This window comes from Orycteropus afer, unplaced genomic scaffold, assembly GCF_000298275.1.
Source record: "Orycteropus afer afer isolate SDZICR_OR568_19922 unplaced genomic scaffold, OryAfe1.0 scaffold00070, whole genome shotgun sequence".
NCBI classification, from domain to species: domain Eukaryota; kingdom Metazoa; phylum Chordata; class Mammalia; order Tubulidentata; family Orycteropodidae; genus Orycteropus; species Orycteropus afer.
Genome location: NW_006921657.1, coordinates 4,418,712 through 4,490,040, shown reverse-complemented (window position 1 = coordinate 4,490,040; position 71,329 = coordinate 4,418,712). Strand labels below are relative to the sequence as shown.

The 71,329-nt window shown below is 48.8% G+C and overlaps 1 protein-coding gene across 1 annotated transcript; it reads right to left on the bottom strand.

The window, feature by feature from the left end:
• Positions 1–44,543: 44,543 nt before the first annotated feature.
• Positions 44,544–64,009, bottom strand: DNAJB12 (DnaJ heat shock protein family (Hsp40) member B12). Its single transcript, XM_007940637.2, has 9 exons — positions 63,877–64,009; positions 53,418–53,598; positions 51,993–52,138; positions 49,448–49,633; positions 49,238–49,317; positions 47,687–47,796; positions 46,217–46,389; positions 45,707–45,804; positions 44,544–44,573 (listed from the first exon to the last, which is right to left on the bottom strand). Exons 1-9 carry the CDS (start codon positions 64,007–64,009, stop codon positions 44,544–44,546), a joined length of 1,137 nt encoding a protein of 378 aa, XP_007938828.1.
• Between the last annotated feature and the right edge of the window lie 7,320 nt (positions 64,010–71,329).

Sequence of the window (71,329 nt, the reverse complement as noted above, 5' to 3'; positions counted from 1 at the left end):
AAGTGCTCAGCAAACATTTGTGGAAGGAAGCATGAAAGGTCCATGACATCTCAATCCCACCATCTCCTTTAGAGGCCCACTGGAGCCACTTCTGGGCACTTTTATGTCTCTCCCCACTCCAGTCCCACTCCAAATGCCCTAATATTCAAGTCCTGCTGTGCCCATGCCTTCAAAGTGGGATAAGTGGTGGAGGGCTACATGAAGGCTATGCATCCTCAATATTCTACGATTTTCTGGGAAGTCGGGAAAGAAAGGGATTCAGTGGCCAGGCAACATGAAACAAGTTCCTAGAAAAGGAAGAATGAGACCTCAGCTCTGAATTTGAGGAATAAAGCCTCCTCATTCTCTCTCCTGGGCCTTCCTTCCCTTAGCACGCTCGGATTCCCTATCTGAGCCCCTCTAGGAGATACTCTGGAGCTTAGAGACAGAGTGCAGGTGCCAACATAAGCTCATACATCTCATGGGACTGGAAGACCAGCCCCACTGGGGAGAAGTCCTCAGGATTGGTGTGCCCTTCTCAGTGGCCCCCAACCCATCCTGAGCCTCCAAAACTTTTAGCTGACTTTTGCTCTCATTAATTGAACAAATGTGTAACAAACCTGTGACTTCAGTAACAACGTTAAGTGGGTATTTATTTGATTTGCCATCAGCTGCATCTACACACATTTAAAAAGCAGCAACACAAATATGGGCCAGACACCCTGTCAACACAGTCTGCAGACAATGTGTGGGCAGGTCCCATTCAGACCTGCCTGCCCCTGATGATAACTCCAAGCCTTCATTCAAGTCTCCTCAGAGGTCAGCTGCCCACAGAATTGGAATTGAACACTCCACCATGAGGTTAAAAGGAAGGGCAGGCTCTGGCTGGAGAAGATAAGTAGCTCAGATTTATCTAATGTTTTACTTCTTTAACTCACTTAACATCTCACCAACCCTGTAAAGTAGGTAAAAACCTGTTGCAGTTGAGTTCATTCTGACTCAAAATGAACCTACAGAGTAGAACTGCCACATAGAGTTTCCAAGGCTGTAATCTTTATGGAAGCAGACTGCCTCATCTTTCTTCCAAAGAGCGAAGAGCAAACAGCTGGTGGGTTCAATCTGCCCCCAGTTTGATTATCAGCTATGAGCTTAACCACTGTGCCACCAGGGCTCCTAATGAAGTGAGTAGTATTTTTATATCATGAATCTTTTTTTACAGATGAGACAACCAAGGAACGTAGGCAACGGAAGGAGTCCTGGACTAGGAGTGGGGAGACCTATGGTTTAGCAGGATTTTGCTCTGGCCCTTGTTTCTCCATCTTTGAAATGAAGGGGAAGGACTGGATAACAAGTAAGAACCGTTCTTTGGCAAAGCCAACTGCCTGCAGCTTTTCCTGAGGTCCGCCCCAACACTCTGCCCAGGGTTCAAGCCTGGGATGGGGGCGGGGAGAAAAAACAGAGCCGCCTTGCAGGTCACCAGGCAAATGCTTGATTGCTTTCTGGGCCGCGTCCAAGTCTGCAAAGAGAATGTTAAGAAGAAATTTCCACGGCCCTTCCCCCAGTGAGGGATTTTCCACTCTGCCTGGGCTGACTTGCCCTTCGTATCCCCCGGGCCAAGATCTGGTAATCCACAGATTTTATTGAATGGTTCAGTTCAGTGCTAGGAGGAGTGAGTGTTAAGACCTACTTACTTCTAGTTCCTGCCCTAGGAAAGGGGCACATTTGTCTGGGAAACAGGAGTGATCTGGAAAGACAGAAAGGGTGGGGGCAGGGTGGAGAGGACCAGGATGGTGTAGAACAAAGGATTATAGGAGTGGAATAGTTGAGCCTAGAAAACCCCAGAGAGAGATCGAGGAGGGACAGGAACCATCAGGAGATCTTCCTACTCCAACTCAAGGAGCGCAGAGATCCAGAGACGTATGTAAACCGAGAGTGAGAGCAGATGAGAAGGGGAACAACAAGAACCAGCTTCACAAAGGTTGCCATGAACACAGGGACAGTACAATGGCCAAGGACAGTTGGATCTAAGAAATGGAAAATTCGGTGAAACAGATTGTGAAATACAGAAAACAACCATTGCAGGACCTTGCACGCCTTGTTCTCTCTGCCTGGAACATCCATCCCTTAGAAATTCACCTGGGTGGCTCCTTGCTATTCAGGTTTAGCTCAGCTGTCCTTCCCACAGTGAAGCCTTCCCTAGCTACCCCTTCCTAAAGAGCCTCCATTCACTAGCACATCACTGTGCTTCATTTTCTCCATAGAACCTGTCACCCCAGGGCCTGGCCTTCAATAGGTATTGTTGAGTTTAATTGAATTGCCCTTTGAAGGATCATGATAAAACCCACTCACACTGCCATCGAGTGAATTCTGACTCACAGCAACCCTTTAGGACAGAATAGAACTGTCCTGTAGGGTTTCTAAGGCTGTAAATCTTTACAGAAGCAGATTGCTTCATCTTTGTCCCATGGAGCCGCTGGTGGGTTTGAACCACTGATCTTTGGTTAACAGCTGAATGTCTTAACCACAGCATCACCAGAGCACCTATCATGATAAAAGGAAGCCTATAATAATAATATATATATATTTTTTTTTTCTGAGTACTTACTCTGGCCAGCTACTAGGGTAAATGCTTTATAAGCACATCTCATATCTTCCTCTGAACAACTCTATGAGAGAGGTGTTATTACTACCTTCATTTTATAGGTGAGGAAACTGAAACCCAGAGAGGTTGGTTAAGTTGCTCAAGGACACACAGAGCAGAATTTGATCTCATATTCTTAGCCTCTAGGCTAGTGCTGTCCAATAGAAACATAATATGAGCCCCATACGTAATTAAAGGGAGCTCTGGTAGTATAGTGCCTAAGGCATTTGACTACTAACCAGGAAGCTGGTGGTTCAAACCCACCAGCCACTCCTCGGAAGGAAGATTGGGCAATCTACTTCCGTAGAGATACCGCCTCGGAAACCCAAGGAGGGGTCACTATGAGTTGGAGATGACTCGATGGCACATAACAACAACAACATATGTAATTAAAATTTTTCTAATAGCCACATGAATAAAATGATCTAGTGAAATTAATTTTAATAATACATTTTTCTTAATCCAATATATCATTTCAACATGTATCAATATAAAAATTATTAGTGAGATATTTTACATTTTTTTTCACGAAGTCCCTAAAATCTAGTGACTATTTTACACGTAATACCTCTCAATCTAGATACTCAATTTTCATCAAGTACTTGATTGGTATTTAGCTTTCATATGATTTGCAGTTGAAAAAGTAGATTCACATACCCAAGTTGTTTCAATCATACTTTAAAAAGTTTTCTGATAAGTCTCTTGAATATCAATTTTTAAACTTAAAGAAAATTTCACATTTGCTAGTGGCTACAGACGGCTGGCGGTTCAAACCCACCAGCCACTCCTCGGAAGGAAGGTTGGGCAATCCTACTTCCGTAGTGATACTGCCTCGGAAACCCAAGGAGGGGTCGCTATGAGTCGGGGCCGACTCGACGGCACATAACAACAACAACAACAACCATATTGGAGAGCTCAGTTCCAGGCTTCCACGGCTTCACTTGACATGAATATAGGGGTGGATGGGAGGCGGGATGGGGGTCCAAGAAGCCCATGGAGGGATCTGGAGCTGACTGGGGACCAGTAGTGGCAAGGAGAGGAGGAAAAGCCCCCTGGAAATGAGATGGGATGGTCAGGCTGTGACTCCCATTCAGCAGCACCAGTCTGGCCCACTCACAAGGTGAGCTCCTAGTATGGGCTTCCTGTGGGTCTGGGGTAGTCGCTGGTGGTGCAAATGGTTTATGTAGTGGGCTACTAACAGAAAGGTTGGAGGTTTGAACCCAACCAGAGGCACCTCAGAAGAAAGGCCTGACAATGTACTTCTGAAAAATCAGCCAGTGGAGACCGCATGGGGCATAGTTCTGCTCTAGAACACACTGATTTTCAACCAATGAGCTGGAGGCTCCTCCAGCCAAGGAAATGACAGCCTGTGGACCCTTGGGTCAAGCAAATGATGGCTCCTCTCAGATCCAGGGATCCAGGAGGTATGTGAGGCCAGATCTGAACAGGTTCAAGCTCGTTGGGTACAATGATCTCCCCTTTCCTGCCCAATGGTGGGTGCAGGGTTATGGTGTGGAGGCAATGAATGGTTAAGGAAGTGTAGAGTCAAGTACACCTGGGTTCCAATCCCAGCTCTCCAGTTTCTTGCTATGTGATCTTGGACTAGTCAAGTCTCTTTCCAAGCCCTGGTTTTCTCATCTGGAAAATGAAGACAGATAACAGTTTGTTGTGAGACTTTGATGCTGTCTTTAAACTGTTCAGCTCATAGTAAATGGTCAATTAATGAATGCTATTTTTTCTAGATAATATAGTAAAAACAGGAAAGGAAACTGGAGAATGCTCGTGATTACCGGGAAGATGTCCAAGGTGCACTGTAGACGGGGTGAGTTAATCCTGGGTGGCTGAGGGTTCCCTCCCTGAGGGCTCCCCCTTATTCTCTGTATGACACACACCTGGTTAATCAGCAGGAATGGGGAGGGGGTCCAGAGGCTCCCACAAGTTCCAGATGTCCCAGCATGAATGAGTGAAGAGTGACTGAGAGCCACCTTCCAGAAACGGGAGAGTGAGTCAAATTGAATCAGAAGCAGATGAGGCCACTGTGTGGGTCCTTGGAATTACTCAGAGTGACACTGGTACACTCCTGGCAGGAGTGATTGGTAAACTGGGCTCCAGGAAAGCAGGTGGGGCTGGAAATCACCCAAGACAAGGAAACTGTAAGGGTAGAAACTCTAGGCAGGCCAACCATGGCCTGAGAGCCAGCAGACAGAGGCCACAAGTGGGTTGGGGCTGGGTGTTTTTGAAGGTGGGGCAGCTCTACCTCTCCTCCGATTCAGCACCCCATTTGAGCCAGGAATACTCAGATCCTGGACCGCACAGCCTTTTTCACGTCAACTCCCCAGCCCCCAAACTTTTGCTCTGCTGTGTACCCACTGAGTGTGGAGCTGAGACAGCCCTGAGTGTGGGAGTCCAAGACAGCGCTGAGTGGGGCTTCTGTCTTCTGCTCCACCAAACATCTTCTAGCTATTGTCACCTTGTCCTGCCATCATTTCCTTACTTGTCTGTCACTCCTACTGGTCTCCATGCTCCTAGAGGTGGGACGAGTTCATCTTGCTCTCTGTGGTCTCCTGGGCATAGCTCAGAGCCTGGCACACAGTGAGTACTAATACTTGTGGGTAAAGGGACTCACAAAGACCTGGTTGGGTTCTCAGTACATTTCTAACTCTTGTTGTGTGGATGTGGCCAATCTCTCTGAGCTCACTTCCACATCTGTATGTTGGGAAATGTAATTCCTGTGTTTTCGCACCCCCCTCAGGATGTGTCTGTTGGGATCAGTGAGCTGATGGAGATGGTCTGTGGAATGGCAAGGCAGGTTCTAAGCTTGGGAAAGGACCAGTGTCAATTCTGGCAAAGAGGAAAAACCTGGAAGAACCAGGTCAGAAAGCAGGGAGGATGAAGCATCAGCCAGCACTGGAAGTTTCTGATGAATAATATTTTTCATGCAGCTTGTGAGCAGGCCAACTTACAGAACAGGAAACTGAGGCACAGGAAATCATGCTGAAAAGGCTGTCTAGGGAGAACAGTGGAAATTTCCTCCCAGACCCTGGTTTCTCCTTCTAGGAGCTCTGGTTAGGTCTCTCAATTTCTCCAGAGTTTCTATCCAGAGGTCTTGAAGTGTGCCAGCCTATTTCTGCCTTGTGAGAAGGCTTTCCTCACTCAGCTTCCTGTTTGGGGTGGGGCCTGGCTCCGAGTGTGGTTAGGGAGCAGACAGGGAAAACAGCAGAGATGCTGCTTCAGGGTGCTGGAGTTACAGAATCAGAGAAGTGCGTGTGCGTGTGTGCGTGCATGTGTGTGTGTGCACATGCATGGAGTCCAGGGAGGAGAACTGATCTGAGAACCCTTCTCAGTACTGGGGCCAGATCCTGGATCTGCCACTCATCCGCTGACTGAATTTGGCCACCTCAATGTTCACCTCTATAAAATGGGGATGAATATAGCAACTACCTCACTGAATTGTAGGATGGACCAAAAGGTGTATATTAATAGATTTTTTTTTTTAATTTTTATTTTTGCAGCATTCCCTGCCCTCCTCTCCCACTCTTGGTAACCAACAAAGAAAATTTCCTTCCATATATAAACCTTTCCTTGACTTTTTACAGTAATGAACTAACACAGTGTTTGTCCTTCTCTGATTGCCTTATTTATTTCACTCAGTATAACCTCCTCCAAGTTCATCCATGTTATGTGGTGTTTTGTAGATTCTACATTATTTTTTTAGTGTTCCATAGTATTTCATTGTGTGTATGTACTATTGTTTGGTTATCCATTCTTCTGTTGATGGGCACCTAGGTTGTTTTCATTTTTTTGCTATTGTAAATAGTGCTGCGATGAACATGGGTGTGCATATAATTGTCCTGGCTCTCATTTCTTTGGGATATATGAATACATTTTTAAATTGAAGAGTTTTTGAGATTATCTTCATGGAGTGATTATAGGCTCTGGAACCATTCTTGTTATTGTTGTGTGCCATTGAGTCCATTCTGACTCATAGCAACCCTAAATGACAGAGTAGAACTGCCTCATAGGGCTGTCAAGGCTATAATCTTTATGAGAGCTCTGGTGGTATAGTGGTTAAAGCATTCAGCTGGTAACCAAAAGTTCGGTGGTTTGAACCTACCAGCTGTTCCATGGAAGAAAGATGAGGTAGTCTGCTTCCATAAAGATTTACAGCCTTGGAAACCCATCAGGACTCTCTTTGAGTCAGAATTAACTCAATGGCAGTTGAGTTGGGTTTGGTTTCTGGTAATTTTTATGGGAGCAAATCACCAGGTCTTTCTACTGTTGAACTGCTAGTGGGTTCAAATGGCCAACCTTTTATTCAGCAGCCAACACACTAAAAACAAAACCTATTGCTTTCCAGTTGATTCCAATTCATAGTGACTGTATAAGACAGAGTAGAACTGCCCAGAGGGTTTCCAAGGTTGTAATCCTTTTTTTTAAATGCATTTTATTGAAATATAATTTATATACAGTGAAATACACAAAACTAAAGTGACATGGGTCAATGCTTTTTTTTTTTTTTTGCAGTGGCCCCTTTCCTCCCCTCCCACCCCTGGCAACCAACAAAGAAAGTTTTCCTCCATATATAAACCTTTCCTCGACCTTCCACAACAATGAACTAATACTATATTTGTCATTCTGTGAATGACTTATTTCACTCAGCATAATGTCATCCTAGTTCATCCATATTATGCAGTGTTTCTTAGATGCCACATTATTCTTTAGTGGTGCATAGCATACCATTATGTGTATGTACCATAGTTTGGTCATCCACTCTTCCACTGATGGGCACATAGGTTGTTTCCATCTTTTTGCTATTGTAAATAGTGCTGTGATGAACATGAGTGTGCATGTATCTTTTCCTGTCCTGGCTCTCACCTCTCCAGGATATATACCTAGTAATGGGATTGCTAGGTCAAATGGTATCTCCAATTCCAACTTTCTAAGGAATCGCCATATTGCTTTCCACAGTGGTTGTATCCTTTCATAGTCCCACCAGCAGTGTATGAGAGTCCCAATCTTTCCACATCCCCGCCAGAATTTGTTATTTTCTGCCTTGTTGAAACTTCCCATCAGTGCTGAGGTGAGATGGTATCTCATTGTTGTTTTGATTTGCATCTCTCTGATGGCCAATGATTGTGGCATCTCTTCCTGTATTTGCTGGCCACCTGAATATCCTGCTTGGTGAAGTGTCTATTCATGTCTTCTGCTCATTTTTCTATTGGATTGTTAATTTCTTTGGTGTTGAGGCACTGGAATTTTCTATAAATCTTGGAGATAAGTCCCTTGCCAGATATGTAATGCACTACACTACCAGAGCTCCTGTGTGTATATGTGTGTGTGTATGTTGTTGTTGTTATGTGCCGTTGAGTCGGACCCAACTCATAGTGACCCCTCCTTGGGTTTCTGAGGCAATATTACTACGGAAGTAGATTGCCCAATCTTCCTTCTGAGGAGTGGCTGGTGGGTTTGAACCGCCAGTCTTCTGGTTAGCAGTCAAGTGCCTTAGGCACTATGCTACCAGAGCTCCCACTTCTGTATAGTTACTTTCAAAGCTCAGGGCTCCAGGATTATCTTCTGTATCTCTGCCAATTGGTTTTTCTTTGTTGAAAAGGGTCTGTGTTTCTTGTCTGCTTATTCTTCCATCATATCGAAAGTCCCCCCAAGGCTGTAATCCTTAAGGAAGCAGACTCCTCATTTTTCTCCCATGGAGCGGGTGGTGAGTTTGAACTGCCAACCACTCGGTTCACTGTGCCACCAGCGTCCTTATCACCACACTGCCTGGGTTCAAGTCCCTGCTCCATTGCTTTGACTATGTAATCTTGGGCAAGATCCTTAACCTCTCTGGGCCTCAGTTTCCTTATCTATAAAACTCTAACTTACTGCCCTCGAGACCCAACTCATAGTGACCTCTCCTTGGGTTTCTGAGGCAGTATCACTACAGAAGTAGATTGCCCAATCTATTTCCTTCCAAGGAGTGGCTGGTGGGTTTGAACAGCCAGCCTTCTGGTTAACAGTCAAATGCCTTAGGCATACGCCACCAGAGTTTGGTTAGCAGTCAAATGCCTCAGGCACTATGCCACCAGAGCTCCCATCTATAAAACAGGGATAATAATACTACCCACCTCAAAGAGTTGTTGTGAAAATTAAATAAAATAAGGCAGGGCACACAGTCAGCACTCAATAAATGGTGGCTGTGATAACAAAACCTGTCCTCAGGCAGGCCTCTGTTAACTACTTTACAGGTAAGTGTGAATGAAAAGACCTACTCTGCTCCTCTCTCAAAGGGTATTTGAATTTAACAGGATTTAAAGGAATGTCTCTCTAAACAAGGGAAGTAAAAAGTACAAGAGGCATTTGAGGGATGGAGAAGGGACTCCCTACCAAAAACTAAAACCAAACCCATAGTCTTTGAGTTGACTCCAATATGGTTACCCCACGTGTTATGGAATGAAACTGCTCAATAGGGTTTTCTTCTCACCTGTCTATGCATTTACCCGTAGCCTGGTGTTTGCTGCCAGTGGTAATGCAGTCTTGTGCAAGTGATAGTATTTGCCTCTGTTGTCTATATCTTTTGTGCACATTTCTGGGTTTCCTTTCCCCAGTGTCACCATGCTGGTCACATACCCTTTCCATACCATTCTTTCTCTCATCCATAGCAACATGTGACCCCCAACTAATCCTGCATTTTCCCTCCCCTTCCCTCCCATCCCTGGTAACCAACAAAGTGAATTTCCTTCCCTGAGTAAACCTTTCCTTGACTTATTTCACTCAGTATAATGTCCTCCAGGTTCATCCCCATGGTGAGATGATTTGTGTATTCTTCAGGTTTTCTCTTCTGTAATCTTTACGGAAGCAGATTGCCAGGCCTCTCTCCTGAGGTGCCACCAGGTAGGTCTGACCCACCAACCTTTAGGTTAGCAACCAAGTGCAAACCACATGTGCTACCCAGGGACCTTAGAGAAAGGACTTCCTAGGGCCACTCAAAATCAGGTACTGCCTAGTACACAAATTCTGCCTGCTCGCAGAGAGGGAACACACTCCACACAGAAGGTAAGGAACCTCCCTTCTGCTTGGAGAAATATGAAGCATGGGCCCCAAGACAGGGCCTAACTTGTATTAAATGGGCACCATGGTGGGCAATAGCCCAGGCTGCAGCTTTCAGAAAGGCTTCCAGGACTCCCCAGGTCGGGGAACAACAGGAGCCAGGGCTTGAGGTAGGGGATGGACACTAGATGTCCTGAGGACTGACCTGGGACCAGTGAAGGGGTGAGGGGTGGGCTCTCCCAGGGCAGATGACTCATCCTCACTCTCTTTTCTCTACTAGGTGCTTAGCACCAGTCTGGCACCTGGGGTAGAAGGTGCAGAGTTTAGGATGTGGGTTCTGGAGTCAGACTGCTATGGCTAAAGTCAAGGCCCCACCTCTTCTCATCTGTGTGACCTTGAGACCTCAGCATGGATGACCCAGACCTAGTTTTCCACTGGCATCCATTTTTTTTTTTTTTTTCACTTTATTGAGATTTAATTTACAGACCATAAGTTCAGCCATTTAAAGCCTACATGCCATGTTCTTAGTATATTAACAGTTATGCAACTTGAGCATATGTTTTAAAAAGATATAATTTCCCATTTAACTAGGCCCTTCAAATTGGACCTGTCTGCTTCAATAGTACACATTTTACATTTCACCCCACAAGGTATTACAAAGAAAAGGCAGAGAATTCTCTTGCTTCTCTGCTCAGCCATCCATGTGAGGGCTGGCTCCTAAGAACCGCTGGGGTAGAGGCAGCCATTACAGAACCCAGGTCACACATGTCCAGGTTTGCAACAGAGGCACACTGAGGTGACCATTTGCTTCATGTAGGAATCGTTTACCAAAAAAAAAAAAAAAAAAAAAAAAAAATTCTTTGTAGACTTCCTTTAAGAGAATTTCTTTAATTCATTTAAACCAGTTAGGCTCTCTATGAACTTTTTCTTGCAGAAAAAAAATAAAGCCTTTAAAGTAAACTATACCCACTGCTGTTGAGTGGATTCTGACTCAAAGCACCCCTAGAGGACAGAGAAAAACAGCTCCAGAGTTTCCAGGGCTGTCAATCTTTACCAAAGCAAAGCCTAAACCAAACCCACTGCCTGAGAGTCTATTCCAACTCACAGGCATCATTTTCCACTGGCATTCATTTTCCATCTCTCTTTTCCTCCTTTGGCAAAACATTCTTCCCTCCCTTTCAACCCACTGGTACAGGTGAGGCTGCAGACCTGGTCAATCAGCACTGAAACTTCCTTGCCACAGGACCATTGGTCAGTGTGGTCATATGACCTCCAGCTGTCCAATTAGAGTGTATTCTGGGACTTGTGCTGCAAATTACCAAGACCCTCCTTTTACCTTGAACTAGAATTTGGAATAATATGAACCTGGAACTGCAGAATACCTCTCATGGAGTCCAAATTTGATGCCAAGACAGTGAAAGCATCATTCACTGAAGAGCTGAGTGATTTAGAGAAGTGAATCTAGAGCATTCTTGATTCTCTGAATCAAGTCATGCCTAGATTTTACAAGTCTCCAGAGGCAGTAAATTCCCTTCTTTGCATAAACCAATTTGAGTCACATTTTCTGTCATTTGCATCAGAAACAGTCCAAAACTCACATGGTAACTTTCTTTCTTTTTAAATTGTGATTTGGGTGAAAGTGTAAGAGCAAATTCAATTCATACACATTTTGTTTTGTGGCATTCACTGCACTCCCCACTCTTCCTGCTTCTTCTTTGTGTTTACTATTTCCCTTCATCCTTCTTTCCTACTTCCTCCTGCCTTCTGAACTTTATCCCTGGGCAAATGCTGCTCTTTTGATCTCTTATGGTTGATTGTTCTAATGGGAACTTTCTTAACCTCCCTGAACTTCAGTTTCCTCATCTGCAAAATGGGGATAATAGTAGTATCTCAAGGAGCTCTGGTAGCGAAGTGCCTAAGGCACCTGACTGCTAACCAGAAGGCTGGCAGTTCAAACCCACCAGCCATTCCTCGGAAGGAAGATGGGGCAATCTACTTTCATAGTGATACTGCCTCAGAAACCCAAGGAGGGGTCGCTATGAGTCAGGTCTGACTCGACGGCACATAACAACAACAACAACAGTAGTATCTCTCAGGGGAAAAGGAAGGTAGTGGTGGGACCATTAAAAAGATACATCAGGGTCAAACACTAAACATTGTGACTGACACAGGGTAAGGTGTTGTTATTGTTGTTACGTGCCATCGAGTCAGACTTGACTCATAGTGACCCCTCCTTGGGTTTCCAAGGCAGTATCACTATGGAAGTAGATCGCCCCATCTTCTTTCTGAGGAGTGGCTGGTGGGTTTGAACCGCCAGCCTGTAGGTGCTCAAAAAGTATCAGCTCTTGACAAGGGACAAGGTTGTAGTCACTTCTTGGTCACAGCCAGGTACCTAGAGGGAGTAGTTGAACCTGTGGGCTTGGGACCATAGTCACAGGGGACATCAAGCTCAATTGGCATAACATACTACACAAAACATTGTTCCACCTCCTACTTTGGCAAGTAGCAACTGGGATCTTAAAAGCTTGCAAGTAGCCATCTAGGTGTAATGATGGGTCTCTCCTCATCCAGAGCAAAGAAGAATGAAGAAAACCAAAGATTCATGGAAACAATTAGTCCTCTCGACTGGTACACCATGCGATCCTCAGCCTATATGACTATGAGATCAGAAGAACTAGATGTTGCCCAGCTACCTCTGTCAACCACTCAGAGGGGGATCTATGTAGGAGATCCTGGATAGAGAGGGAGAACAATGTGGAACAAAACTCAAAATCATTTGGGAAAAAAAAATAAGGGCATCAGGTTTGCTGGTCTGACAGAGCCTGGTGGAACCACTGAGACTATGGCCCCTAGCTGCCCTTCAGGTCTGGAATTGAACCCATACTGATGGCTTCCAGCCAAACAAAAGACAGGCATATGAGTTAAACATGTACATGAGGTAGATACACTCCTTGGAGAGAACAATCATGGGAGAAAGAAGGGCTGTTTATGCACAGGGAGATAGCTCAGGGGACAGGAGTTCATGGAGGGATGGACACGGGGAAGAGGTAACTATCGGGAGGAAGTGGGAGGGGAGCTGTTGCATTGGGGTAAATTGTAGTCAATGTCACGAGAAAATGTGTTTGTGAACTGCTGTATGGAAAGTGAATTTGCTCTGTAAACTTTCACCCAAATCATACACACAAAAAAGTCAGCTTTTAGGCAATGTTTAAAACAAATGACTAGCTGGGCTAAGTCTGACCCCCTCAGAGGTGAACTGCAAAGGCTTCTGGGCAGAAGCCATCCCTGTGACTCTGTGGGACCCCTGGAAATGCTGTCGGTGGTGAGGGAGGGACATCCATTGAAGGGAGGGCTGCCTGAGCCATCCAGATCACAGGTGGCACCAAGGGTGTCATAAATATACCATCTGACATGAAGAAATACAGCACTTTACAGTTTATGGAATCTGTTCTCACTGATTATTATTTTGAGTAATTCTACCAACTTTATCAAGCCCATTTCACAGATGAGGAATGTGAGGCTTAGAGATTAGGTGACTGGCCTGCTCTGCTCAGCCCCTCCCCGAAGCATATCAGTGCTGTCCCACAATTATGGTCCTCTGCCAGGCCTTGACCCCAACCAACCAGAAAAACACACAAACAAAAAAAACCAAACTCACTGCCTTCAAGTTGACTCTGACTTATAGTGACCCCATTGGGGTATAAATCTTTATAGAAGTAATCTGCCTCATCTTTCTTCCAGGGAGCAGCTGAAGAGTTTAAACCCATTGACCTTTTGGTTAGCAGCCAAATGCCTTAACCACTACACCACCAGCGCTCTTTGACCCCAACCAAGCTATGTTAAATAGATCTATTACTATGAAATGAAGACTTCAGAGGCAACATCAACTGGTTTTGAAAGGATAAAAAGGAGTTACAAGCATGCCACCCTTGGTTCCCTTGAGCCTCTCACCTCCTTTCCAAGGCAGGCTCAATCTTTAATCTGCTATCTCCTGCAAAAAGAACCTTCCTGAAAAGGTTCAACTTCCCTTTTCTGATCTCACGTAGTCTAGGCACTGTCACCAGCTCACCGCGGTTTCCTCACCCAAAGACAGTCTGACGCAGTTTTGCTAAAGGAAACCACGCAAGTCTCACAGCTTGGCACGACCCTTCCTTCCTGCCAGGCCAGGATGCCTGGAGGTTGGGGGTAGGAATGGCACCTCCCACTTCCCCCCAGATAACCACCAACCCTACCAGATTTTTCTCACGTCTGGGAACTGAACTCAGCTTGGGTTCTCTCATGTAGCCTCCTTGAGCCTTAGTTTCCTTGTCTGTAAAATGGGAATAAAGACAACATCCATCACCTATTTCAGGGTTGTTTTGAAAGAATTATGGAGGGAAAACTCAGGCTGCTCAGGACAGAACCCAGCACAAAGCAAAGAGTGTTCTGCTACCTGCCCCCAAGGTAGAGAGAGGAAGGCACCTTCGTGCAAGGTCACGCAGTTGTGAGGGGAGTCGGGATTCGAACCTGGTTCTTATATGACCCCAAGCCTACACTCCTTACACTTCCTAAAGCTTCAGCCATCTTTTGCTAGTGGGAACCTTCCCTCCCTAATATTTTTCCTTTTCAGTCTCCTCCTTTGCTCCACAGGGCCTCCGCCTCAGCCTTGCGGCCCTCAGGGGACCTCCAAGTCACAGCCCCACGAAGCCAGGCCTCCCAAATGACCTGAATTGCTGGGAAGAAAACCTGCTTCCTTCTCACTTCGTCCACTTAGCTCATCGTCCACCCATACCTCGACCAGTCCTGCAAAATGGGGCTCCCATCGACTCATGGACACAGCTCCTTATAACCTGGATGGGCACGAAAGATGGGATCCTTGTCCCTGAGGGCCTCCCTGGACACGGTGCTGCTTGGTGTGAAGGAAAACCCATCTCCTCCACTACCCTTAACCGAGTCTCACCCAGCCTGCCTCTGGTTGGTCTCTTCTGACGACAGAGGCGGAATCTCCACTTCAATGGCCAATGAGAAAGCGCATGAGGGGCTGCTAGTTGCCATGGCAACAGGGAGCCAACAGTGTCTAACGCACAAAGCAGAGCCCTGTCTTCCAAGCACCAGAGGGTCATATTCTGTGGCCCCAGACCTACATTTGAGTGTTGTGGGAGTCGGAGGTTGGGGGACAACTAGGACACAAACCCTTAACAAATAGACCAACCGTGTAGAAGAGCCCCAGATCTTAAGATTGATAAGAGAAGGCTGCCTACAGAAGGGGCCCTATGACCAGGACCTCTTAGAAAGGACAAACCCCCCTTCCCCCGGAAACCACCATGGAGTGGCCAGAGCACCACAAGGGCAATGCAGGGGCCAGGCACACTTGGGAAATAAGACTGAAAGACTGAGACAGGTGGTTAGGGAGCAGATTAGGCTAGACCCACCCAAAACAGGGTGGAGGACCAACAGGAGTAGCCATAGCTGAATTGTGGGTCTCACACTGTCCTTCAATCCTGGGCAGGAAGGGAGAGCCAAGGGTCACCAAAGCCATTCCTCAGCTTGAAGGCAGCTTGCACTTGGTTTTAGGTCCAGTCATGTCCTGTCTTGGGCATTCATTAACTTCATACCACAGGCATAGCTACAGAAAATAGCACCGATGACAGTTAGTTTTAAATTGCTGAATGATCTCTCATAGCTGGAGAGGTACACTGTGGTGGTGAATAGAAACCGGTCATCGGCACCCCACCTCCTCAAGTGGCGTCCAGGGCACGTGCCATAACTGCCATACCCCAGATACGCCTCTGTCTTGTACTCTTCCTAGGAAAGAGGAACGTGACCGGGTTCGTTGTCCTCATTCTACAGATAGAGAAACTGAAGTCTGGCTGGTAAAGTGTCTTACCCTTATGTCCTGGGGCTTCGTTTTGGCCTCAAGCAGGGCTCTCCAAGCCTTTAATTCCCTGGTATGGAGGCTTGTCTGGGGAAGTGTGGTGACATAGTTCTGCCTCTGTCCACTCTTGCTGATGGTGCAGGAATGCCAGGGCCAACTGAACCCCATGTTTAACAAGGCAGCTGAGCCAGGGAAGAGAACTTTGCCCCTGCCTCTGATGGCCCTGGGTAGGGGTGTGGTGAGACTCCCTCCTCCATCACCCTGGGAGTGAGTGTAGTGTCCCCCCGACTCCTGGCCTCAATAAGTCCACAGTCTAAGGGGAGACAGACCTACAATGACCATACAGTGTGACAAATGCTGCAGGGGTGACATTGACAAAGCACGTGGAAACACAAGAGAAGAGCACCTAAATCTACCCAGAGAAGCCAGGACAGCCTCACAGAGGAAGCAGCCTCTCAGATGACACACAGCACCACGCTGGAGCTTGCTAGACACATAAACAAGGGGCAGCCATCCCAGACAGAACGGCGTGTGCAAAGACCTGTAGCCTTTGCACATCTGAACTTGGTGCACTGGAGAAGCTGCAAGTCTGGGAGTCAGGGGTGGGACTGTGGGCAGGATCTGCACTGTGAAGTGAATGACCTACACCGGGCCATGTTCCTCACACTTGGGTGCTTTCAACTCCCCTGTGAACCATCAAGCACTCAAACAAGCTTTTCTCAAACTGGTGGATTCATGGAAGCCCAAGGAGTACTTCTGAGAATCCCAGTTTGAGAAGCATTGGATTAGAAATTCCGTTGAGTCAGATCTGACTCATAGTGACCCCTCCTTGGGTTTCCAAGGCAGTATCATTATGGAAGTAGATTGTCCAATCTCCCTTCTGAGGAGTGGCTGGTGGGTTTGGACCACCAGCCTTCTGGTTAGCAGTCAAATGCCTTAGGCATTAAGCTACCAGCGCTCCTGGATTAGAAATTGCTCACTGTCGACCAGCATGGATGAATTTCCCAAACATGCTGTTGAGGGAAAGAGGGCCTAGACAGCCAATCTCTGTGACTCTGGTTCATCAGTTCGAGAGCAGATAAAACTGATCTATGGTTATGAGAATCAGGATAGCAGCTTGTGGGTATGATGACTAGATGGTCACAAAGGGGACTCCTGGGGGCCAGTAATCTGTCAGTTTCCCAGGTGTGTTCGCTTTGTGAACATTCACTCAGCTGCATTTTTAAGATTGTTCATTTTTCTATATATAGGTCCTACGTCAGGAGCCCTGGTGGCATAGTGGTTAAGTCTCAGTAGCTAACCAAAAGGTCAGCATTTCAAATCCACCAGCCTCTCTGTGAAAGAGAGATGTAGCAGTCTGCTCCTATAAAGTTTACAGCCTTGGAAACCCTATGGAGCAGTTCTACTCTGTCATATAGGGTCACTATGAGTTGGAATTGAATGGACAACAGGGTTTAGGTTCTACTTCATTTTTTTTTTAAGTTTACAGTTTCCCAAACATATCACTGCAAATGTAGACTCTGAAATTTTGTGATAATGTAATAAGCCAAGCATCCAGATGATGTAGAATATGCTTATGTGTATATACATACATACATGTGTATATATATCAGAATCGACTTGATGGCAATGAGGTTTTATATATATGTGTGTATATATATATATATATATATATATATATATAAAGGAGCTCTGATGGTGTAGTGGGTAATGCATTTGGCTGCTAACCAGAAGGTTGGCAGTTCACACCCACCAGCTGCTCCACAGGAGGAGGATGAAGCAATCTACTTCCGTAAAGATTTATAGCCTTGGGAACCCAATGGCAGTCACTATGAGTCAATGGCAGTGGGTTTTTATACATATATATATATATATATACACACACACACATAAACACATACAGACATATATGTGTGTGTGTATACACACACACATAAATACATACCCACATATATACAGGAGTTCTGGTAGCATAGTGCCTAAGGCACTTGACTGCTAACCAGAAGGCTGGCAGTTCAAACCCACCAGCCACTCCTCGGAAGGAAGATGGGGCAATCTATTTCCGTAGTGATACTGCCTCGGAAACCCAAGGAGGGGTCACTATGAGTTGGGTCTGACTCGACGGCACATAACAACAACAATATATATATATACACACACATAAATACATACACACACACATATATATTTAAATTATTGAAACTGAAAGCACAAACACTTTAAGGTCATGTCGAGAGTGCTCAGGAGTCTCTGTAGTACAAACATTTAAATGCACTCAGCTGCTAACCAATAGGTTGGAAGTTCAAGTCCACTGAGAGGCACCTCTAAAGAAACGCCTGGCAGTTTACTTCTGAAAAATCAACCATCGAAAACCTATGGAGCATAGTTCTACTCTGACACACACTGACTCGACTCTAACAGGTTTAGAGAACTCTCAGACTCCAGAGAGCCTGTCTGCAGACCTCAGTGTCTTACTCAAGACTCCTTGTTCAAGAGAAAGCGTTAAAATATTATCCTGGAGCTGGGAGGTACAGGCCAGCTAAGGGGCCTGGAGGCTCTTCCTGGGGCACAGGAAGGTCAACATCATCTTTGGACCTTCAGATAGATGTGCCTGGTCCTGGGAGGGTGAGAACCTCAGGCAGAGGTTCCTCTCAAACTCCCACTGAGTGTTTCCACAGCTCCATCATAGCTGGGATGGCCATGAGAGGCTGGTCCGTGTGCCTGTGGGTCTTTCTTGGTCTGCTGCGAACTCCTGGAGGCTAGGGGTCTCTCTCACTCATTCTGTGTACCTGGCACCCAGTTCAGGGCCTGACACACAGAGGTTCTCAGAGAACTTTCTTCTGCTAGGGAGCCCAGCCTCACATTGAGAGTGGAGAAGGGGGGAATGTATCTGGGAAATAGTTCTCTGTCACCAGGGGTGTGTAAGCATAGGCTGGCAGACCACTAATGGACAACATTGTGAGAGGGATTCAGGGCAGGGCTGGATGGGAGTGGAGATATTAGTGTGGTCTAATTCCCCTTGCATGGGAGAGTGAAATGCAGAGGGGCTCTGAGCCCTGGGGACAGACTACGAGGATAAAGAGGAAAGCCCAGATCCGCCTGCTTATTGGTCTTGCTAGAGCTGATGACAGCCCAGCTCTGGGGACAGAGACTGTCCCAGAACTCAGGAGAGGGCTGCACCTGCATGTCTGGGTGCAGGACCCCCTGCTCAACTGCTCAGGATGGCTGGTTTTCGTGTTCTGTTGCCCCCTCCCTTCCTCTGGGACTTTGCCATCCATCTCCTGGCTCAGAGCCACCCTTGCCCACTTGTGGAAACCAGCCCCCTGTTTTCCTTTTACTGTCTCCGCTCAGCAAAGTTCTTAGCCAACGTTTCTCAGATCGCTTTTATTTCTGGTCTAGCTTTGTGCTACCTACAGTACTATTTACTTTATTATGTTTCTTTTAAGAGTTTGTTTTCTCAACTTGGCCTTGTTCTAAGCAATAATATCGGTAAAATCCTGGATCTGATGTGTTAGTTTTAATTTTTTTTCTAACATATTACATTTTAATTAAAAATATTTATTATTTTGTCGCCTAGAATGACCTCATGTACCACCACATTCAAAACTGTCCTGCAATGGTCCAGGCAGGATGAGTGGTTATCATTTGTTAAACAATAATTACAGCCTCGTGTTGGTAATGGGTTGTACGCCTCTTCTACACATTCATGGTCTCATTTGATCCTCTCAATTCTTGCACTGTGGGCATCACTGGCCTTATTTTACAGACAAGGAAACTGAAGCTAAAAGGGGAGTAGTGACTTGCCTAAGGTCACACAGCATGCTAGGACTTTGGTCCTGATCCAAGATCCTGTTGGCTTCTGACTTTGAATGAAGGCAAGGAGGCAAGCAGCATTTCTCTATGTCCCATGGAACCCACAAAAACCACAGGGTGGAAGCTCATAGCATAGAGAGTTTGGATTAGGCACAAGGAAGGACTTCCTGGCAAGGAATGTTTAGACATCAGAAGGTGTGGCTGAGGAAGGGTGTGGAGTGCCAGCTTCGGAAGTCCTCAAAACAAGATAAAGGTTTGCCCAGCTGGGGTAATTTCAAAGTGGTGCTGCCTGGAGGCAGGAGAATGGACTGAATGACCTCTCGAGGCCTCCTCCAGCCCCAAAGATGGCATGCACCCTGCCATCAAGCCAGCCTCATCACTTCCCCAAAGCATCTACGCATTAAACAAGAAAGGGGTATGGAAGCTGCACAGTAAGGAACTGGTAAAAATCTTGTCTTGGCCCCTGTTCCTGGAAACAGTGGCCAGCAACAGCCACAGATGCAGACAGGGGGAGGGGTGGGGAGCAGAAGCCCCTCAGGGTGGGTGGGGGCATTCCCCTACACCCCTTCCTTTCCCACTCCTCTGGCAGCAACCCTCAACAGGTCTCCAAGGCTGGAGTCCAAGGACCTGGCTAACCCTCAGAATTACTGGGGCCTGCTCAGCTGGCTGGGCTGGGGAACCTACATTTCCTTAATGCTCTTGGGGGATTCTCTCTGAAACTCCCTGAACTAAGGAGTTAGGCAGGTACTAACATAAGGTGTTGTCTCTCAGAGGATGAATCTGTATTTTAATAAAAGCCTAAGGCATTTGACTGCTAACCAGAAGGCTGGTGGTTCAAACCCACCAGCCACCCCTCAGAAGGAAGGTTGGGCAATCTATTTCCGTAGAGATACTGCCTCGGAAACCCAAGGAGGGGTCACTATGAGTCAAAATCGACTTAACAGCAGTGAGTTTTGTTTTATAGATAGTCCTTGGGTGGTGCAAATGGTTATGCTAACTGAAAGGTTGGGGGTTCAAGTTCACCCAGAGGTACCTTGGAAGAAAGGCCTGGCAATCTACTTCCCAAAAAATCAGCCATTGAAAATCCTGTGGAGCACAGTTCTACTCTGATATAAAGGGTCACCATTAGTCACAATCAACTTGATGGTAACTGTTTTTTCCCCCTGAAGACAGAGCTGATAGTGCAGCTTGTGGTAAGGGGAGGAGGGGAAGATGTTTTAAGGAAAGGGTCCTTCTGACATTCTTCAAATGGAAATATAGTGACTGGCTGATTGAGGTGATAAGGTTCATCCTATTAAAATATTAAAGTCAGGGGTAGTCTTTTTGGGTGTATAAGGGAAAGGTGGTTTGTCTCCTGACAAGACCTCACGGGAAGAGGCAAGTGCCATGGTTTTGCTGAACTTCCCTGATAGATGAGCCTGTCAGACAAGAGAGGTGAGAGCCCAGCCATTCCTTGGGTGTCTGTGATCGTCCTGGCAGTGCCTTGGTCTATGTTTCTCTCCAGTTCTGGCCTTTGGGGTGAGCAGGGGCTGTGAACTCCAGTGGACAAGAAGGGCCAGGGCACAGCACTGAGGCGGGAACTGACAACTCTGGGGAGTAACAGGCCTTGGCAGGAAGGCGCCAGCTGCAGCCACACAGGACGGGAAGACAATGCTAGCCTCCTCCATCAGCTTGGCTCAGGCCACGGCTTCCCTCCTCCAACCCCATGGAGGGCCAGAGAGCCTCCAAGTCCAAACAAGAATTTCAGAGAGTGTCTGGGAGACATTCCGTCGTGAAACCGCAGGCATCGGTTTAGCACATACCATGTGCAGGCTGCAAAAGGTCCTGAACTAGAGGAGCTAAAACGAACCAGGGCAGGACCATCCCTTGCTCCTGTGTTTTGGCTGTCGCCCTTCTTTTCAAACCAGGCATGATAGCTCCTCTCCCTATCTCCCACCGCATTTATTATGCACCTCTGGCTTAGCCCTCATCACATCCTAATTGGCTTGTTTGCCCCCTCTGTGTCCCATAACTGAGCTGTAAGATCCTTGAGGGGACATACTGGGTCTTAGGAGGTCTTTGTATCTCCCATTGTGCCTAAGTCAGTGCCCAGCCCAGAGCAGATGTTCAGGCAATGTGTACATGTGTGAGGGGTCTTGGCACTAAAGCAGTTGATGTGCTAAAGAAGGTGGTCATTAGGCCCTCCCAGATGGCTGAGAGGGCTGCCAGGAGGAGGTGAGATGTACATTGAGGTAACATCCAGTTCAGCTAGTTTAGCAAAGGAACAGGCGGAGGGGGCATTCTGACAGGCAATCTGCTGGGGGAGGCTGGATAGGGGGCCAAGCCCCAGGAAGTCTCTCAGGAGTGAATCCTAGGCTCAGATGGTCCGCAGGCCTGCATCTGCGTCTGCCAGGAGGCAAGGGTGTGATGCAGGGGCTCTGGTTACAGTCAGAAGCCGGCATGGTCTCACGGGTACCATCTCTTCCAAGAAGCTGACTTTTGAGGAATCCGCCTGGCCAGGGAATCATGATGTGTTTGTGCTGGTGTCAGCTGTTGATTAAACCCTCACTCGTGCAACTAGCACCCCAGGAAGAACACTGTCTTCCTCACAGTGTGTCCCCACTCCTGTTTTTCATGTTTATGAGCATCAGGTGGTTGGTAGAGGACTCCACACCCAGACGTGCGTACCAAGTTGGGAAAACAACAGCTGCTGCTGCTGCAGCCCTGCTGCCCCTCACTGGTGTCCCCCTGGATGCACCCCGCCCTCCCGCCTGCCTGCACCACCCCCAGTGCCTCCTGCCTCTGTCCCTGTCCCAGCATCTTGCTCGCCCAAACTGTTGTTTATCAACACAGACCTGAACATTCTGCTGCCAGCAGAAACACACATGGTGGAGGCGCCGCCTTCCCACACCCTGTAGTCAACACGCTCCCACGCGCTGTTTGCCGCTGTCAAAGCTGGGCTCTCAGACACATTCTCACCACGCCTGCCAGCACAGCTGTTCCCTCTGCCTGGAACCTCACAGTGCACGCTTTCTCCATGCACGTGTGTACTCACAAGGGTGCAGGCACACACTGGGGACAAGGGCAGCACACATGCTTCCCTCGACTCATGACTTGCCAGTGTGTGACCTTGGGCAATTCACTCAACCTCTCTAGGTATTAGATGCCTCATCTGTAGAATGGGGATAATGATTACCTTCTAGGGCTTCTCTATAGGCTCAGGGGATTAGGTTACAGAGCAGGAATGCAGTAAGTGATCAATAAACTGCAGCAGGGGGCATGGTGAGGAGTCCTTGAACGGTGCAAACGGTCAATGCACGCTAGCTCTAACCGAAAGGTTGAAGGTTCAAGTCTACCCACTGGTGCCTGGGAAGAAAAGTCTGGCAATCTACTTCTGAAAAATCAGCCAGTGAAAACCCTATGAAGCACATTTCTATACACGGGATCACCATGAGTTGGAGTTGACTCCATGGCAATTGATTTTTTGTAGTTGTGGTAGTGACAAGTGGTGTGTCTTCCCTGGAATCTGGCTTTTGGTTTTCCTTTCTTGCACCTGACTGTCAGCCTCACCTCATGTTCCATGATTTCCTGGCTGTGTGACTCCAGCAGGGCCTCGCCTGTCCACTGCTCATGCTCTCACCTGTGAAGTGGGCCTGACCACTGGCTGTGAGGGCCAGACGGGGTTTCCAATCGGTCTTGGCCACAGCTGCAGTGGATTATGGAAGAAAGGGATTTGGAGGGGGTAACAGCCACACAAGGAGTCTTGCTGGTGTAGTGGTTAAAGTGCTCGGCTGCTAACCGAAAGTTCAGCATTTAAACCCACCAGCTGCTCCACAGGAGAAAGATGTGGCAGTCCGCTTCTAAAAAGATTTGCAGCATTGGAAACCCTATGAGGCAGTTCTAGTCTGTCCTATAGGGTTGCGATGAGTCAGAATTCAACTCAACAGCAAGGGGATGAGAACAGCCACCCGGACATTTTTTTTTTCTTTTCCTTACCATTTCTCAGCTTCAGCTTCCTTTGTTGTCTTGGTCAATCCTCAAGCCTGGGGTAGTCAGGTTTGGCCGTTGTGGGGCTCTGGCTTGATGAATCCACCCAAGAGATTATACTGGGGCCTTGCCCAAGCCATCAACTCTTCCTGGCAGGACCCTCTCTAAACCTCACCCAACCTCTAGCCCTTTTCATGCTGCCAGTGATATCCCTTCTGGCTTATCTCTCTTCTCTCCCTTTATTCTTTCAGAGGAGAATATCCCCTGCCCCTTCCCCGTGTTAGGAGACCCTGTTTGTTGCAAATGGCTAAGCACCCAGCTACTTACTAACTGAAAAGTTGAGAGCTTCAGAAGAAAGACCTGGCAATCTTCTTCTGAAAGGTAATAGTATGAAACCCCTATGAGCACAGTTCTACATACATGGGTTGCCAGCAGTTGGAATCAAGTCAATGGCAACTTGTTTGCTTTCTGTCCCATGTTACTGTTACTGTCATCCTCTCCAGGACCCTGCCCATCAATAGCCACTTTCTGTCTTGTCTCTTCAACCATGTCTTTCCTTCTCCTTAGCCAGCAAACCTGCTCTAGCCTCGTCTATCCTGGGAAACAGAGGTGTGTATGCAGAAGGGGAAGACCACAGTGTGATTGAGGGTTTAGGAAAATCTTGGTTGAGGGGAAGTGCACTGCTATAGAGAAGCCGTTCTTGGGGGGTGGACATCAAGTCAGGCCATTTTGGTAAACTGGTCTTCTTCCTCTACCCTAGCAACTTCCTGCCATGCTGCTCCTCGATGGAAACGTGTGAAATTTCTAGAGGACGGATCCTGACCTTGTCGGTGCTAGGCCATGTGGCTTCTCCCTTTGCTCATGAGGAGGAATTTTCAAGCTCTACCCACGCTGGGAAGTCACTGGAGCTCACTGGTCAGGGAAACCATAGGTAGTGAGACACCCTAACTTCGGTGGGGCCCAGAGCAAGAGGCAAGATGGAGGCCCACACACTGTCTAAATAGTCAGGATTTGTAAACCAGGCTACTAACCTGTCAAATAAAATGTTTTATCTTCCTACCTTCACAAATATACTTCTGGAATGATCTGGAAAACCAGATTTGACTTGAAAATCCTCAGCCTCTTCAGACTCTTTCCTTAACCTGGGGAGAATGGGTCAGGCAGTGTGGCCTGTGAAATGGAGGCTCATTGGGCACCAACATGAAATATGTTTCGATCTAATCAGTGTCAATGCTTTTCATTTTCTCCCAGGCCAGTGGACCAAAAGATCTCAAAGGTGGCATGTCTCAGCCTTTAAGACCTGCATTCAAATCCCAGGGCTGCCAAAAGTAAACAAATCACTTAATTTGTTTGAGACTCAATTTCCTCATCTGTAAAATGGACTAATGATAGCTCTTTGATAAAGTTATTGTGTTGATTAAAAGAGATAATCCATGTAAAGCCCTTAACATGATTTTGGAACATAATAATTGTTAGGTAAATTGTGAGCTATTATTGCTATTATAGTTTCTCCACACACGGGCTATGATACCATCAGAACTTGAAGTAGTCTGCCCAGCCTCCTCAGTGCACAGATGATAAAATGGGTCACTCAGCTAGACAGAGGCACATAAGGAACTAGTTCCTCGAAACTTCCTTCAGCTTGAGTTTTACTCTAGTTAAAAATTAATAAATTGTGGCTACCCATACTTAGTATCAGAGGGGTAATATACTTTCTGAAGTTTCAGGGCTCTGCCAGTAGGGGTCTTCAAATAGGCTTGTTGACTTGGACTGAACCTGATTCCAAGTAACTGAGAGGGCGGGAATCTTCCAATTTCCAAAATGAGTCCTCTCCTGGACTCCTCCATTAACTAAAAGGATTTTGAACAATCACTATATCCAGACAAGTATGTAATAAACACTTGAAAAGTGGTGGGTTCTCTTTGGCTGACTCAACTTGGCAGTCCTGGCTGCCATCTTGTTTCTACAGTCTGTATCCTCAGAACAGAAGTTCGGCCAGACCAGGCTGAATTCCATATTGTTTTGTTTCTGCACATGAATAGCTTATTTTATTTGTTTCGTCCCACACAAGGTTTTATTAAGAAAATTTTCAAACATACAGAAACATTGCAAGAATAGCACCATAAACACCTAGATACTCTCCACTTAGACACAACTGTTAATCTTCTGCCACATTTGCATTATATATACATATGTGTATACATATATATGCATAACATATTATATATGTATGTATATAGATGTGTATAAACATGTACACACACACACACACACACATACTTCTTTTGGTGAATCACTTAAAAAGAAGTTACTGACATATGTCATCTCCAAATACTTCAGCATGAATTTCCTCACAAGAGGCTGTTCTATGTAATCACATTGCCATTCTCAATCTAAGAGAAGTAACAATATCGTTTCACAATATCATTTTATATCCAGTCACGCTCAAATTTGACCTGGCTGATTTTTTTTTTTTTTTAATTTAATGAATTCCAAATCTGTGAGGCAGAGGGTCTTGACAATATTACCTGAACAATGTGAAACTTTGAAGCTCAGAAAAATGAACCCAGCATCTAAAACTATTCTAGGCCACAATACATTGAGTGGTTCTTTTCCTTGGTTTGCTTTCACCACTCTTTTGAATGCTCAAACGAGGGTGTGGGGTAGGGCGCTGCGGGAATTCTTTTTATTCTGAGACAATGGTCTGTGGAGGGGTAACTGCAGGACGACCTGTTAGGACTGGCCCAGGACCTCCTGGACCTGCCTGGGATCTCTCTGCAGGAGGCTGCCAATGGAGGAGTGGAGGAAGACTCCAGTGTCCTTGACCGGGCGGGGACTCCCACACTGCACCGCCCCTCCAAAGCTGGCCAAGTTCCAATTTGGAGTGGCTGCGGCTGCTGCCATTATCCTGGGCTCTTTCTGGAGAGTTCCAGGCCATGCCAGAAGATTATCCACAGAGGATTATCCTGGCTTCCAGAAAGGCTGCCTCAAATCAACACTGAGGGAAGAAAAGAGGAAAACTCTGCAGTGAATGCCCCTGAATTTTGGAGAAATGATTTTCTTTTCTTTGCAAATCTAGGGCTCAGGAGCAAGCATCAGGTTTTTAAAATCGTTTCTTAACTAGGAACAGCATTGATTAGTAGAACTGTGGAAATAAAAAGGGAGGCCAACAAGGGCAGAGGGGGGCTGTGGAGTGGCTGGCTCTCTTTGGTGACCAGTGGCCACCTTCTTCCTGCAAACACCCTTCCCCATCCCCCCTCCCCCGCCACTAGCTCCAAGCTCACTGTGAGTTCCAACCAATGTATTTCTGGTTGGGACGGGAGCCAGGGGTCAGATAAAGTTCCAATGTATTTTGCAGCAGACCTGACACTTTGCCCAGTGTTCTGGCCTGTGACAGCTGCCAAGATAGTGTGTTGGGAAAGCCAGGCCAGACAGAGCTGGTTGAAATGGGTTTGAGGGAGCAGGCAGTTGACAAACCAGGCAGCTTAGCAACAACCAACCCAGTAACACCATCAACTCAACATGGCTACAGAGGGCCCTTCATTCTATCTCCAGGGAGCCACCACTAGTCACCATGCTAATTCTCCAACATCTCGGAGACCAAGACCTGTACCTCCATCTTATTACCTTTAGTAAGACAAGTAAACGCTTACACAGCCAAGCTTTTTATTTGTATTATCTAATTTAATCCTCACAAAAGCCTGAAGAGGTATTTAAAGGCTATTAGCCTTGCTATAGAGATAATCACTAACACTTCCTGGGTGCTTACCCTGTATTCAACTCTTTTCCAAACACTTTACAGTAACTAATTTGCTGGGAAAGGTGAGGCACAGAGGGGCAAAGCTAGTTGTTCAGGATCACACAGCTGATAATTGTGGATCTGGAACCACTGTGTGACTCCAGAAAGGAGGGTCTATCCCTGTACCACTGCACGATCTCTCAGATGGACAAGCAGGTTCTGTGACAGGCAGGGGTTAAAAAAATAACAATAAAGAAAAGAGTGAGATGGGTTACTTAAAAGAGGGTGAAGGTTTGCGCTCTCTTCTGTTTCCTGCCAAGCATAATCAGAGCCACCCATGGGAACCCAAGCTCAGACATCTGACCCTGAGCCCTTTGCAGCTCTTCCTTCCCCTCTGCTGCCCCGGTTGGTCTGAAACTTTTGTTACTGGTCTCACTGGGAGCTGCTGTTTGATAGACAGTGGACAAATGGGCAGGTAGGCAGGTGTGCAAGAGGCTTTTTGCTCACACCACCTTGTGTCTGACCCGGGTTGACTCCCAGGCACCCTCGGGGCAGAGAGAAGCTGCCCTGTGTGCCTCCCACAGCCAAGCCTGAGCGTCCAAAAACCCGGAAGTGCACTGCTGGGCTCAGCCTTGCACCAGGGCCAGGCTTCCTGTCACGTTTTGGCTCTGCTGATAGCCCAAGGCCATCAGCAGCGATGTCACTGAGCAGGTGGAGATGGGCTATGTGGTGTCAGTCTGCTGTCCTCATCGTCCTCACCAGCTTTGCTTTCACCTCCACAGGTTGACAAGCTCACACACCCAGAAGAGGCACTGCTTCCCTCTTGGCTGCCTGTTGACCCTCACGGCCCTGGGACTGGGCTCCGAGGAAAGAGCACCAGCACTGCTGCAGAGTACTCGGCTCAGCTTCCCATGTCTGGGGAGAGGCGCTGGGCTGCGTGCTTGGAAGCAGCTCCTTCAACACAATGCCAGGACCAGAGAAGACCAGAGATGATGTTGAGAGAGAGAGAGAGCTCATAAAATATGGTGCCAGGGTGATATGTTTGGAAAACCAGGCCAAATAGAGCTGGCTTAAATGGGTTTGAGGAACCAAGCAGTTGACAAATCCAGGGCTCAAGATCAAGCCTTAGGTTTTCAAAATCTTTTCATAACTAGGAACAGCATTAATTAGTAGAACTGCAGAAATACAAAGGGGGGCCAACAAGGGTAGAGGGGAAAATATCTACATCCTACTCCTCAGGGGTAATTGTCATCATAAAGGAGTTCTCGGGGCACAGTGCCTACGGCATTTGATTGTTAACCAGAAGGTTGATGGTTCAAACCCACCAGCCACTCTGTGGAAGGAAGACTGGGCAATCTACTTCCGTACCGCCTCGGAAACCCAATGGATTTCTTTTTTTTAAAACCATTTTAACTTTTTTTAATGCTTATAGACATATCTATCTTTGCCTCTATCTATACACAGGTCTTTTTTTTTTTTTTTTAATTAAAAAGTGATAATGTTAAACCTGTGCAATTCATTGCAATTCTATTCACAATAGCCAAAAAGTAGAAACAACCTAACAGTCCACCAACAGATGAACGGAAAAACAAAATGTGGTGTATACATACAGTGGAATATTACTCAGCCATAAAGACAAATGTAGGCCTGATGCATACTACACAATGGATGAACCTTGAAATCATCATGCTGAGTGGAATCAATCAGTCACAGAAGGTCAAATATCTGTATAATCCCATTTGTATGAAATAGGTAAACATATAGAGACTAAAGCTTATTAGTGGCTACCTGGGGTGGGAGGGAGGGAGAAAGGGGAGCCTTGCCTTGGGGGCAGTGAATTTCTGTTAATAGTGGTGGGATGATTTGGAAAAGTGTGGTGGTAATGGTAGCACAACATGATGAACATAACGTCACTGAATTAGACATGAAAACTATCAAACGTTTTGTATCTGTATTTTTACCACAATGAAAAATAAAATAGAGGGAGGGGGAAAGGGATCATGTTCACATATTGAAACACAAAGTGTCTCTCTGAGGTGGTAACATCTAAGTGGAGATCTATATGACAAGGGACCAGTCATTTGAAGAGCATGCTCAGCAGAGGGAACAGCTTGGGGAACGCAAGAAGTATGAACTCTGTGTGGTACATGTGGGGAAGCCTGAGAGGCCTCCTAACAGGGGTGTAGTTGGGGGTGAGGCTAGACAGGTAACGTGAGGTCAGTGTAAGAAAGTCATGGATGCCAAGCTAGGGACTTTGGATTTGACTCTGCAGGCAACAGGGAGCCATTCACATTGCTCTATCTAGGAACAGCAGTATCCAGGCTTCAGACTAAAAAGCCCAGGTGACTATGAAAGTTCAAGAGGAAACCTCTGCTTTGAACGGAAGGTTCTTTCTCCTGCTTGCCAGGTGTTCAGAGTCTGCCCTGCAACTCTGAGTCTTAGGGCCAGGCAAGTTACCTTATTGCAAATTCCCCATAGAAATGCCACCCAGAAACTTCTTGGCCATAGCCAGCTACCCGGAAGAAGCGAGTAGCTGGACCTGTGGGATCGGGACCATGGTCGCAGGGGACAGCAAGCTCAATTGGCATCACATACTACACAAAAACATTGTTCTACATCCTACTTTGGTGAGTAGTGACTGGGATCTTAAAAGCTTGCAAATGGCCATCTAGATGCAACGATGGGTCTCTTCTCATCCAGAGCAAAGAAGAATGAAGAAAACCAAAGACACATGGAAATAAATAGTCCAAGGGAATGGTAGACCATTCTATCTTCAGCCTATATGACCATGAGACCAGAAGAACTAGATGGTGCCCGGCTACCACTATCAGCCACTTGAGGGGGATCGGTGGAGGAGATCCTGGATAAAGTGGGAGAACAATATGGAACAAAACTCAAAATCATAAAAAGGACTACGTTTGCTGGTCTGATAAAACGTTGGTGAGACCCCTGAGACTATGGCCCCTAGCTACACTTCAGGTCTGGAACTGAACTCACTTCTGTGGTTTCCAGCCAAATAATAGACAGGTATATGGGCTGAACATTTACATCAGGTAGATACACTCTTTGGGGTGACCAGTTGTGGGAGAACAGAAGGGCAGTGTTTGTACAGGGAGACAGCTGGTGGGGTGGGAGTCCATGGGAGGGAAAGACACAGGGAAGAGGTAACTACAGGGAGGAAGTGGGAAGAGAGCTATTACATTATGGGGAATTGCAGTAGATGTCATGAGACAAAATGTGTATGACCTGCTGTATAGAAAATGAATTTGCTCTGTAAACTTTCACCCAAATTACAACAAAAATTAAAAAGAAAGAAATGCCACCCAGAGAGGCCAAGGGATTTGTCAAAGTGAACCAGCAAAGGGAGAACCTCAAGGTCTGAAATGTCAGCTTCCACGTCCAACCTTAAACCCGCCCATTCTACCTTTTTTTTTTTCTAGCAGCTACTTAATGCAGGAGAAGGGCATGGACACGCAATTTAACAACAACGCTTGGTACCTACTAGTGCCAAGCACTGTGCCGGGCCTGAGGGGTAGCCAGGCCAGTAAGACCAGCTGGAGGGCGCTCACAGCTCTGAGGACTGCATTATCCCCAATCTCAGCAACTCCAGAAATTTCCCCAGGATTCCCTGCTTCTCCCTCCCACTACCCTGCCCCACTCCACACACATAAAAAACGTTGCTGAAAATCTGAGTAACAAAGAATCCAGGAGTTTCCTGTCTTGCTGAGCTCGTTTACTCAATTTCCCCCATTTGTCCGCTCAGACCAGTCCGAGCAAAGGGCAGCCATCAAAGGTGTCTGGGATGGGCCGGGCCGCCGCGAGGTTAACGGGCCGCTGGGGACTCAGTATAGCCACGTCTTGGTCTGGGGAGGGGGTCGGGGCTGGGCCATGGGCTCGGGGCAGCCCCGCCCGCCGGGTGCGCTGTGTGCGCAACGTGCCGGACAGCTGGCTAAAGCGGATGCAACGCGATGGGGCAATCGCAGATAACGTGCTTCAGAGCCCGTCCGCCGGGTAGGAGCCTTGAGCCTGCGGGCCCCGCCCACAGGCAGTTAATCCTCTTCCGTAGCTCTCACAGGCCCTGTGCCTGCACGGACCTAGCCCGTGGTCGCGCGCACAAGGGTGGGCAAGCACCGGGAACACTGCCCGGGCAAGCGTGTCAGAAGCCCTGTGGCCCAGGCTCCCTAGTCCTTTCTCCCCTGGGCCATCGGTGTTCTGTTCTGCCCCTCCACCCCCGCAGTAACAGGCACATGAGGACCTGGTGCTAACGTGCACACACACCTGGGCAGCACCACGTGGACGCTGCACGGTGGGACCCAACTTCCTTGCTGGGAAGTTTTCTCTGTTTCTTTGTTCTCCCCTGGATTTGTTGTCTCATCGTGCCAGTTAGAATAGGACTGAGCTGTGTGTCCTTGGGAAATTTGCTTAACCTCTCTGAGCCTCAGAGACCTCATCTATCAATTGGGGATGATGATAGTACATAATAACCTCATTGGGTTGTTGTGAGGGTTAAAGAAGATAATGGATGTAGTGTTAAGCTCCAGTGGTCATTAGGATTCACCCAATAAGTGATAGCCATGATGATTCTTACAGACAGATGAGTTGTGAACTACAAGTCAGCCTGGGCTGTATCTTGGGCAGAGCAGGATTACTTAGTGCCTAAGGCACTTGACTGCTAACCAGAAGGCTGGCAGTTCAAACCCACCAGCTATTCCTCGGAAGGAAGATGGGGCAATCTACTTCCGTAGTGATACTGCCTTGGAAACCCAAGGAGGGGTCGCTGAGTCGGGTCTGACTCGACGGCACATAACAACAACAACAACATCATATTTATCCTTTTTGGGTTATCACCCCTCATCTCTGCACCCGGGGGTTCATTCATTCAACGCAACTCTCTTGGTATTTGTGCTGCTATGTGATACTAAAAATTGCTTAACTGAGCGTGTGGCACCCTGGGAATATTCTCCAGTCACATCTGTGGGCTGCCCAGGTTGCTGCTAGCTCCAGCTTTTGACTCACATCCTGCCTCAGTCTATCCATCTGTACAATAGGAGTAAGAGGCTATTTTCTTTCCAGTCTCCTGGGACAGACCAAGGATGAGTCAGATAACGGTGGGGAAAGCCCAGAGAAGTAGAAAGAGGCTCTTGCTAGAGCCAGGGCCATCTGGCTGATGCAAGGTTCAGGCTTTGCGTGTAATCACGCAGCAAGTGGGAAGTGGAATGGTTTAGGGAAGAGTGTGAGGAGCCCTGGGAGAGAAGAGGCGTCTCCACTCTGTGCCAGCAGACGACTCGGGTGTAGAGATGGGAGGCTCCACTCCCCTCAGCTCTGTGACCATGAGCAGATTCTCCACCTCTAATCCACTGCCTTTTCTGTCAAGTGTGGGTAGTGACATCTCCCTCAAAGGGCCACTGTAGAGAGAAGGTAGCACTTTCTGTGTTTCTAGCAGGGACCCTAAGAGCTGGTGGGTGCCCAGGTTGAGGGAGGTGCATCAGATTCCTACAAAGTCATCCACACAGGGTGTCCAAGGCCTCATCCCCAAAGAATTGAAGATCAGTGTACCAACCCCAGACACAACAGATCCCCGCCCAAATCCCATAATGCATAAGAAGTTTGTACTCAGATTTGAGTTCAAATCCAGTCTCCACCACATGCTAGCAATCTGACTTGGGGCAAGGTACATAATGTCTTTGGGTATTGATTTTTGCACACATAAAATGGAGATAGTAATGGCTACCTTGTAGGACTGTTGTGAAGACAATACGAAATAAGGTTAAGTACCCAGCAGAGAGTAAAAGTTCATGTGACAGCCTTTGCTTTTGTTATAAAATGCAACTCCTTCTACCCCCTGGCGACAAGTGGGGCCACATAGAATATTATATTAAGTCTTTGAGAAAGAAACATATTCTGAAATATTCAGGGTCTTTTGTGTTTTTAAGTTTATAGACTCATACCACAAGCTTTGGTGGAAAGGGCTATTATTATTTTTATTATTTTAAATCCTACTGCCATTGAGTCTATTCCAACTCATGGCGACTCCCATTGGGTTTTCAAGGCTGTAAATCTTTAGAGAAGTAGACTGCCTTATCTTCTTCTTGAGGAGTGGCTGGTGGGTTTGAACTGACCACCTCCTGGTTAGCAGCCAAATGCCTTACACACTGCACCACCAGAGTTCCTTTCTGTTTGTTTAGGGATTTCATATACCTTCCCCCCCCCCAATGGGTAGGTGATGTGTGATAAAGGCCTTATGGCATCCATTATATGGATGAGGAAATGGGGCAGGAAGAGATCAAATGATTCATTTCGGGTCACATGGCCAGAAAGTGGCAGGGCTGGGATTTGAACCCAGGTCAACCTGACAGGCTGTCCCACCATACATGGTCTCCCTGCCTCTTGTGTTTCTGCCCTGGGTGTTCTCCCTTTCCTGATTGTGCCTCATAAGGTGTCAAGTCCCCAGGGCCAGGGACAGTCATGGGTGTTGTTTCCTTGTCTTGCAGGGTGTGGCTCCAGCACACAGTGGGTCCTCAGTCTGTGCTGCTGATTGGGGAAATTGAGTCCCACTTAGGAGGGAGATGAGTCCTAGCAGGAGGGAAATGACTCATATAGCTGGGCTGAGTGTCTGTGTGTCTATGTGCCTCTGTGTGTGGGTGGGGACTGAATTGTACGTGGTGCTGTGGAGGTGACACGGAAAGGGAATCTAGACTGGTGATCCAGTCACTGCTGTCCCTGCCAGTCCCAGTGAGGGCCAAGGCATCCAACCCTCCCACCACCTTCCTAGGTCCTTTTAGCTTCAGGCCTCTCTTCTCTTCAGGCTCCTGTGGTATCCAGGGCCAATCCTTGTGCCCCAGCCTTCAGGAAGCCTCCTCCTCCCCACCTCAGTAGCCCACTCTGAGCCTGGGAAGGGGAGGGGCCTGGAGACTCAAGGCTGTCCTTCTCCTTGGCCTAATGTAAGGGTCTGGGTGGGGCCATAGCTGGTATCAGTTCTGATGAGAAGCTGTCTCCTCCCTTGCCCAAGCAGAAGCTCTGGGCATCCTCCACCAGGCTGGGCTCTGCTATTTTTAGATGCCACCTCTCCCCTCCCAGCCTCACAATGAGGGAGGAAATGACTCACTTCAACCCAGACAGGTAGAGGCAGCCTCAGTGGGTCCCAGGGAGGTCCTGCCTGACTCCAATCCTGGTCACCCCATCTAGATCACCCCAAAGTGGCCTGCTGTCCAGCCGGAGGACAATGTGTGGTTGGGATGGAGGCCCGGGATCCCACCAGGCCTTTCTTGGGTGCTCTCTGCTATTTATCTCTCTGAGTATAGGGCAGGACTGGGCCTCCAGCAGGTCGTGGGCCCTGTGCTCGCCTCCTTAGCAGTCTCCAGGCCTCTGACCATAGTACAGGCCTAGAGTAGGTCCCAGCCCAGCCCAAGGGGATCAGACAGGACAAGGGAACTGACCATGGGCTGACCCATTAGCTTCATCAGAGATCAGCGTTATGGAATGAAGAAAGATCTCATTCAGTGGAGGAAGGCAAGGTATGATGACTATCTGTGTGCAGAGTAGAGTTGACCAGTTGTCCCAGTTTGCCCAGGACTGAGAAGTTTCTTGGGACCTGGGACCTTTGGTGCTAACTAGCAGAGTCCTGGGCAGACCAGGATGTTGGTCACCCTGATGCTGAGCTGCGTATTGTATACAGAGAGGAGAACAAGGGTGGGGAGCTTGTCTTGGTTTCCTTACCTAGTCAGGACTGGGGGACCAAGTCCCTGGCACTCTCCCTCTTTGTCATTAGGAGAGAGACTGGGCTGTGTGGCTAGCTGGGAGCTCTGGGTTGGCCAAGAGACCTGTGAAGCCACTTTGCAGAGCTGGTAGTTCTCCTTGGCTAAAGCCAATGAGAGGAAGGGTGGACCAGTCAACACAGGATTGGGTGGAAGGGTAAACAAAGACTGGTGTTGGAGGCAGCAGCCAACTACCCATGAAGGAGTGGGGGTGGGGAGAGTCATCTGGGAACAGCAAGAAATAATGACAGGAGCACAGAGTTTGCACCAGGCAGGCTTGGTTCCACACCTACTTACTGCCAGGTGCCCAGTGTCCCCAGCTGTGAAATGGAAAGAGGGCTCCTGTCTTGCCTGCCTCAGATATCGTAGGGAGGAGTCAGAGAGAATGCCTGGGGCAGTGGGTAGCCAACTGGAAAGCCAGGGCTGAGTTCATTGAAGAGGCCTTGTCAGAGCTGAGAACCTGCAGAGCTCTTGGTCAGTTTGACTGACCAAGGAAGGGCAGAGGATAACTTTGCCCTCCAACCCATCCCAGGTCAGGATCTGGGGCTGTCTTCCTTGGAACAAGATGGCTCTCGGCCCCAAAGCCTCCCCTCTGGGTCCAGGTCAGGGGAGCTGTGGCTGGGGCCCAGGTTTATATGGGGCATTTCCGTTTGCCTCTGTCCTCCTTGTCCACAAGGCATTGGCTCTTTCCACAGACTAGGGGTCAGCAGCCCAGGTAGTAGCTCTGACACAACAGAGCTGGGCAACCCTGGGCAAACCACTTCCCTTTTCTGGGCTTCAGTTTCCTCATCGGAAAAATTATGGGTTTAGATTACATCTCTGTACATCTCTGGTTTGTAAGTATTTGCTTTAGTCGTGGAATTCTTTCTCCAGTCCAAGTCCTAACTGCACTAAATAAAAGCGTTAACAGTAGGCGACTGAAATGGGGGAAGGGCTGGGGCTTCCTTCATTGCCCTTCCTCACCCTCACCCACCCCCTCCTAGGCACCCAAGGTTCTAGGGAACACAATTTTTTTTTTTTTTTAATTTTTATTGTGATTTGGGTGAAAGTTTACAGAGCAAATTCACTTTCCATACAGCAGCTCACATACACTTTGTCTCATGACATTGATTGCAATTTCCCACAATGCAACAGCTCCTCTCCCACTTCCTCCCCATAGTTACCTCTTCCCTGTGTCCTTCCCTCCCATGCACTCCTGCCCCCTAAGCTGTCTCCCTGTGCACAGACAGCCTTCTATTCTCCCATGATTAATCTCTCCAAGGAGTGTATCTACCTAATATAAATGTTCAGTTCATATGCCTGTCTTTTGTTGGCTGGAAGCCACAGGAGTGAGTTCAATTCCAGACCTGAAGGGCAGCTAGGGGCCATAGTCTCAGTGGTTCCATTAGGCTTTATCAGATTAGGACCTGGTCCCTTTTTTAAACTATTTTGAGTTTTATTCCACATTGTTCTCCCTCTCTATCCAGGATCTCCTACATAGATCTCCCTTCGAGTGGTTGACAGTGGTAGCCAGTCACCATCTAGTTCTTCTGGTCTCATGGTCATATAGGCTGAGGATCACATGGTGTGCCAGTCACTTGGACTAATTGTTTCCATGAGTCTTTGGTTTTCTTCATTTTTCTTTGCTCTGGATGAGGAGAGACCCATCATTGTATCTAGATGGCTGCTTGCAAGCTTTTAAGATCCCAGTTGCTACTCACCAAAGTAGGATGTGGAACAATGTTTTGTGTAGTATGTTATGCCAATTGAGCTTGATGTAGGGGACATGATTTGAGAACCCCCTTTCATAGTGCCCTCCATTTCTAACGCTATTATTAATGCCTCAAGGACAAGGATGTTGTCCTTTATTTTCTCTCCAGGCAGCTCAGTAATTTTAGACCCCAAGCCCAGCACCTTCTAGTACCTTCTACCATTTCTACACTATTTCAAGTGTTGAAATAGAATTCTCTAACTCCTGGTTTCTGCTGACACTGAGGTCTGTCTTAGTCTTCACTACTCAGAGTTCAGTGGGGCCACAGGCCTCTTGTCCCTTCTCAGGGAAGTTTGAGGATCAAAACGTCCTACACAACTGCTAACCTGTGAGGCACTTCTGGCAAAAGACTTCCACATACTTCACCTCGTGTGTCCCCCTCCCCCCAACAGCCTGTGGGAGCGGCATGAGATCTGCATTTGCCAGATGAAGAAAAGGGGCTTGGAGTATGAGGGAGACTGACTCAGGATCACTGGCCTGTGAGCGTGGAGCTCCTCAAGGATGCTTGTGTACTGGGGCACCTGGCCCAGGTCCTGGCTTTCCCTAGCGTATCCACCTATTCTGGAATCTGCAGGCAAGACCAGGGAAAGAGGAGGCAAGAGATGATGAGGAAGACAGCAAAGAGGGAAACTGCCTTGTCCTGGGGGCCGGGGGGAGTCATTTTTCCCAACTGACCAAGAAGGCAGGCCGTTTCCTACCCCAGTCTCTGTGACTCCATCACCTCTGGCTTCAGTTAGCTAGGGGCAGGCTAGGGCCAGGGAGTGCCCAGGAGGGAAGTGGGAGGTGGGAGAGACTGGGTCCTCAGAAGCCAGGACCACACAAATGGGTATGGGTGGGTGCCAGCATCCAGACAGCTGACTGGGGGTCACCCAAGGGCCTGCAGGGTGCCCGGTGCTCTAAGTGACATCAGCAGAGCCTGGGAGAGGCATATAGTCTCCTCTAGCACTCACACAACAGGGAGAGCGGGGCTGCCCCCTTGCCCCCCTCCCCAGGTGCCCTCCCAGCTGCTGGGCTGGAAACTCCAGCCAAGTCCACAGTTCCTCGAATTGTGTTACAGCCAAGGCTGTGCCGGCTCCGGAGCTAATACTCTGGACAGATGTGGGTCACACAACTCAATCCTTTGGGCCTGAATTCTGCTCCACCCTGTGAACCCTCAGCTGGTGGTGAGTGGGTGGATGCTCTGGGTCCTGAGAGCAGAGCGACGGTGATGCTGGGTCTGTAGCGACCCCAGCCCCCTAGGCTGGCCTGTTTGTACAATGCTGAGCTAGGTCAGATGGGAAGCCTGGGTGTGGGCCATGCCTCGATGCCTGTGATGGTTATGTTTGTATGTCAACTTGGCTAGGCCTGGTTGAGTGGCTGGGCAGCTGGATGTAATATTCTCCATGATGAGACCGGTAATCAACTCCATGGTGGAATCTACTATGAGCAGCTGAGTAGCTGCCTTTGGGTATGTGATCTGTTTCCTGTATATAAGGGGAAGCCTTGGGAATGGTCTCTAGCCTATGGCACGCTTGGACCCTGCGTGTAGCCGTGTCATTGCTCAGCAGCCTGCTATGCTCTGCCGACCTTGGGACTTACAATGGACTTAAGTTAATGGCCTGCCGTGTGGATTGGTAACATTGGGACTGTACCCTTTTACTTGTCAACTTTGGGGCTTCTCAGCCTCAGCAGCCAGCAGCTGTCTGAGTGAAGAAATGCCTCTAGCTCCAGTGGGCTGGGAGTAGGAGGCAGAGCTAGACCCCAAGGTTGAGGGGCTTTCACCCAGCCCCTAGAGCTTGGCACTTTGAACTTGGACTTAAAGCCTCCAAATTGTAAGAATAAACTCCTGTTTGTTTAAGCCATCCCATTTGTGGTATATTCTTGTCAGAGTGGCACTAGGTAACCCAGAACAATGCCCACTGGTCTCAGTGATTGGCGGGGGTTCACATTAAGGACTGAACTGGTGAGGTCTGTGGGATGATGATAATAACTACAATAAAAATTTAAAATAATAATAAAAAATGCTTCCTTATGTAGCCTGTCTTTTAGAGCTGAGACTTGGACTCTGATCTCTGGACTTTGTGTCCAGTATCTCAGTGCCAAGAAGGGGCCGGGGTAGACTGAGGTCCCTAACTATCCAAAAAGCAGCTCTGAGTTAACCGTATGCCGTGCTAGCTGGGCCTGTGTCTCACACCATCAATGCCACCGACACGATTGCTGCTTGTGTGGCATTTGCAGTCAGGTGTGTGTGGGGGGTGTTGTCTGACATACTAATGGAGGTGGAATTCAGGGTTTGGATGTCATCCTCAACAGCCAGCACTGAGGCTGGAGCCAGCAGCAGGTGGCAAAGCCTGCCAGAGGTCACCTTGAGGCCAGGGCAGCACTGGGTTGGCCAAGGACAGAACTGGCTCTGCTTCCAGGAGTGGGTGGTCCCACTTGATACAGGCCTGAGTTCAGGAGAGAGCAGAGACAGGGGCCAACGGTACCCTTGAGCACTGTTTGTGATTCTCATTTGCATTTCTGGAACACCATCCTTACTCAGGGAGAGGCAACCTGGGGCACGTTCAGCAGTGTTCTGCTTCCCCAGGAGGTAGGGTGTCACCAGGCCCCACTCTTGTGGTTGTCCCACGAGAGACAGGCCCTAGGTCTGAACCATCTGAGTCTGGAGAAGTGTCCCTAGTTAGGTGGGTGGGTTTATGGTTGCAAAGCTGCCCTCAGCGCAACCTGGGGCAGAGGAGCAGGTGAGGTTGGGGAGGCACCGGAGACAGCCCAGAGTGGTATCCAGAGAAGTGTCTTGGTGTTGACACCTTCCTTCCCTCAGCAGTGTTCATGGGGCCCCACTGTGTCCCAGGCCCTGGGGTAGTAGTACTGAACAAAACAAGAAAGGCATACCTCCAGAATTACAACATGGTGGAGGGGCCCTGAAGGACCAGTCCAGGGGGCTGGGGGAATATGGCAGGTGGCCTCCTAAGGAGGTGGCAGGAGGCTGGGCCCTGAAAGGTGAGAGGAGTTAGTTGAGGAGGGGTGAGAAGACCCCTGGCAAAGGGAGTCTGGGAAGTGGTGGCAGGGAAGGGTGGGTTGAGGAGGCCCTGTCAGGCAGCTGGGTCAGTGTGTTAGGGCCCATAGGCCGTGAGAAGCAAAAAAAGGACCTCACCAGGGGTGTCATGCTCTAGTGAGCATTTGGGGCAGCTCTCTGGCAGCTTGAGAGAACAAGGCTTGAACCCCTCATTCTGACCCTTGGCCTCCACTTTCTCCATCTGTAAAAGACTCCCTCCAGCATTGTCCACCCACCTGCTTAGGCTCCTGTCTCTCAGGCCTCAGTTGTCTCCACAAGAAAAGTGGGAACAGTTGGGTTGGCAGTTGGGGCAGGGCAGCCAATGAGAGGCCCTGAAGGCCCTGGCCCAAGCTCTGCCCTCACCAGCACCAATCCCGGTCAGGGACAACACACAGCAACAACCACCCCCTCCTCTGCCTTTGAGAAAAAGCCAGCCAGAGTCTCAGCTACAGAAGGTGTGGCCCTCCCTGGGGCCTTGTTTAGACAGAACTTGGGGAGAGAGAGCACCTGCCCCAGCCAGAGGTCCTTCAGCAAAGTCCCCAGTCCAGGCGGGGGTCTTGGGGTCCTAGTGAGTAAGTGCTTGCCCTCTGTCCCACATGGGCCCTGAAGCTTTGTTTGTTGTCCATCAGGCTGTATTAGCAACAAGGGGCCTGGATTCTCTTCCCAGAGAACATCCTGTTATGAGGTTTATAAACTGTCTCACCCTGAATCCAGGCCCTCTACCTGCAGGGGGTGGAAACACTTGACGACATAGCCTCTCATCAGCCCAGCGTTCCAGGTGCTTCTCTGGAGGCCCTACCTGCTCTCACTCTAGGCAACATGCCCTGCTAGCCTTACAGGGTCATCTGTTTCCAGCAGGACCCAACACTTAGAAAGGCTGAGTGAGTAACTGAGAGGAGAGGGTACAGCCAGGATCTGGGAAGCTCAGGTTCTCTCGTTCATCCATTCCCTGGGAAGCTCCTTCCCTGTCCAAGGCCACAGGGTGTGACTGGCAAGATGACAATTAAAGATTGGGGACCTGGCATTCACCTGCATACATTCACTTCTGCCCCATTCACCTGCATGCATTCACTTCTGCCCCTTCCCACCAGAGGGCCTTTGTTGACTTCTCCCTTTGGCTGGAGCACTCTTTCCACCCCCAGCCCTGCCTGCACCCCTGCACCCTCCCAAATGCCAGGTCCTTTATCCAAAGTCCCCTGCCAGAGCTGCTCACACCTGTTCACATTCCCAGGGGTTTCCTCAGTCCTCTGCTCATTGGGGTCTGGTGAACACCAACTCTTCCCTTCTCCCACTTCCCTCCCGAGTTCCTCAGTCATTTCTATGGTTTCACTGCCTGGAATGGGACGTGACACCAGTCAGTGCTCAGTTAATCTGTGTCTATTGACAATGACAACACACACTATGTACTGGACACTGTGTTAAGTGCTTTATACGTGAAAACTCTCACAACGGCCCAATGAGGCAGGTGTTTTTATTGCTCTCATTATTACCAAGGCAGCAAGAGGTTGAGAGAAATGCCCAAGGTCCCCCAGCCAGCGTACAGCCAAGCCAGATTCCAGCCCAAGCAGCCGGGCTTCAGGGTCCACGCTGATAACTCATCTGCTGTGCTGCCGCCTGGGGAGTGATGTGGAATCCACGAACTGGACACCTTTGCCGTTGCTGGGAGAGAACGCCTGCCTGAACAAGCAGCTTGATTGCTCCTCAAGCCCACCAAATTAAGGCCCATTTTCGTTAGTGTGGCCTTTCCCATCCCTTTCCACCCTCCTGGACGCAGGTCTCCCACCCATTCTACTTGACCCCAGTGGGTTGTGATCTTGAGCTCAGGGATTTCAGGTTCCTGCCTTTTTCTAATTCCCTTGGGCTTTGCCTTTCCTCAAAGTCTCCACCCCTCGCCCACAAATGTTTGCAGAATGATTGCTTTGTTTCATAGACCTCCCTAAGACATGCACAGCTTCTTGGAGACCCTTGGGCATTTCCCTCCTCCAAGCCTGAGTTTCCTGCTCTGGGAAATGGGCCGACTCCCTGACATCACGTGGTGCAACGTTTGGAAGGGATTCTGACTTGATGCAGAACAGACATTGTGTCAACAACAGTCTATTGTAATCTTGGTACTGTTCATATGCTTGTCCCAGACTGCCAGGTGACTGCCCAGGTGACTTGGCGTGTGCTCCTTGCCCCTTGAAGCAGTTTTCTCTAGTCCTGGGAACAGCATGGGATAAGCTGGCAGGTTCCTGGGAGCTGGGATGGACTAGAGGTTCTGTTGCCACCTGATAGTGGGTGGAGGAGACTCGTCAAAGTCTCTTTTTTGTTACAAACAGTAGGACAGGCTCTGTCCCACCCCTTCTGGCTCCCTGAGCTGTGCTGTGAGGGCAGGAGGGTGGGGTGGGTGAATGGGGGGGGTCAGCTGGCAACCTCTGCCAACTACAGCTAACAAGTGGCAGCTCGCGCCCGTCCCGCCCCCTGCAACTGGACCAGGGCAGGCTGAGGTGACCCTGGATGGGGGCAGCCAATGAACTCCCGAGCTGTGGTGGCACCACCGGGCAGCCCGCCTGTCTTTGGCTGGCGCGGCAGCGGGAGGGGCCTCGGCCCGCCAGTCAGGGCCGCCAGCTCTGTCTCTGGGAGCCCAGGCAGATCTGCCGCTCCATTCACTAGAAGTCCTACTTGGGCTACCACATTTTTAACTTTTCCTGCCTCCCGGGGGAGGAAGGTGTGCAGTGGGGGTGGCATGCTTGTTCCCACAAGGTACACCCTAGGCCTGGCAGGGAGCGGCTCCAGGCTGGAGAGAGGGATTCTGAATCTGTTCTGCTCATACCAACGGACTCCTCAGGTGCAGAGGAAGCCAGACAGACAGACGGAGTAGGAACAGGGGAAAGCAGAGGCTGGTGGTCGTGGTCCAGGTTGCCATGAGGACTGGGGTCAAGGATCCCAGATTCTGTCCTACTCAGGTCTTGTCCCATAGGCACCCAAGTCCCTTACCCTTGGACCCCATGGGCTCAGCACTAGAATAACACCTGAGACTGAAGTGGCCGTCAGCTAGGGCAAGGGAAAATTTGGACTTGTCACCAAAACCTTCCCATCACACGGGCTGGCCAGTGTATCAACAGGTGCTTATGCGCCCCCTACCCCTCATTTCAGCACCCCCCCCCCGACTCAATGCAGACCCACCACAGCCAATCACATAATAAACATATATTTATAGATGTACAATTTCAGAATTCTAATTCCAGAAGTACAGCTTCTCAGGGGATCCATTAGGATCTATGTTCTTATTGCACACAGCTCAGCCCATCTAGGATATTTACCTAGATCCGACGGTCAGGGTGGTGGGGGCAGAGCACCAGGGCCACCATAAGGTGGCACTCATGCCCTCGCCCAGTTGTTATCAGCTCTCCGGGCCCTTCATCACAAGACAGGACCTTGTTTTAAAAACAGATTTGACATTTCCTTACCAAGCTTCCTTTCCCATCAAGAATCTTCTTTGTTGGGGGATTTAAAAAAAAAAAAGAGCCTAGAGAAACTGGGAGGCTAGTTCACACCTCCTGGCTGGCAGCTTGGGGAAGTAAGGCTTTGGAAGATGGCAGGCTCAATGACACACTCACCACCAGAGGAAAATTTGGGAAAAATGGTAATTCTAAAAGGCCCAGTATAAACCATAGGGATAAACAAAACCTCCCTCCCTTCCCCTGGCAGCAACTGCTATTCTGAGAAAAATCCTCATTGAAGGTGAGAATAAGAAAACCATTTTGGTCCAGGTATAGCCTTCATCCATGTGCAAGAGAAGGCCCCAGGGAGTCACATCTATGGAGGGTAAAGCCAGAGGTGCCCACAGGCATTTCATTTTCTTCAGGAAGGACTTAGGCTGCTGCCCTGGGGCCCTGGGCAGCACCTGGCTGATGTGTGGAGGATCGGCCTTCTGGAGTCCTTGGTGCAGACTTAGAAAAAAACCACTGGTGACATGGATTTGTGCCTGGGGCACCTATAAGGCAAAACCCACTTAGGGACCAGGGGTGGGGAAGGTAGCCGGGCAGAGCCTGGTCTCCCTTTCTGGAACCTGCTGTTCTCTGTTGGCAGAGGTTTGGAGGGCTCTTGGAACCCAGGGCAAAGAGTCCACCTGAGCGTGCCAAAGGAGACGGGCAGCCTGAGGTGGTCTCACCCCAGCAGGTTCTGTCTGTGGCCTCTACCATGACCAAACACTGACCTGTCTCTAGGGGCACGTTTCTTCCCCCATAGCCCGCTTCCTCCATCTTGCCTATAAACCTGGTAGCCTTCAAAGTTTTCACTGAATTTTTACTATCATGATTACCGCTGCCTTCGAAAACAGGCTGGGGCTGGGGCAACGTTCTTTGACCTGATTTTCTTATGCTGTCAGCTGTGGCTAAGCTGGGCTTTTGAAGGACCAGGCTGCCTTCCCCAAACCAGCCTTGCTTTCTAAAACAAGGAAGAAATCTGCTAAACCACCAAATCCCTGCATAGTTTGAAAAGTAGACTATATATATATATCTTTATATATGCCTATTTACATATAAATAGATATATATACACATACATGCATCTATAAATTACATTCCAAGGAAAGGTTTCTTTCCTCCTTTCTATCCTTGGCCAACATCTCAAACTGGCTTCTACTGAGAGGTGACAGTGGCTCCTGGGAGGGAGAAGAAAGGCAGTGGCCGCCCCCTCCCCCAGCCCTTCCCACAGACATTTGCTGCACAAGTTTTACATTCTACTTTCGTTGCCATGGTTTCTGTATCCTAGGAGAGAGCGCTGTGGAGCTGGGGCCTTGCCAGCCCTAGGAGGAAAGGAAGCGGCCCGTGGCAGGCCTTCCTGTCTGTCCTAAGAGCCGTCTGCATTTACTGGGTGAGAGACAGGGCAGTTGTGCGGTGTTCGGCCTCCAATTCCACTTTAATGTTTTTTTTGCTTTTTATGTCTTTCTTTAAATATACAGTCCATCACCTTGGCTCAGTGCATGTCACCAAAAATTCTCCAAGGATTTCATAGTCTGGGGAGGAGAAGTAAACTGTTAGCTTGATAATTACAAAGCCCTGTTTAGCTCACATAGGCAAAACTGCTTGCTGGGTCCTGCCCACGTCACCCCTGCCCCAATCCTCCTTCTCCCAACCCTTCTCCTGGAGGCCCTAAGAAATGGCCCCAAAACATGGAGTCTGTGGTTGGATCCGTGCCTTAGGGGACACAGGCAGAGGAGGTGGGCAGGGTACCAATAAAGAGAACTTTTTGGGCTCTGCCCACACTCCTCTGGGATTGGTCCCAGCTGCCCCCTCTGGCAAATACTGGGAACAGAGCCCACCACCCACACAGAGGGGGAAGGAGGTTGGTCGTCTGCTACCAGCAACTTTCATTTTTTCCCCACCCCTAATGTACTGAGCAGCTTGGCATCGACCCTGAACTTGTAACCTTCTGTTCCCTTCCTCAGACCACAGGCGAGATGCTTGGGCGGGGCCGGATGCCTGTGGCTTCCAGTTTGCCAGGTGCTGCAGGCATTCATGAGTGCTCTGGTCCCACCAGAGGGGGGGCAAGCGGGGTGCACAGGCCTTTCCACTTCAGAGCCTGTCGGTTCTCACCCTGCCCATTAGCAGCAGCCTGTTCATCTCACTCCATTTCCTCCTGCCCAGGGGAACAGAGGAAGAGGAAGGGCTCTTGGCCCACCTGCTCCCACATGGTCCTCCCGGATGTCAGGTGGGCAGTCTGTGTGGGCACTATCTTGGGCCCAGTAACATTTGGTGGCCTAAATAGCACAGCACAGACAATAGTCTGCCTGTGTTGATGACTTGATGGCTGGAACAGACAGAGTAACAAACAGCCTTGGCCCCTCACTTTGCCTGGCTCCTGGGCGCCCTGCAGCCCCAGTCAGGGAGGTAGGGTGAGGTGGGGTCGGGGAGGTCACCAGAGGGCTGAAACAGGCTTCAGTTTCCAAGGAGGCCCAGAGCTGCTCATCTCTGGAGACTGGAGGTCAGGCTTGGGACATGAGGCGTGTGCCATAATCACCAGGCCCACCCCCCACCTCACGACCAGGGCCAAAGCTGCCGGGAGCTGCAGGGCAGAGGAGGTCCTGGCTCATACTTGGACCTTGGTGGCGTGGCTGGCCCAGGACTATCCATGCAGGGAGGCCTGCACCTCTGACAGTCGGCTACAGCTCGGGGTGCCCATCTTCTGTGCTTTGTGGTACATATCTGTGTCTCCGAAGTAGCGGGCCCGGTATAGCAAGCCTTCCTCTGCAAAGCAATGAGGCAGGGTCAGAGCACAGCTGGCATACCTCCTCAAGGCCACTGGGAAGCCTGGGCCTGTGGGGGTGGGTGGGAAAGGTTGGTATAGGCCCAGGAGCTGGTGCAGAGCTGGCTTCCCATTAGGGAAGAACCCAGAGGGGCAGAGACCATAGTCTCAACTTGCAAGAGGGACGGAGGCCCCCTTCTATAGACTCTAGGTCAGGTCAGCTAGGTAGATATGTTCCAGTCTGTCTCCACATTCTCATCTCTGGCAGCCAGAATGAATAAGCTAGTGGCAGTGACTTGCAGGAACCTGGGAGAAATGTACAACTGACAGGTGGCTCCCTGGCTCCCAGCCCCAGGGAGATGCAGGAGTGGAGTTAAGGGGGAGCAGGCCTCCCCTGTCCCCCTTCTCACTCACTCTGCTGTTTCTCCTTCCAGCAGTTGTTTCGGAGGTTGGCGATATAATCATCTTCCACGTTCCGTTCAACAGCTTTGAGGCTGGAGCCTGTGTACTCCTCAGAGAAGGTGTCTGCCACGTAGTAGATGACGTTCAGGTGGTCAGTGACTCGCCTGTGGACATGGCCCACTGACCTGGCCAGGAATACAGCAGGCACAAAGTGGGCCCAGGGCCTCAGGCCCAGGGCAGCTTCGGAGGGGGCGGGGCAGGCCAGGAGGTGCCAAGCAGGCCACACAATAGCTAATTCCCTCCCATTCTAGGGCATGCACATGACTCAAAGTGAGGGTCTGGAGAAAGGTAAGGGTGTCCCTCCTTTAAGTGGCCCAGACTATGGCAAGCCCTTCTCTCAGGCTCTTTGCTTACCATACTGTTGACCTCGGGGGTTTTGGGGAGAGAGCTCTCTCTGGGCAGAGGCCTTGGCCAGGGAAGTGGTCTGCCTCTGCTTTTGATGAAATGTGAGCTCCCTGTGGCTCCATTTCCTCCCTCGTCCCCTAAGCTAACAGCTGCTAAGGGACTACCTGCTTATGTAGAAATTTCCAATCTAGAGTTAATGGGCTTAGGAACACCATGACAAGAAGAGTTCTAAGCGGTTGCATCCTCTCAGCTCTTGGATTCTATTGTCTAGCTCCAATCACAGGCTCTGAGGCTGTAAGAGCCTCAGTACCCAGGCAGGAGTCCGTTCAGTGCTCCCAGGAAGAGAGCTCTTGTCCACCCCATAAAAACCCTCTCTCCAGCTCCAGAGGGTGGTGTGGGTTCAATGGTCCAACCCTGCCCCCTGCTGGCTGAGAGACATCCTGCCAGGCTCCCAGAAACAAGCTGAGCACCCACTCTAGATCAGTGCTGGAAATCAGTGAGGGGGGCTGATGCCCTAAACAGTAAAATAACTTACCCAAGCTCACGACTGGCAGTCAAGACCGTATTTTATATGCATTACTCATTAGTTTTCACAAGCAGGTAGATGCTATTATTCCTGTTTCACAGGTGAGGAAACCAAGGCTCAGAGAAGCTAAGTAACTTTTCCAGAATCACACAGCTGCTTATTTAGTGGGGGAGGTAGGATTCAAAGCCACCACTGTCCTATCTGACTCTAGTGCCCCCAATTAGCACTTAAGAACATATTCTTATCTTAGGCTCTGTGATGTGTGTGTTTGTGTCATGAAGCAAAATCGTATGTGTGCAAAACTGTGTGTATGCACACTGTTCTAGGGAAAAGACCTGGAGCTTTTGTTGAATTTTCTTCCTAAAGAGATTAAGACCCTCAGCTCAACTGGGAAAGCATATTTTGTTGATTATAAGCTGGCTTTCTGCATTGTGATCAAGAACCTGCTGGATCAGGATGGGAACTAAGAGGAGGGTCCCACGGGGGCCGAGACTCTGCAGCCCCGTGTCTGTCCACCACCCTGGGCTCCTCTCCTGGCTGCAGGTACTCACGGCCTTGGGCTCAGACTGTAGGGTGGACTGGAAACCATAAGCTGGCTGAGAGCTGACACGAGGATCAGGATGAGGATGGGCATCAGTTGGACAAATACCCCCAGCCCGCCCTGGAGGGAAGAAGCAGCCATCACTCAGCTGGACCCAGAATCGGCCATGTTGCCACTAATTCCCCCCACTATCACAATGGGGCCCAGGTGGCAGGAGTCAGCTGCCACAGGCCATGCCACCACACTCCCCCATTCCCCTGGAGGTCCCATCAACACAGAACCTCCTCTACCTGCCAGCTTCCCCAGATAAAAAAAACCCAGAAACACATCTGGGTTCCATGAAGGTGGGCATCCAAACAGCTATTAGTGAGATAACACCAGAAAACTCAGCAAAAGGGGCCGCCGCCAGGAGAATGGGACTTTTTGATTCTGAGCCACAGGACTATCTTAAAACCAAACCAAACTCACTATTGTTGAGTCGGATCCGACTCATAGCGACCCCTCCTTGGGTTGCTGAGGCAGTATCACTATGGAAGTAGATTGCCCAACCTTCCTTTTGAGGAGCGGTTGGTGGGTCTGAACCACCAGCCTTCTGGTGAGCAGTCAAACGCCTTAGGCACTACGCCACCAGGGCTCCCCGGGACTATCTTACCAAGTTAAGAATTACCTGATAAAAAACTAGAAATGAAAATTAAAATATTACTTCCTGTGTGATAAATTGTGATTAAAATAAAACTTTTCTCTGTGTTAAATGCACACAGAACAAGAATGTTTAAAAAGTGAATATATAAATACAAGGCCACGTTGCCAGAGCAGAAGGGACCCCTCTGTCTGCCAGAAATTTACGTGCTCTGCGATTGTCCACAGTACTTTAATTTTGGCCAGCTAGCTGTTACTCAATCTGTGGTATACATAATGCATTTGAAGCACTGTCTTGCTGGATCTTTTGTACAAGTTTTTTAAGTGCTGAAAAGCAAGAACATCTATGTTGTTATCCTTTGTAATTCTCTCATGAAGTTTAACTTTCTGTTGCTCTATGTCTACTCATTGTGTGGAAAATGTCACTTTGGCCTTATGAACAACCGGACTGCACAAAAGCCATTCACAATCGAGCCCACCTGTTGTTGTTATTTGCCTCGAGTCGGCCCCAACTCATAGCGACCCCTCCTTGGGTTTCCGAGGCAGTATCACTATGGAAGTAGGATTGCCCAACCTTCCTTCCGAGTGGCTGGTGGGTTTGAACCACCAGCCTTCTGGTTAGCAGTCAAGTGCCTTAGGCACTATGCTACCAGAGCTCCTGAGCCCACCTGTAGGTGGGCAAATTTCTGTAGTACATTCCCCCAACAACGGCCATCAAATCTTTATTGTAGCCGGCTGGCAGGCACCGTGGAGTGTGCGCCCTCTGGTGTTACTTAGCAGAACGACAAGGGGGCCAACACAGCTCCTTTGCTGAGAGTTGTGAGGACGCTGCCGGTCCCAGAGTAGACAGCTTGGAAAGTAACTCCCTCTGCCAGGGGCGTGGCACCCTCCCCCTGCTCTCCTGAGCACCTTCCTCACTCACGTCACCCTGGTTCTCCCTGCGGTCCTGCCTTTGCTGGTAGGCATAGCGCATGCGGCCGTTGCTGTAGACGTGGACATTACCTGGGGGTCAGAGGGACTGAGTCAGGAGCTGGGAGTGCTGGGAAAGGGAAAGACAGGCATCCAATCCCCCACCATCACCTCCAGGGAGGGAGTCAGCCTGACCCAGCTGTGGGGAGGTGGGGGCACTTACTAGAAGGGAAGCCACCACCAAAGAACATGTTGAAGAGGTCTTCAGGGGAGATGTCAGCCTCAAAACCACGATGGAAGTCCCCATGTCCATGGCCGTGCCGGGCTGCCTGGCTCTTGTCATCACCAAACTGGTCATACTGCTTCCTTTTCTCAGGGTTGCTGAGGACCGCATAGGCTGTGCCAATGGCTAGAAAGGAGGCAGAAAGGTCAGGTCTGAGGACCTCAGGGGTGCAGGAAGAGGCTCCCAGGGCAGCCAAGCACTCACTTCAGGTACCTGAGTGATTTAGGAAGCAGAGGCCAAGGGGTCAGTGGGTCCCCAAGGTGGCTTTCGGGCAGGGATAGGGATGGGGAGGGGGATGCAGAAATGTCCTGAGCCTGGGCAGCCCGGGCTGGGTGGAGCACCAGTCCTCTGGCTCCTTGCTCTCTACTCCTGAGGATGGTTCAGCCTTTTTGGCATGTGCCAGGCCCCGCATGGGCACTGACTGATTTATTCCTACCAGCAACCCCACCTCCATTTACCAATGAGAAAGGTGAGGCCAGGAATCAAACCAACCCCAGTCTGTCTGGCTTCAGGTTTGCTCTCTGACTTTATGAAAACACAAAAATCCTGTCTTTATTCTTGAGGTGTCCAATGGACGGGGGCATCACTTCTGGATGTTATCATGTGACATACAGGCCAAACAGACACAGATGTCCTGGGTGTAAACTGGAGAGTAGCAGGACCTGCTGAGAGGGGTCCTGCCCTGGAAGCAAGAGCCCTGGGTCCCAGTCAAGATCTCTCCACTGCCAGTTGTGTGGCCTGGGCCAGTCCCCTGCTCCTGGGGGCCCAGGCCCAGCTGCTGTTCTCTGCCTGGCCTGGGCCTTTACCATCAGAGCTCCCTGGGCCCCAAAAGACTTCAGCTCTGGCTCCTCTTCAGTCTTCTGCTCCTTCTCCCCCAGCCGCCCACTTTCTCAAAGGAGTGGATCAAAGCTGAATCTGCTTCAGCACCTGCTGTCCTTGGGAATAACGGGAGCAGAACTTCCTCCTCCCATTCTGGCGAGCCTGCAGGGCCAGATCTGCCCTGTCAGAGCAGGGGCGGCTGCATGTAGGGGTCAGGGATGGAGACACACTGGCCATGGCTACCCGCCCGCCCTCTCCCATTCCTCTTCTCCCTTGGGGTGGCTACCAGGCAGCAGGGGAAGATGCTGTCTGTAGCCTGCCCCAAGCAGGCACCAACCCCAGGCAGCCCGGAATGGAGTTCCCAGGGAAGGCTCCCAGGTGACAACACACTAGGTCCCTGGCATCTTCTTCAGCTCTGGCCTCAGGCTCCCCACCTGGCTGTGGCCCTGGCCCCTGTTCTGCACAGCACAGTGCTCAGGCCAGGTGGGGCCAGTCACCCATGCTCTGTCTCCTAGGGGAGGTGAATCTAGGCCCCAAAAGGGCAAAGTGGGAATGAGTAAAGGCAGAGACATCTGAGGGAGAGGTTGGATGGCAGTGCACAGCCACACAGGGCTGGCACGTAGTTGGTGCACAGGTGAGCCCAACAGGTTAAATGAAAATATAAATGAACAGGAGGCAGCTTATGATGTCAGCCACCACTGAAGTACTTACCCCAGAAGCAATAGGCCCAAGACCAGAGAGACTGCCATGTTCCTACCGCAGGCCCCAAATACGTGAGTATTTAAGGGTGTGTACATGTGTGTAAGTGGTGTGTGGGAGGGGTAGGGAGAAGTTTGCTGTGGTGACTCGTGCTGAGGAGGCCACCAGGCCCAAGGCCCCTGCTTTCAACACAGGAAAGCAGTTACCCACAGGGCCACCTATGAGATTCCAAAACAGTGAATAGCATACAGGTGGGGCAAGAGGTCTTAGTCTAAAAACTGAAAATCATAAAAAAGACCAGGTTTGCTTCTCTGACAGAGCCTGGTGAGACTTCCAAGGCTATGGCCCCTAGTTACCCTTTAGGTCTTGAAGTGAATTCACTCCCATGGCTTCCAGCCAAACAACAGACAGGCATATAGGATGAACATTTACACCAGGTAGATACATTCCTTAGAGTCCTCAATTGTGGGAAAACAGAAGGGCAGTGTTTGCACAGGAAGGCAACTTGGGGGGCAGGGATGAATAGGAAAGAAGGACACAGGGTAGAGATGACTACAGGGAAGAAGTGGGAAGAAAGCTGTCACACTGTGGAGAATTGCAGTCAATGTCATGAAACAAAATGTATATGAGCTGCTGTATGGAAAATGAATTTGCTCTGTGAACTTTGACCCAAATCACAAAAAATTTAAAAAAGAAGAAAAAAAAAAGAGGTCTGGTTTTGCTCCTCTTTCATTGTGCGACCTCAAGACAACTACTGAGGAGAGGGAGTAGGAGCGGCGCTATCTGAGCTCTCATGGACTCTGCACGGCTGGAGGGGGCGACCAGGACCTTCTTCCCAGGAAGCAGTTCCTAAGCCCATGGGTCTTGGACCCAAGGCCACTTCCTTCTGCTCCCCACTTCCTGAGAAAGCTTCTTTCCCCAAAGACAGGTGATAAAAACACGAAAGTAGCAGGAAACAGAGGCTTACCTTTGAAAGCTTCAGTGGCACCAGGCGCATGGTTCTTGTCTGGGTGGAATTTGAGGGCCAGTTTGCGGTAGGCCTTCTTCAGGTCCTCATCTGAGGCCCCTCTGCTCACCCCCAGGATCTCGTAGTAATCTTTACACTGCTTGACCCTGGGGGAGGGAGAAGAGTGTGGCAAGGAGGCTCCACTTGGGCCCAGAGTTGTGTGGTGAGGAGGGTGAGAACATGGTGGGACACACAGCTGAGCAGGCTGTGAGGGGACTGCAGGGCATGGTGGTTCCTCCAGGTCAGCCATCTGACCTCTGGGACAAGGAGCTGCTGTAACCTGTAACTGTGATGCAGAGCCCCATGGAAACATTAAGAATATATCTAGGATTTAAGAGGGGCAGCTGTTGTCTTTGCCAGGTCAGGATCACTTTACCTCTGCCACCAGTACCCTCATCGTATGCAATCTGAGACTTCCAAGGTCCATTAGTCAGGGGGCCCCAGCCTAAGCAGGAGGTGGGATTCAAGCTCACCCAACTATCTTCTCTCCTGGTCACCTGACCTTGAGTGAGTAACACAGGGCAAGAAATGGCAGGTGTCTGTTTACCAGACCATAGGGCCCTGAAGAGACTCCCATGAAGCCTTACTCCCTGGGTCCCTGGACACAGCGGTTATCGGATTTTTCCAGGCCTTCCCAAGGCCCCTCTAAAGTCAGTTTCCATTGCCTATGACTAGAGAACCCCACCAGGTTAAAAAAAAAAAAAAAAAAAGTCTAAATGACCTTTATGCTTATATAGCACATGGGGGCCATGCTGGTCACACGTGGGCTGGGCCATGGACCCTGAAGCTTGCGCCTGTCCTCACCAGCACCCAGGACAATGTGAGAAGGGCAGTGGTGGGATTCCTGAGGCTCACTCAAGGGGACGCTGGGGAGCAACGAGAGCCAGGAGTAGCTACTGTGAAAGCCTGGCGGGCTACTGCAGGCTTGCAGCTCCCACAGGACCACCCACAGCTTGGAGGCAGAGCTCGCCTCCTGCCTCCACTCCGCCCACCCAGGCTCTGGTGTGAAAGGGTCTTTGTTGGGGGTGGGGATCTGAGTTGGGGGAGCATCTGAAGGGGAGACCAGGCCCCATCTCCGCCTGACAAACAGCGTTGTGTAGAGAGGCAAAGAAGCCAGCGGTGTCAGCGTTTTCAGCCTCTGCTTGGGTCGTCTGAGGGAAGGGGGCACAGTGGTGCCGGGGTTCCCACACTGTACCCAGGGCCTCACAGGAAACAAAGTGTGGTCATGGTGAACCTAGACCACTTGGACCTCCTCTGTCCTCCAAGGCCCCCCAAGCCTAGACCACAAGCAGACTGGAGGTGAAGGAGGGGCTGCAGGACGCCTTCTCTGGACCTGATGCTCCCCCCGCCAGCACCAGATCCCTGCCCGCCCGGCCCTCTCACTACCTTTTCACGGCTGCTACTTGTTCTGCAGTGTAGCCTTTGGTGCTCTCTCCACCTCCAGCTTCCCCATTGGCCGACGGGGCGTCGGCCCCACTTGCTTTCCTGTGGGTCGCATGGGTCTTGTCTGTGGGTTGGGGTTGGTCACCAGTGGGCTGTGGTTTCTGGTTGAGGGACTCGATCAGAGCTGTGCAAGGCAAGGAAACCATCAGGGCTCTGCTTCCCCGTTTCCCTTCTCAGCAAAGCCAGGAGCTCTTTCTCTGCCTGAGGGCTGCTAATGGGATACCCCCATTCTCTCAGAAATAAGCCACTAACCCTTCAGGCTGTTTAAATCCCTGAGCAGTGTGTTCAGCAGACTTTCTCCGCTGAGTGCTGGGATGGGCAAAGCACCCTGCATGGGGAAGCCCACTTTGTAGGACCATCTGGTTCAGCTGGGACTGGCTGGAAGGCTGCTGGAGCCCTTCGCCGAGCCGTGGAGAGGAGCGGGGAAATGAATCTGCCCCAGAGGATAAGGGACAGAGCTGAGACTCAGGAAAAATATCTGCTGTGCTTACTGCTTGCTATTTTTACATTTTTCAAATAGCTGGCCATGTCAAAATGTCCTGCTTCAATGTTCAGGGTCTGTAAAGGGCATGAGCTATCACTCGCTGACAGGGTTACAGTTATTCAAATCCTTGGTTCGTGTTAAGTCAATGAGAAGCGTCCAAATCGCTGGCAGGAGTCCCCCGTGTCCATTTATTGTAGGCACAAAATCAGTTTTCAGAAACCCTCAGTTAGGCCTGGGCACAGGGCCATGGGTAGTAAAATCCCAAAGCCCCTGACAGGCTCCCGGGAAACCAGGTCACTGCAGGGACCCAGGGCATCTCCGCTGAGAAGGATGCAGACTGCAGACCTCCTGGGCTCATCCCCTGCTGGGCTTGAGGCATGTGCTGGTGTCAGACACCGTTCTCCAGTGACACACCTGGGTCTCACCCAAGGGGCCTGCACAGGGCTCGCTGGGAGCACAGCACTGGGCTCAGGCGGCCCACTGTGGTCCAGTGAGCCACCTCTGCCTCAGACAAATTTACCGGAAGGGAAATTCAAACACAGGCGCTGGGAGCTGGGCTTGACCAGGCAGGAGGGAGGTGGAGGGAGCCCTGCAGCAAAGCCCAGAAGGGCATTCTGAGAGAAGAGATAACAGTAGCTTTATCTACTGAGTGCTCATTATGTGTCAGGCAGGCACTGTCACAGGGCTTTACAAGTATTAATACATTTCATCTTTCCAACAGTCTCAGGAAGTATGTATTCTTGCCACCATCCCCACCTTAAAGGAGGAACTGTGGTCAAGGCTGAGCCACTTCTTCTAGCCAAGCAACAGACAAGCATATGGGATGAATATTTACATCAGGTAGATACACTCCTTAGAGTGATCAAGATCAATCCTGGGAGAACAGAAGGGCAGTGCTTGCACAGGGAGATGGGTGGGGTAGGGTGGGGGCAGACAGGAATGCATAATAAAGAAGGACACAGTGAAGAGGTAACTACAGGGAGGAAGTAGGGGAGAGCTGTTACATTATGGGGAATAGCAGCCAATGTCATGAAACAAAATGTATATGAACCGCTGAATGGAAAATTAATTTGGTCTGTAAACTTTCACCCAAACCACAATTGGGGGAAAAAAAAAAAAAAAAGACTGAGCCACTTGCTGTTCAGCTGGGGAAGTGGCCAAGCTGACATGTGAACCCCAAGAAGTCCAGCTCCAGGGCCCGTGCTCTTCAGTACGTTGTGCTCCTGGACCACAGGAGATTGAGCCCCTTCCAGCCCAGTCATTTCAAGTACAGAGGGCAAGTTAAGCTCAGAACGACCCATTTTCTAAGCTCACCTCTGCCACTTACTGGCCAGATGACCTTGGATGATCTATGAAATCGTGCTGAACTTCAGTTTCTTCACAATAGTGGTATGAAGATGAAATGAGATTATTTATAGAAGTAACTAGCCCAGGGCCTGACATAGAATGAAAGTGCAAAATGAGTAGTTGATAATGTTTTAACACGGACTGTGAACTGGGTCCACTGGCAGGGGGCTGTCTAGGGAGGTGAGTGCAGGTGGAGTCAGGTAGCCTGGGAGCATCAGGGTTCAGGAAGGCAAAACCTCCACACTCCGCAGGCTCTGGTCCTGGTTGTCACCATGAGATTTCAGGCCATCCCAGACACAGGTCCATGCTGGGCACCAAGGGATGGAAGAAACCAACAGATCAAAGAGATGCTGGTCAACATCTAAATACAACAATGGGTCTCTCCTCATCCAGAGCAAAGAACGAAGAAAATCAAAGATGCATGGAAAAAATTAGTCCAAGCAATTGGTACACCATGCAATCCTCAGCCTATACGACTATGAGACCAGAAGAACTAGATGCCCGGCTAACAATGTCAACCACTTGGAGGGGGATCTATGTAGGAGATCCAAGATTGAGAGGGAGAAAATGTGGAATAAAACTCAAAATCATTTGGGAAAAAAATTTGGAAAAAAAAAATTGCTGGTCTGATAGAGCCTAGTGGACCCACTGAGACTATGGCCCCTAGCTGCCCTTCAGGTCTGGAATTGAACCCACATCTGTGGCTTTCAGCCAAACAAAAGGCTGGCATATGAGGTAAACATTTACACTAGGTCTTGTTTATTATACTCCTGGGAGAGAACAATCATGGGAGAAAGAAGGGCTATTTTTGCATGGGGAGACAGCTCAGGGGGCAGGAGTGCATGGAGGAATGGGCACAGGGAAGGGGTAACTATCGGGAGGAAGTGGGAGGGGAGCTGTTGCACTGTGGGAAACTGTAGTCAATGTCATGAGACAAAGTGTATGTGAACTCTGTATGGAAAGTGAATTTGCTTTGTAAACTTTCACCCAAATCACAATTAAAAAAAAAAAAAAAAGAGATGATGGTCAAGATGGGACAGAGGCACAAACTGGCCTCCTAGGGCTTTTAAAGAAGTTGTCTGTTGCAGTTTTCTCTGGAAGCCCCAGTGGTCCAGGCTAAGTGATCCCTAAGGATAACAAGACCAGCCATCCAACTGACACAGGCATGCAAGGGCATCAGCCAGGAGATGGCGTGGGCTCTCTCCAGTATCTCTCAGGGAAGATTCTGGAAGGTTTACACTCAGTTCATGGAGTAAAGCACTCTAATTTCCCTGCACAGAGAATGCATGTGCTCTGAGTCACAAAGAAGGTCCCTGCTTGAGACAAAAAGGGAAGATTTCTGGTTGCTGGCATGCAGATCTCTTGTGGCCCAGGCACGCCCTCTGCCAGGGCTATGGGATGTGATAGCCTCATCCTGACTCTCATGGCTCAGTGACTGAAAGGCAATGTCTCAAAAGAGCAAGACATAGAACCACTTAATGTGGCTCTGGAGTTAATCCCTGGCTCTGCCCCTTCCTAGCTGTGTGACCTTTGGCAAGTTACTTAACATCTCTGAGACTGATTACTCAGCTATAAAATAGACTAGTGTGGTAGTTAAGGTTCTGTGTCAACTTGGCTGGGCCTGGTTTTGAGTGGCTGGGCAGTGGGATGTAGTATTCCCCATGATGAAACTGGTAATCAACTCCATGGTGCAATCTGCTGTGAAGCAGCTAAGTAGCTGTCTTAGGGATGTGGTCTTCTAGCACATAAGGAGAAGCTTTGAGACCAGTCTCTGAGCTTTTTGGCATGATTGGATCTCATATTTAGCCCAGTCTTCATTCAGCAGCCTGCCATGTTGCCTGTTGATCTTGGGACTGTTTCTGGACTTGAACTAGTGCCCTGCTGTATTGCTTGATAATCTTGGGACTGTGACATTTTACTGCTGACCTTGGGTTTCTTGGCCTCAGCAGCCAGTAGATGCCTGAGTTAAGACATGCCTCCAGTTCCAGTGAGCCAGGAGCAATGGGCAGAGCTGAAGCCCAAAGTGGAGGGGTCTTCACCCAGCCTCTAGAGCTGGTACTTTGATCTCAGACTTCTAGCCTCCTAAACTGTAAGACAATAAATCTCTCTTGAAGTTGTCCACTTGTGGTATGTCTGTCGTAACGGCACTACAGAACCAAAACAAACTACTTTATCTCATTGTATTACTGAGAATACACGAAAGAATGTGCACAAAGCATGGTGCTGATTACTCTGATTACTGTCATCTGTGTCCAAAGTCACAGGGTTATGTCCACACCTGTAACAAGAACTCTAGGATTCTGCTTCTCCAAAGTCCCCAAGGAATCAGCTACCACCTCCTCAACCACCACCCTGACTGTGGGGCAGCTAGCTCTGTGGTCCAAAGGCCAGCTCAGGGTACAGGCTAGCCTTGATGCTTGGCCTCAAACGAAGGGTTAAGAAGCAGGGAGAGGATAGGGTCATGCTCTGCATGCCAGTGGGCAGGTGGGCAACTATCCAATGGCAAGATGGTGGCTACTGAGTCTGAAACCTCAGTGGGTGGAAGGGGCCTGGCCTGGGCAGCAGAGGTTCCTTTTCTCTAGTGGCACAGGGGAACGCTGGGCAAGTTACTCAGCTTCTCCTGCCGTAACTGCATCTCCCTTACCTGGGTGGCACAACTGGTTAACATGCTCAGACGTTAGGCTGGAGGTCTGAGTCCACCCAGAGGTACCTTGGAAGAAAGGCCTAGTGATGGACTTCTGAACAATCAGCCATTGACAGTCCTACAGAGCACAGTTCTACTCTCGCACACATGGGGTCGCCATGAGTTGGAGCTGATTTGACGGCAACTGGTTTTTAATAATGGCTGAAAGAGTAAACGGGTGAATGTATGCAAAAAACTTAGTATACACCCACCGCAATCGAGTCAATTCAAACTCACAGCAACCCCCACAGGGTTTCCAAGGCTGTGAATCTTTATGAAAGCAGACTGTCCCATCTTTCTCCTGTGGAGTGGCTGGTGGGTTCGAACTGCCGACCTTTTGGTTAGGAGCCTGATGCCTTCACCACAACACCACCAGAGCTCCTAGAACTTAGCACATTGCCTAGCAGATATGAAGTGCTCCTCAAGCACTACCTATGATTGCTACTTTTGTTCTCAGGCAGGCTCTCTCGGTGGACCTGCAGAGAGCTCAGAGGGAGTCGGGAAAGGGAAGCGAGAGTAGGGGAAGAACCTGGAACTGGAGAAAGACAGTTCTTGTTCCTTTGCTTATTAACTGGGGGCCTTGTCAAGTTACCTAATTCCTCAGTGAAGACATGATCCCTGACCTCACAGGTTGGCAAGAGGAGCAAATAAGGTTCAGGGAAATGAGGCGAATGGAAGAGGCTCATCAAGTCTGGCTGACGTGAAAGGACAATGCTGGACCTCTCCAGTACCAGAACACCTCCCACTTCTAGAGCCTGAAGGCTGAAATCCCTCAGCAGCTGATCCTCGCTCTCCCACGCGTTGGCCTTTCCAACCTCGCTTGAACCCCAGAGCTGGCCATTTCATAAAATCTCCTGCAGCCTGAGCAGCAAGGTCCCTTAACGATCACTCAGGCCAACCCTCCCTTTGTACGCTGGGGAAACTTAGTTCTACAGAAATTCTCATTAGCTCCCTGGAAGCCCTGGTCCCTTCTATCATTACTGCTCAGCCTCAGGCCAAGCTCATGGCCACCAGGTCACTAGGCACTGGATAGAAAGGAACACAAAGGGACCGACTGGCTTCAACACCCTGTTCTCTGACCTCTCAGCTTGAAGTCTGGTTACTGTTCTGCAGAACAACAATCCAGCCCTCAGTGCCTCCTTGTCCCTCTTCCTGCAGCAGGATTTCAAGTCCCCTCACAGCCTCCTTCATTGAGAGGGCCAACTGTGAGTCCCTCTATCCTTGGAGTTTGCTCTGAGCCTCCCCTCACCCCTGACTCCTTTTTGTCTCTCTCCTTCCAGTTTTCCAATCTTCTACCCAGGCTCTTGATCTTTCCCCACTGTTTCTTCTTCATTTCTCTTCACTGCTCTTCAAGCTCTCCTCCTCTGCAGAACCTTCTGTTCCATCGCTGTCCTCCCCTTTACCACCAAATATGCCTCCATCTGTCAGTTTGTCGTACTGTGGGGGCCTGAGTGTTGCTGTGATGCTAGAAGCTGTGCCACCAGTATTTCAAATGCCCCAGGGTCACCCACAGGGGACAGGTTTCAGTGGAGCTACCAGACTAAGACAGACTAGGAAGAAAGACCTGGCAATCTACTTTCAAAAATTAGCCAGTGAAAACTTTATGTATCAAAACAGAATAGTCTGACATAGTGCTGGAAAGGTGGCCTGGTGGTGCAGTGGTTAAACACTTGGCTGCTAACTGAAAGTTTGGGTTCGAGCCCACCAGTCATTCCATGGGAGAAAGATGGGGCAATCAGCTTCTGTAAAGATTACAGCCTTGGAAACTCTGTGGGGCAGTTCTACTCTGTCCTATAGGGTCACTATGCATTGAATTGACTTGATGGCAACAAATGTTTTTTTTATTTTTTTAATAGTGCTGGAAGATGAACCCCTTAGGTTGGAAAACACTATACAATACTCAAAACAATGGACTCAAGCGTACCACTGATCATGAAAATGGCCCAGGACCAGCAACGTTTCTTTGTTATATGTAAGGTTGCCATGAGTTAAAGTCAATTAAACAATAACACTCTTTCCTTAACCTATTGGGGTCTGGCTCAACTTACACACATATACCCCTCTCTCTCTTCTCTCTTGCCACCCTATTGAAAATGCTTGATGAGAGAGCAATGGCCACTAAGCCCACAAACCACCAGTCTTGCATTGGGCCTTTCCCCACGTGGCCTCTGCAACACCCGACAGTGCTGCTCTCCACCTTCTCCCCCTCCATGGTTACAGAGCTGCCCCTCCTGGGATCTCCTCTTCCTCTCGTTGCTCCATCTCCATTGCTTCCTCTGCTTTGCCCACTGGTGAAGGGCAGCTGTGGCCCACAATGCTGCCCTCAGTAACCTTCTCCACATGTTCCACACTTCCCTGCAGTGACCTCGGCCATCCACAACTCCAAGGTCTCCCCCAGGCTGATGGTAGCAGACTCTCACCTGGAACCTGGAACTCTCTTCTGAGCTCCACACTGACAGTGCCTCTTGACCATCCCTCTGGTACCTGCCACCCTGCCCATCCCTCCCCACCTACTCTTCCCATTCCAGCTCTTCATCCTTGGTTTCTTCCCAGTCACATAAACTTGAATTCTGACCCTTTATTTCCCCTCAGCTCCCGTTTCTCACACAAATGTTTTGAACCTCCTCTCCAATGATCTTTACTTATTTATATTGCCTTGTATCAGGCCCTCATAACTTCTAACCCACTCAGTGCAACAATCTCCCAACTGATTTTCTGCCTCGAGTCTCTCTTCCCTCTCATTACCTTCATGCTGTCCTCTTCTTACCTTACCTTATTCCTTTTTTTAAAAAAAAAGCTTCAATGGTTTTCTCACTCACTACAGAATAAAATGAAAATATCTTTGCCTGGTAAGGCCTCATTCTACTTTCCAGCCTTCACCCTCTCTATGTACAAGCTACTATCTCCACTGCCTCTAAATCTTGCTACACTCAACTCTTACCCCAGATTTCTTACAACTTCCAGCCTCCAGCCTTTTCCCAGTATGCTCTTGTCCAAGTCTCCTACCTTCCTCCACAGCCCAGTTGAGATGCTGCCTCTCATCCTAGTCCCAGAAACCACCCCTCACTGTCATGTGCCATTATTTGTATGCCTTTCCAATAGTACTCACTACACTGTTTATAATTCAGTGTTCAGAAAACTGTCCCTCACCATCTCTGATGTCTCCTCCATCCTAGCAGACAGAGGCAGGGAAGGCAGGGACTGGACTGTTCATATCCACCCATAAGTCCTTGGCATCTAGCACTGTGCTTAATGTTTATCTTCTGCTTTGAGATATTATTATTATTTTGTAAGTTTATCTCTTTTACTAGATTATAAACTCCTTGAGGTGAGGGATCACATCTTACCACTATCCCTCCATCCTACTATCACGATGAGCACCAGGCAGAGTACTCTGCAAACAAAACAAAACAAAACTTCAGCAAAAATCTGTTGTATTGACTATGTATCTGGCATGAGCTCAAACCCAAAACATCCAGTGTAGATAACCACTAATATTTTTTTTAATGAGGATTTTCCAGTCCCAGGCCTAAACTAACCCCAGGTCCTTATTACCAAAGAGCAGGGCTACAGACAGACAAGGAGAAGGTTACATATAGGGATGAGGCATATACTATTCCCACAAAACCACAAATATGACAAACATGCAGCAACTGACTCTTCTGTCTTCTGCCTGAGCTCCAGGGAAGACCCCTATCCAACCTCCTGAACAGGCCCAGGTCTGCTGACAGGAGGCCCCCACAGACCATGTACAGCCAAGTGTTACCATCTCCTTCTTGGCTGCCTATTCCTGGGCCCCCAGTAGCATCAGACAGCCAGGCAGAATTCTGACAGCTGGAGGGCCCCACCCCATCAACATTCTCTCTTACAGAGCGTGACTTATTTCACATGGAAGCTCCTTGAGCAGGTTACCTGGGAGTCCTGGCAGGCACACACTAAAAACATTTCCAAAAGGAGGCAAATAGGCCAAAGATCAACCTGCAGAAGGGAGGAAAGTCCAGGCATTCCAGGCAGCCTCTTCTACTGCTACTGACAGTGTCCCCCTTCCTGTCGTCTCAGTTTCTTTAGGTGGGTAGGGAGGGTTAGGAGATTGGCTGCTGCTCTTCAATTCCATCCCATTAATTTAACATTTACGGAATCTCAGAACTTTCCAATTTCTAGGTGTATTACCTTAGGCAAGTCCCTTGCCACTAAGATGTTTCTTCATCTATAGAACAAAGATAATGATCTTTGCTTTGCCTCCCTGACAAGGCAGGCTGAAATGAGAAAATGCATGTGAATAAGCTTTCTAAACTGAAAAAGCCCTGTGGATATTATTGCTATTCACATTATCTGTGCCAACCCTCTAATTCTCCAGATGAAGAAACCCAAACTCAGGGTAACAGGATAAGAACTAGGGTCTTCTGATCTGAGTACTTGGTTTACTAAACAGTAACAGCAGGCACAAACCCTTTATGTTTAACAGACTGGTTCCTTTTCCCCTTCAGTTTTTATTAAGAAATATTTATTTGCAAACTTGGGAGCTCTGGTAGCATAGTGGCTAAGACACTTGCCTGCTAACCAGACGGCTGGTGGTTCAAACCCACCAGCCACTCCTCGGAAGGAGGGTTGGGCAATCCTACTTCCGTAGTGATACTGCCTCGGAAACCCAAGGAGGGGTCGCTATGAGTCGGGGCTGACTCGACGGCACATAACAACAACAACAACAACATTTGCAAACTTAGGTTAAAGAAAAAGAGGGTTCCTAGGTAGAGTGAGATGATGAAGAGAGACAACTCCACTGTCCTCTCCCTGGTTTGCAAGCCTTCAGTTCAGAGGCACTCAGCAGCTTGGTGCTGCCCAGCCATCTATGTGGCTGGCCAGTGATGGACTCTTGTGGGGAAGGGTCAGGTGGGGGTATTCCAGGCCATCTCCAACAAGGCCATCTGCTCCAAATCTCACAATTAGGTTAAAAGGTTCAAAGAAAAAGTGAGGGGCCTGGTTAGAAAAATCAAGTGCTAATTTTAGGAGGGTGACCCCTGGCCCTTGCCCCAAGACAGCAGAGGGACTGAAGACACTATGGAGGCAAATTTGCAGGGAGCAAGGTCAGAAGCCTTCCTTCCCTCACTAGAACCCATTCTCTCCTTTAGAGGAGCTATGTTTATTTTCCTAAACCACAGGCAGTGCCTCAATTAGGAACCGGTTCTGTTCCTGTCTATCTTTAAGGCAAACTTGTATGGTTAAGTCTGAACAAATTCATATCTAATGTCAATTAGTCAAGTGTTTGTCTTAGTACATAGTGTACATTTCTATGCATAGAAAAAATTAAATAAATACTTCTAGATACACTAAAACATCTTTAATAATACAGCAATAATGTTTTCATATATGCTGCAAAGTAGCACCTGTTTATTATGAACCACTGTATGTACCTAAAATTTTTAATAAGTTTTATAAGATCGGTTTGGAACTACGGGGTTGTACTAAGTCGGATAGGCGTTCGTAACCCGGGGACTGCCTGTATAATAATTCCCAGGCCAGCACCTGGCCCTGAGCCACCAAAAGGCCCTTTGGGAAATGTAGTTCGACTTCGCTTCCAGGAAAGCTTCCTTGCCTCCCTCTGCCAGCGCCTGGCATTCTCGGGGACTTCAAATCTCAGAGAGCTCCGCAAACACCCCGAAAACTTAAGTCCTGAAGTCACGACTGACACTGTCATCAGGTGTCCAGCATCCCGGAAAAGCGTGGGAGGAAAATACTACACCTCCCAGCAGCCGCCGCGCGTCTCAGTGCGCAGGCGTAGCCGCGCCTCACTCCCCTCCCCCTCCTCCAACTGCTCCCGTCGGTCCGTTCCCGCATTCCCCCCATCAGTTCTAATGTACCCCTCTGCCGCTCTGGCACCTCACACTCACCGCGAATCCGCGGCGTCGGGTATAGCCGCTGCGCCTTCTCCAAGAAACGGAGTGCCCGGTCGGGCTGGTTGCTCTGGATGGCCTTGAGGGCGATGCTAATACAGCGCTCGGCTTCATCCTTGTTGGATTCCATGGCGGAACCAGAGCGCGGAACCAGGGAGGGGGAGGCCGGGCTAGCGAAGGGCTGCGCCAGCCGCCGGCGCGTCGCGGGGCAGGCGGCGCAGGATGATGACACCGCCCTCCGCCCCTCCTTTTTCGAGATTTGAGCGAGGGCGGAAGCGCTACCTTATGTCTAAGAGTGTGACGTCTGGTTTACACGTTAAAGGTACACGTCCACATTCCTGGAGCCTAAGAGCTCGTGGTCCTAAGAGCTTACCGTTAATGAGTATGCTTGCACGTTGTTCGTAGTACTATGCTCATGAGACGAAGGTCATTTATTCATTCATTCAAATTTGTCAGGCATGCTGGGGATAGAGTGATAAATAACGTATGTGTGTGTAGAGTCAGATGATACATGCTATGAAGAAATATAAAGCAGAGTAAAGAGGGAGTAGGAGGTGCTATTTTAAATAGTATGATAGGAGAAATTCTCAGAACCTATCATTTGAACAAAAACCAGAATGGAGAGAGCAGATTTTCTCGATGTGACTATTTGGAGGAAGGGTGGTCAGGCAGAAGGAACAGCAAATGCATTGGTTCCAAATGGGAATTTTCTTGGTAAGTTATTACAGGATCAGCAAGGAGAAGACGCGATAGAAGCATACAACATAAAGAAAAAACCCCAAACCCACTGCCATCCAGTGAATTCCGATTCATAGTGACCCTATTGGCCAGAGTGGAACTATCCCCTAGAGTTTGCAAGGCTGTAAATCTTTAGGGAAGCAGACGGCCTCATCTTTCTTGGCCAGAGTGGGCAGGTGGTTTTTTTTTTTTAAATTGTGATTTGGGTGAAGATTTACAGAGCAAATTCACTTTCCATACAGCAGTTCACATATACTTTATCTCATGTCATTGACCACAGTTTACCACAATGTAACAGCTCCCCTCCCACTTCCTCCCCATAGTTACCTCTTCCCAGTGTCCACCCCTCCATACACTCCTGCCCCCTGAGCTGTCTCCCTGTGCATAAGCAGCCCTTCTTTCTCCCATGATTGTTCTCTCCAAGGAGTGTATCTACTTGAGGTAAATGTTTAACTCATATGCCTGTATTTTGTTTGGCTGGAAACTACAGGTGTGAGTTCAATTCCAGACCTGAAGGGCAGCTAGGGGGCATAGTCTGAGTGGTTCCACCAAGCTCCATCAGACCAGCAAACCTGGTCCCCACTTTCTTTTTTTTTTTCCCTCCACATGATTTTGAGTTTTGTTCCACATTGTCCTCCCTCTCTATCAAGGATCTCCTATGTAGATCCCCTTCCAAGTGGATGACAGTGGTAGCCGGGCACCATCTAGTTCTTCTGGTCTCATAGTTGTATAGGCTGCAGATCGGATGGTGTACCAGTCGCTAGGACTGTTTCCATGAATTTTGGTTTTCTTCATTCTTTGCTCTGGATGAGGAGAGACCCATCGTTGCATCTAGATGGCAGCTTGCTAGCTTTTAAGATCCCAGTTGCTACTTGCCAAAGTAGGAGGTGGAACAATGTTTTATATAGTATGTTATGCCAATTGAGCTTGATGGCCCCTGTGACTATGGTCCCAAGCCCACAGGTTCAACCACTCGGTCCCTCTGGGTAGCTGGCTGTGACCAAACAGTGACCACAACCTTGTCCCTTGTCAGCTCTATTGTACACCTGGGAATTCTGATCATTCACATAAACTTATAGGACCATTGTCTGCCAACCCTATATATGTTCTTGGATACACTCCCCATTTCATAGACATACCTAATTGTTTAGCCCAGAGTGGGCAGGTGGGTTTGAACCCGCCAACCTTTCGCCGAAAGCTTTAACCACTGCGCCAAACATGTTAAGATTCTATTGCAGAGTGGAATCCAGTTCTATCAGGCCAGATAGGAATGGGTTCAAGAGAGTGAGGAAATGGGTTGGTTGTGGAGAGGAATGTGGGTCTGAGTAATTTATTTATTGGATATATTATAAGAGTATACCAAAAACCAAACCAAACTCACTGCTGTCGAGTCGATTGGACTCATGACGACCTCTTCTTGGATTTCCGAGCGGTATCTCTGCCAAAGTAGATTCCCCATTCTTCATTCGGAGGAGTGGCTGGTGGGTTTGAACCACCAGCTTCTGGTTAGCAGTCAAATGCCTTAGACACTATGCTTCCAGAGCACCATGCTGTTGTTGTTATGTGCTGTTGAGTCAGCCCCGACTCATAGCGACCCCTCCTTGGGTTTCCGAGGCAGTATCACTATGGAAGTAGGATTGCCCAACCTTCCTCCCAAGGAGTGGCTTTGAACCGCCAGCCGTCTGGTTAGCAGGCAAGTGTCTTAGCCACTATGCTACCAGAACTCCCCCCAGAGCACCACAGGAGGAGTATATGTGTGTGTATATATGTGTGTATGTGTGTGTGTGTGTGTGTGTGTATATATATATATATATATGTCTGTCTAGGAGCTCTAGTGGTGTAGTGCCTAAGGCATTTGACTGCTAACCAGAAGGCTGGTGCTTCAAACCCACCAGCCAGTCCTTGGAAGGAAGATTGGGCAATCTACTCCTGTAGTGATACTGCCTTGGAAACTCAAGGAGGGGTTGCTATGAGTCAGGACCGACTTGACGGCAGTGAGTTTTTTTTTTGGTATACATATGTATATGTATATGTGTGTGTGTATATATATATATATATACACACACACACACACACACATATAATTAAGCAAGAAGTTTTGGTAATGCAGGAAAGAGAAGAGACAATTACAGGAGTAGACAAAGGAGGTGGGATCTGGGAGACAAGCAGAGGAGATGGTCTTAGCCACATGGACAACTCACTCATTTTCAGGAAGGCAGGCAGTATAGACTGCAGATCAGCTGCTAGATTTGTAAGTGGGAGCATAAGGATGTTCTCTTCACACTTTTTCTGCAAAAAGCAGCATGGCCCTACCACATGCACACTTGGCCCTCCTCTTCTTCACTGTGCATTGTTCACTCTTCAGAAAACTCTTTCCCGTCCACCCTTACTTTTCAACCCCACTGTTGCTGTCCTAGAGCAAACTCAAATCCAGGCCAGAGTTCCTAGAGTATCCTGTGATGAAGCCAGATTCTGACTCATGGCAACCCCCTTTGGGTTTCCCAGGCAGTAAATCTTTACAGAAGTAGAGCCCAGTCTTCCTTCCATGCTCCTTAATAAGGCAGCAATACAAGTCAGTAGATAAAGTTAAAAATCTCCACACACTGATTGGATCCTAATGTGTTAATGAATAAAACTAAGATCCCTCTCAAGCAGCCTGAGGTTTATTCACCTATGACTGACTACAAGGTCATAGGATAAGTATCATGAAGTCTCCTCTTGCATTTCCTGAGTATCTTGAAGTCCCTCTTTCTCCTGACCACAAGGTGCTTCTCTTTGTGAAGGGTGTTTTCATGTGTAAAAGAAAGCTGGAATTTTGTTGTGTTGAGGAAATGGACTGTGATTGCCCAGCTACTGACTGGTAAGCATCCTTTCCTTGTTGTTGTTATTTGCCGTCGAGTCGGCCCCAACTCATAGCGACCCCTCCTTGGGTTTCCGAGGCAGTATCACTACGGAAGTAGGATTGCCCAACCTTCCTTCCGAGGAGTGCCTGGTGGGTTTGAACCGCCAGCCTTCTGGTTAGCAGTCAAGTGCCTTAGGCACTATGCTACCAGAGCTCCCTCCTTTCCTTAGGAAAGGAATTTAAATTTAAAGTCTTGTTTAAAAATTGAGGCTGCAGTCAGTAATTGGGCTTGGTTGGCAGGCTCTGGAGCAGGAAAGACCTGGAGAAGAGGGTGGTAGGGCCCCTTTATACTTTATATCGCGTTCTCCTCTCCCCTCTGCAGCTAAGTTATGTCCCTGAGTTGTTTCACTTCAGAAGAGCTTTGTTGCTTCAGAAGGGATTATAGATTCTGCCTGACTACCCATCTAACCAGCCTCTTGGTACCACTCCCCACCTCACACCTTTTTTGTAGATCCCAAATTGGGTGCCTTATTTTTTGTCCTGAGACTAATTTGACTTTCTAGAGTCCTTCTCAGGGCAGGAATGAGGAAGAGAGCCCCACCTCTGATCAGTTATTGTTAAACATTATGGTCCTTGGTCTATATTTTGTTTTAAACTGAAACTGGTATGCCAGGGATGACCTGAAACTACAATTTCTCCTTGATGGTTCTTGGGATCTGATGTCATGATCTTGAACTAAGGGAAAAACTGAAAACTCTTTTTATCTTTTCCAGCTGGACTTATGGTATCTGTGGAAGGAGAGGGAGCTCTGGTGGCGCAGTGCCTAAGGCATTTATTTGACTGCTAACCAGAAGGCTGGCAGTTCAAACCTACCAGTGTCTCCTCAGAAGGAAGATTGGGCAATCTACTGCCGTAGAGATACCGCCTTGAAAATCCAAGGAGAGGTTGCTATGAGTTGGCATTGACTTGACTACAGTGGACTGAAAAAGAAAGACAAAAATCCTTCCTTCCTTCCTTCACAGATACCCACGAGAAATCACTGGAAAAATGAATCTCCAAATCTCCTCATTTTGTTCCTAGACCTAAAGCTACTCTTGTATTGGTTGCCCACCAACCTTTGGATTTTTCTCCTCTGGAGACGCCAGGAACTCACAATCTGACCTAAACATGCTTTGATCCTCTTATTGTGCCTTCCCATCTAACAACGTACATTTCACCTTGCCCTATCCACTTGCCTGCCCTCCTTAGTCATCTTTTCCATTTGTCCACATCCAACCCATTCTTTAGGGCTCAGCTCAACCCTCATTGCTCTGCGAAGAGAGAGAATGCATTTAATAGGTGCATGTCAGATGTCTTTACTGAAAGCTAGGCACTGTGCAGAGCTCAAGGGATTCAGAGATGTACAACAACAAAAGATGAAACCTAACATCATCTCCTTCCTCAGTGGTTCTGCTTTGGAAACCCGAGGAGGGGTTGCTATGAGTCAGATCTCACTTGACGGCATGAGTTTGGTTTGGTTTTTTAACATCAAGGATTTTAGTCTAAAAAGGGAGATGGAATAGTAAAAGAATAAATTGTAGTATAGTGTGATAAGTGCAATAATGGGATTATGTGTAGCTTCAGAAGAGACAGTCTAAGAGGGTGCTGTTAGCTGTGTGTGTAGGATTGGAAAGGTTTTCTTGGGGAGAAGACATCTGTACCAGGGCATGGGAGCTGAGGAAGGGACCCTCCTCCAGGTACTCTCCCTGCTCAGAATTCCATAATACTTAAACCTGGCTCCCTCTAGAGCACAAGGGCAGTGTGTACATAGGGAAACAGCTCGGGGGGCCGAAGTGCATGGGAGGGAAGGACACAGGGAAGAACTAACTATGGGGAAGAAGTGGGAAGAGAGCTGTTACGTTGTGTTGTGGGGAGTTGCAGGCAATGTCATGAGACAAAATGCGTATGAACTGCTGTATGGAAAATGAATTTGCTCTGTAAACTTTCACCCAAATCACACACACACACACACACACATACATACACAAAGCACCTGGGCCCCTCCATGGACACCTACTTTCAGTGCCCAGCACAGGTGGTACCCTTTGCTTGTGTCTGTTGACATTCTGTCTCCAGCTAAACCGAGATGGAGATTTTGTCCTCATGTTCTTTGTAGTCTAAGCACAGGACCTGACACCTAACAGGTGCACCACACCTGTTTGTTAAAAGAATAACCTGACTCTCAGAGACAGGCTTTCTCTCCCCAAACATTTTATCTAGAGCTTCTGTGAGCTAGCCAATGGGGTGGACGCCTTCCTAAGGCTTGCCAATGTCTATCTTTTTATATGTTTGATTTTGGAACAATGTGAATGTTTACTCGTAAAAAAATAAGATCTAAACTTGAAATTGAAAATAATTCACTGAAAGTTGCAAACGACTGGTAGGTAGGTAACTGAATTTTTTGTTTTTAAAGAAAATACTATGTTTTTGGTGAAAATTTACACAGTAAATTAGGTTCCCATTTGACAGTTTCTATACAAATTGTTCGGAGCTCTGGTAGCGTAGTGCCTAAGGTACTTGACTGCTAACCAGAAGGCTGGCGGTTCAAACCCACCAGCCACTCCTCAGAAGAAAGGTTGGGCAATCTACTTCCGTAATGATGCCGCCTCGGAAACCCAAGGAGGGGTTGCTATGAGTTGGATCCAACTCAAGGACTCGACAGCAGAGTGTTTTTTTTTTTTTTTTTTTAATACAAATTGTTCAGTGATATTAATGACATTCTTCACAATATGTCAACCTTCTCTTTAATTGTGTTCTGGTTGGTCCCTTCCTAGTACTCAAGTTTCCTGCCCCTTATCTTTGCTTGAGAGTAAATATCGACCTTTTGGACTCATAGATGGTTTTTCAGTAGAGCGCTGTGCTTACGGGTAATATCCTTTACTTTGTGTGCCACTCTGTTACTTCACTAAAAGGTGATGTTGATCTTGGAATAGTTTGGTTCAAAGGTTAAAGAACATCTCAGGGCGACAGTCTCAAGGAGTCCTCTGGTCTCAACTGGTCCAGTAAGTCTAGACTTTTTAAGAATTTCAGAGGTAACTGAATTTTCAATTTGAGCACCAATAAATTAATTGTTGAGCAAATGAATGTTGACTCTACACCTTTCACCTGGGGAGGGCTGAGGTGAAATTTGATTTGTCTCTTGGATATCCCACCAAGTATAAGTAATTGACTTACAATGGATTCAGGTTATCATGAACTGCACTTACAACCATCATTTTTTTTCTTCACATTTTATTAGTAATATATACTATATACAGTGTTGAAACATGAAATTTGCTGCTGTTATCATTCTCAGATGTTCACTTGCAGATGTTCAGTGCTGTGATTTACTCATCAAAACACTGTTGGATAGCAGCAGGCCATGGCCTGGTCTACATTGAAGTCGGTGTCAGCGTCTGTGTTGGTGTAGGGGGTCATAATGGATAGAAAGCTTGGCAATGTTCAACTCGACATAGGAGGACTGAACTGTGCACAGCTGTTACCACTTTGACTGTTATGACACTGATGCTGACAAATAAAAATTGGATTTATACAGATACTGATAATAAAAGTCAGTAATAATGAAAACAAAAGAGTGTCTTAGTTATTATTATGGATTGAACTGTGTCCTCCCAAAACATGTCAGCCGCAGGGATCCAGGTGAGGAGAGGAACACAGGCACACCCAAAGCAGCAGGACGGGAGAGCGGGAGAAAGGGGATTAAAAGTCAGGATCCAGGTGAGGAGAGAGAATCCAGGCATGCCCAAAGCAGCAGGATGGGAAAGCAGGAGAAAGGGGATTAAAAGTCCCAGGAACCTGGACAGAGGGGCAGTCAGCCACAGGGACCCAGGT

Excerpts from the sequence above, each read along its gene's own strand:
- DNAJB12 (XM_007940637.2), bottom strand. The coding sequence starts at position 64,009 with ATGGAATCCAACAAGGATGAAGCCGAGCGCTGTATTAGCATCGCCCTC. Across the intron at positions 45,805-46,216 it reads CTGGAAGGAGAAACAGCAGA|AGGAAGGCTTGCTATACCGG; the intron begins GTGAGTGAGAAG and ends ATTGCTTTGCAG. Across the intron at positions 44,574-45,706 it reads GCTGTAGCCGACTGTCAGAG|ACTATGAAATCCTTGGAGAA; the intron begins GTGCAGGCCTCC and ends TCTCCTCCCCAG.